The sequence below is a fragment of the Doryrhamphus excisus genome, linkage group LG17 (assembly GCF_037039965.1).
Source record: "Doryrhamphus excisus strain RoL-2023G ecotype Guam linkage group LG17, RoL_Dexc_Guam_v1.1, whole genome shotgun sequence".
In the NCBI taxonomy this organism is placed as follows: Eukaryota; Metazoa; Chordata; class Actinopteri; order Syngnathiformes; family Syngnathidae; genus Doryrhamphus; species Doryrhamphus excisus.
In genome coordinates, this window is record NC_136373.1 from 8878860 (window position 1) to 8941650 (window position 62791).

Below are 62791 nucleotides of genomic sequence, written 5' to 3' on the forward strand. Positions count from 1 at the left end.
TTGGTGCTGGTAGACTGTTGTACCATACCGGTCTATGCTGGTTTGGTGCTGGTAGACTGTTGTACCATACTGGTCTAGGCTGATTTGGTGCTGGTAGACTGTTGTACCATACTGGTCTATGCTGGTTTGGTGCTGTTGTACCATACTGGTCTATGCTGACTGTTGTACATACTGGTCTATGCTGGTTTGGTGCTTTTAGACTGTTGTACCATACTGGTCTATGCTGGTTTAGTGCTGGTAGGCTGTTGTACCATACTGGTCTATGCTGGTTTAGTGCTGGTAGGCTGTTGTACCATACTGGTCTATGCTGATTTGGTGCTGGTAGACTGTTGTACCATACTGGTCTATGCTGGTTTGGTGCTGTTGTACCATACTGGTCTATGCTGACTGTTGTACATACTGGTCTATGCTGGTTTGGTGCTTTTAGACTGTTGTACCATACTGGTCTATGCTGGTTTGGTGCTGGTGGGCTGTTGTACCATACTGGTGTATGTGGTTTGGTGCTGGTAGACTGTTGTACCATACTGGTTTATGCTGATTTGGTGCTGGTTGACTGTTGTTCCATACGTACTGGTGTATGCTGGTAGACTGTTGTACCATACTGGTGTATCCTGGTCTACGCTGGGCGACCAGTATAGATGGATGGAAGTTCTTAATGTCCCTCTGAAACATTACTTCGGCCCTTTGTAGTGAGTTGTGGACCCCTATAGAGCAGTTACACATGATAACCCACACAGAAAGCTTTCTAGATCTTCCTGACTCGGCACCTATTCCAGCGGTAATTCCTTGGATTTCCTAAACAGGCTGTTTTAATGTATTCCACCAACGTGTTGTTTTCTGTTGGTATTTCATTCAAGTAATAACAGACAATAGTTTCTGATAGCCAGCCACCCACCTGCTTGTGACACATTGAACCAACAGGCACAAGGACCCAGCACAGTATTTCTGGGCTGCCTCAACCTGCAGGTTGTGTTTGTCCCAACAAGAGCACATTCTTGTGTGCAAGTATGGAGAAGTCTACAGTGTGTGCATTTATTGTTGCACTTGTGCAGTTCAACACCGTTTTGACTCAGGAAGCTGAACACAATTTGACAGGTAAGGTGTTTCTTTGTCTTTAACAATGCATCCTCGGTTATGACAACTCTAACTGTTCTGCAAAGTGACACAATTAAAAGAAATCTATCTTTCTACTTAGGGATTTTTCCAAAACCAGGCCACTGCCCCCGGCTCCTTCAAGTGGTTCCATCTCATAAGGGGTGTACATGTGATGAAGACTGTCCTGCAGACCACAAATGTTGTGTTTTCGACTGTGGAGCTGTTTGTGTCCCCCCTGCTTTCAGTACGAGCCTCAGTGTTTTTCTCATGGAACTGAAGAACCCTTGTGTTTCTTTATGGGACACTAATCACTTCCTTGTCTCACTCTAAAACACGCCTCTGTCATGTCTACTTTCAGCCAAGCCAGGAGTGTGTCCTCGCAGACACTGGGGTTCTGGGTTGTGTGCTGAATTTTGCTCTGATGACAGCGACTGTCCCAATAAGGACAAGTGTTGCCATAACGGGTGCGGGCATGAGTGCACTGCACCATACAAAGGTTGGTCTTCTGTGTGTAGCTGTGACCGTATTCATGCACTTTGCAACCCTGACTGTGTTTCTGTGTGTGGTGTGACAGTGAAGCCAGGCCGCTGCTCTCTGCCCCAAGGAACACCGATGTGTGCAGAGTACTGCTACCATGACGGGCAGTGTCCAGGAGAGCAGAAGTGCTGCAGAACAACTTGTGGGCATGCCTGCAGCAAGCCCTGCTGAATGGGCGGCCAGTGGCCACATTCAAAATAAGGCTATTTAAAAGACCTTTATAGGTGCTCTAACTGTTTACAAGTACTCATTTAAATCACATTTTGGTCACATCATTTCCTTTGCAATGTATGTCATTTCAGGTGGAAGTACTAAATAAAGAGGTTACAAACTACAGATGTTTGTCACTTTTCCTGTTGTAGCAGATGAAATGCTTAACACATTGGTGCATCTGTTATTTATAGCAGCATATAATTAGACATTATGATATATGCTCATTTTCTGGCTTTCAACAAACAGTTTGCAGCTGAGGTTACACCATCCTCACTGGTGTGGAATGCAGTTTTTCTTTTTTGTTTGTTCCGCACGGTGACTGAACGTGCAGACGTGAGACGAGCTTGGCTTTAGTTACAGAGGCCTCAGTGTTAGTCTGCCTCAGTAGTTTGTTTGTACAGTGCATACGTGAGGGCACAGAAAGGGAAGTAATCCAGTTGGAACACAGATGCACTTCAGAGTCAGACAAATTTTCATCAGTTATTAATCAGAATCAAATAAAAATAAATAATAAAAAAAACTGTTAGACAAATTGTTGTTACAGTTAGCTCTTCTGACAAACATTGGAAACATTGCCAAGTTCTCGCTTGCTGCAACTCCTTTTCTGCTTAGTTGGCCCTTAGTTGGAGGGGGGGCTGGCCAACACCTTGTACCTGGGCACGCCCATATAACGAAGCCCAGCTCACTATGACATCACAGTGTTGATGTTGGTGAAAAAACTCTAAAACGCCCATCTCGGAGCAGTCCAGGCGACCAAAAGTCTACCAAGGGGTGCGCTGGCCCAAATTACCACTGCTTGGGCTGTGCCACCAAATTAGAGCCCCCAGACTAAAGGTTGTGTGTTGAAGTCCCTTGTTCTATACTTTCAAGCTTAAAAAGTACTTACATTATACTTTCATAAACTTAAAGTGCTCCAATTTAGTTTGAAAAAGTATTAAGTTACACTTTCTAGCACAATAAAAGTCAATGGTCTGTAGTATACGTGCTAAACTTACACTAAAGTATACTTAATAAAATGAACTTTAAGTATACTTTTTGCTAAAGGATAAATGACAGATGCCCAACATTTTTGACTAGGATTAAAAATTACAGCACATTTGAAAGTCACGTTTTATTTTTATTGACCTTAACACACATTCACCAGCCAGTTGGATCAGCATTGCTGCCTCTGCAAACATAATGCTTAGATTTGATTGACAAGTCCATGTAGATCTTCATTTCAGAAATCAGGTGGTGGGTGTACTTAATGAAGTGTCTGGTAAGTATGTCACTTGTACTTGTATATTACGACCATAAGATGACTTTATGGTCTATCATGCTTTTAAATGAGGAAAATGCTGCCGTCAGTCTAGCGCCCTCTAACGGTCAACCAGTACCTTGCCTCGAAACCCTGTCCTGTCAAACAAAGGATCCCTTCCGCCTGTCATAATTAATGCTTGCATTATGCATTCAGCAACAGTGCAAACAAAACGTTTTATCATGGAGAATGTTCATGACTGCATCAAAAACTATTTTACTGCCCATGAAAGAGTGAAGTAGCTCTCGAGTGACAAAGCAAAACTAAACTCTCAAGTGTCCTCTCTTTGGTCAGTAAGATTTCAGAGACACTCTGAAGGGGGCATTAGTTTCCTCACACGCTTCTTCAAGCTTCAAACACCTGCACAAAACCAGTCTTCCATCCAAATTTAACGGTGACCTATTATGCTCATTTTTCGACCCTTTGTATGGAGTTGTTGTCTCCTATAGAGGAGCTAAACACAATAACCTGCACACAAAGCTTTTTAGATTTTGTATAATCTGCACATATTCCATCTGTATTTGCTTGGATTTGTGCTTCCTGCCAAAATGGTCTGTTTTACTTTATTACACCCAGGACCTTTCTCCGGGGCATGCCCACTCCACAGTGATTGGTCACACGCCCAAAGTGCTTCCTGCCTATGAACCATATCAGGAAGTCAGCCCCTCTGTGACATCACAAAGGAACAGTTTTACCACGCCTTTTGAAACCAAGTGTTTTGCGCCATCCCAAACGTCTTTCAGGGCTCACTTCCAAATCCCCAAACCTCATTATTTGAAACTTTGGCATGGATTAGCATCAATAGAATACAACATTCTAACTACATTCATAGGTCAGAAAAGTGGAAAAAGCATAATAGGTCACCTTTAAAGCTACGTTTATGTCTGCCCTTTATCACCAACACATGAAACCTGGAAACTTAATCCAAGCAAAAACCTTTGACTCAGTTCTTCCCTGAATGCATCCAGTGGATTCGACTAAAGGAACAGTAGAGTGGGCTGATGGTCCTGTCACACCTCAGAGTGGAGGCACGCCCCTCATTTTACGGATGACATTGGCAATCCGTTTCGCCAGTCCTGGGCTGGGCTCTTCTATCTGGAAAGTACGTGTGAGAAGGTTGTAGAAAGATCCATAGCCCACGGCCACTACTGTGCAGGTCAGGCAGATGACGTTGTAAGGCATGCTGAAGTCTGGAGTAGGCAAGTTGACCAACAGAGGTTCTGTGTAGATGCGCACAAAGAAGCTGGACTCTTCTTTGCTGGGAAAGCTGAAGAGAGACAGCAACACGTAATACTTGAAACTGAGAAGAGCGCTTTTACCCCAAAGGGTTATAAAAACTACTAATTACTTACAAACTACTGAAAAGAGGGCGTTCTTGAGTGGTATTTGGATCCATGGTAGCAATGCTTGGTACAAGAGAACTGACAACCGATGACCTAAAAAAGACAATATTTGTAAGATTTGAGAGCAAATTTTACTTGGGACGACGTCGCAAAGCAAAAACAACACAACACACACCCGACATAGAAGCCATGGTTGGGATCCGGGGTGTACTCAGTCCACTTGAGCAGAGCTCTCTCAAACTGCACTGTGACCTCAGTGACAGAATTAGGAGGGAGTTGGACCAGCATCTCCAGCAGGTGTGGCCTTATGCGATCCTTTGACGGCTCGTAGTGGATATAACCTGGAAGAAGAGGGGTCAGGTAAAGCAATATTTCTAAAGTTATACCACCTTAATCTTCCATTACTAGCAATGTATTGCTAACTGAAGCGACCAATGACTAGAATCACAACTGTAAAAATGAGTCGAGCATGAAATAAATGCTTGTTGTGACTGACCTTCGTCTAAGAACCAACCTCTTTTGTTGCAGTTTTATCCTCCTATATTAAAGCCTGATAAGATTAATTTACGACATCCTAGTTGGTTACTTCCTGGCATATTTCAGACACTTATTAACCTATTTAAGACCTCTAAGCATTAAACTTCTCAGCACTGAGTGAGAACATGCGCTCATTTTGCTTTTTACTCACTGGGACTATTAGCCTTGCCCTTGCTGGTAACGGTAAGGGTGTGCACGTAAAGACGAAGGTACCAGGGCACTGACTCCATCAGCAGCACAGGGAATGACCTGTAGGGGTGGTTGTTGTACATCAGTGTGTGGATCTCTCCCGTCTGTAGACCAAAACCTGCCACATAGCGGTCAGCATGAAGCAAGGGGCGGAGCATTTGACCTGGTGTTGGGGCGGAATAGTCAAATTAGCTGAATAGTAGTAGCAAAATAGAATAAACAGGACCATCGTCTTTCTTCATGTATCCAGCTACTACTGTAACGAACCCTCATTGGACCAGCGAATCAGCAGGTTGAGGGAGCGTGCTGTGCCAAAAGTGCTTTGTTGGGTCAGGTCATAGACTGCGAAAGTGCGTCTATCCCCCAACACCACCTTCTGGCTGAGCAGCGGAGTAGGCGGGCTCAGCTCAAACTTATCCCCCTGCAAAAGGACAAATGACTTAAAAATGTGCCCCAGTGGGATTTTAGTACATGATGTAATTCAGTGGGGCAACCAAACCTCAGCACTGTCTGACACATCTACGTAGATTTTACTGGAGGAAGCCAGCGGACAAGCGTCGGTGAGGGTGCGGGAGAACATCTTAAAGAGAGACCACTCTGTGGGTGAGAGGATATAAGTTTCCTTCAGCTGCTTCAAAAACCTTAAACACTCCAAACTAATAAAGACGCCTGCCTCGTTTGCCCTGTCCAGAGGTGTGAATGTCAAAGACAACGTTCAGCGTCTGTCTCAACTCCCATGACGTGGCTGTACAGTGCGTGTCCTGACACACGGGTCGGATGTGCACTGCCTGAGAATGAAAACTGCTGTGGAACAGTTTCTCAGACTTCAACAGGACAGCAAGGCCGGCCTGTGAGGGAAAAGTGTCATTGGGAAACAGTTGACTATGCTGGAATTACAACCCAGGATGATGGATGTGCGGTCGGATAAAACATATTACTGAAGGCTCACATTGGAACCACAGGGCAGCAGTTTCTTCCAGGGTGTCAAATTTTCAGTGCAAACAATCTCACGTGGAAGGGTGGCATAGCGGAGGAAACGGTGATCAGTCCCTTTAACAGAAACACAGAAGGTTAAATTACCAGTCACCTCAACAAATACTATGCCATTGTGCATTTGGGTAAAGTAAAGTAAAGTAAACCCTGATGTGGTGTGTTTCTACCACTGTACCATTGCCTATCCCGAGTGGTTTGAAGGAGGCACTAGGCTGAACGCTGTTGGTGGAATCAATGAAGTTCAACGAGGCACAGAAGATCCCTGACAAGACATTTGTCAGCTCAGTCCACGTGCCATCCACACTAAAACAATTCAGAAAATAAAACATTTGCTAAGAAAAGAGTGGAGTAAATTTACAGGTAGAGTGCTCAACAAGGTAACGTCACGGCACGCACTCAGTCACCCAGTCCTGGAACCAGACCCAGAGCTCAGCTCCAGGCGGAGATGGCAGATAAGGCTGCCCCCACTGCATGGTCCTCCAGTAACCTTGGGTAAAAGAGATGTGGAGCTCACGCACAGAGAATTTGGAGATAACCTGGCCCAGAGACTTGGGGAATAGCCGGTAGTGGGACACTGTGAACAAACACATTAGGGGTGTCAAGACATTTTAGCAAACAATGGGGAACTCCATTATAAATAATTTAGTTAGTTATTAGTATTTGCAATAATACACAGCTACATGCGTGTCTGTAATCTACCAGTGCTTCATATATACGACTACAAATAACGATTATGAGATATCATTGCTTTTCAGTGTACTATATCTACAATCAACAATGCATTCAGTTCTGTTGTACATGAGCAAAAAAACAGCTTAAACTTTGTAGGTAACAGTTGCCTTTGTTTCCTTCCATGAAATCGGCTTCCCACAGTGTACGGAACTGGAAGGTGGCGTAAATATCCCCCGAGTGCAGAGGTCTGATCACCAGCTCCTCTTGAAAATCATCCTTCCGTCGGGGGGCGGCTGTAGGGACCTCACTGACAGGGGCAGAGGGCTCCTGCTTGTCAGATGGATATTCCCCAACATCGGTCGCTTCCCATGCCCTTTCCTCAGCAGTTTCTTGAGCTTTTTGTCGAGTTTTGGTCGCACTGACATACTGTCCGTTGTTCGAAGTCAAGTCTTGACCATGTCCGACAACAAACGTCGACAAGATAATAAGAATAAACGAGAAGACAGCGCCGCCGCAACGGTTGGCAGCCATTTTTTTCTCCATTGGAGGAACACTGGAAATTGACTTCCGTGTTTACGTCACAAGTCAAAACAGCCAATGGGTTTGCGCGTATACTTAGTCACGTGACGGCAATGTACCGGCTTTGTTTTAAACAGACATTTATATTTATTCATTTATATTTTTATATATGAACACTTTTATGAACACTTTTTTACACTTTGAATTATAACCCTCTGGAACAATACGTTCAATACAATGCATTTTCTTCCGCCAATGTCATACAATACATTGGTGGTTCTACACAGGGCAACCTGATGCTGTGCGCTGCTTTTTAATATCTGGCCTTGCTGTCTCATTTATGTAATTTAATGTAACGTTGGAAATCTGCTTGTGCGTGTCGATGGACAGGGACGGGCATCATCGGGGGCACATCATCATCATCATCATCATCATCACCCCTCCACCGAAGCCGCACATGCGCGCGCACGCAAATACATGCACATACACTTACACATTTTTTGGCCAGCCATGGATCCCTAGTACTGTAGACGCTCTAAGCGGCTGTTGCCAGAGCGAATTAAATCTGCAGTCGCTCACTGCTTTGCTCTTCCTGACCTTGCCCGCCTCCGGTTTTGGCTTCTTAATATTAGATACAGGATTCCTGCGCTTTCCACCCATGGCCGCATCGGATGGACTAGACGGCTGTCTGCAGCGAGGCAGATCTCAAAGTGACCCGAATATACTCACCGAACCGGGGATCGATTTGGCTCACGGTGCAGGTAAGATAACCACACAGTTGGATCAAAATTTGCGTTTTTTAAACGATCAGTATTTTTGCCGAGGTATCGTAAAATGCATCCTATCACCGATGATGCGCACCCCCCCGACCCCCCGCATTGGATGCTGGCTCAACCAAAATAGAGAAATGAATATAACACATCGTCGGCCTTGCTCCCTGCTGATTGAATCATGAAGCGGATGGTTGCCAAAGACGCCTGTAGCATCAGGCAGCCTGTCACAATGCACACGTTTGCATGCATGTTGCTCCTTCATTGCACATATTCATCATCATCACCGTGAACAACGTAACCCCCCCCCCCCCCCCCCCGTCTATCCAGGTGTCATATGGACTCCATATTCCCTCAGTGTTGGTTTTCTTACATGTGCACATATTGTCATGCCTTGTCTCGTTGACAAGCCTGTGACACCATCCTTACCTCTGAGCCCCTCATTGTTAGGATGGATGCCACGATGTCACCCACGGGTACTTGAATGCTCCTGATTCACCACAGCTATATCACTGACAGGGTAGGTGTGCTTTCAACATGGAGCCCTTCCTTATTTGTGTAGTCGTCCCTGTGCATGTTGGCGTACGCAAGCTGGAGAGCGGCAAGTGACAGGTTATTCTCTTTCTGCTCATTTTACTGATTCAGTGCAAGTTTTTTTTTATATAAGTGAGGCTATTTGTGGTCCTATTGTGTGGGCTTCTAAAGAGTCAGTGCTTCTTCCCACGCGCATTTGTACGCACATGATGAAGGATGATGCTCCCTTGAATGACTCAGGGGGAGAAAGCATGACATTCACCTTTCAACTCTTCCCTAATAAGATTCCTGCTTTGCACAGCCCTGAAATTCACACCTGTCCGCTACACCGTTGCAGCGCTCAAGCATATTCCCTGCATCCTGGCATCCTTTTGGAAGATGTAATTCGCACGTTGGTGGATGTGTTCATGTCACACCGAGTGCTTGACGCAACCTGAGTAAACAACACAGAGGCCTGAGCAGATCAGCCATTAAAATAAGGGCCAAAGCCATCAGGGATCATGTTTAATGTCAACACTGGCGCAATGCAAGTCTACATTGGGAGACGTGAGTATGCTATGCAAATGATACACAGTAAGTACAGTTGGTGTCAATGACAGCATCTGGTCTGGCACACACTGGGCACCCTGGCCCCTCCCTCCTCTCCATGAGGCTCATCACCATGCTTGCATCTGGGCCACCGGTCTTTGCCAAAGGATTACTTTGGCTGTCTTTAACCTCACCCAGCACAGCTATGGTCCTTGCAGCTGCAAAGGCTGTATTCATCAGTCAATGGGCTGCTTACAGCTGACCATCACGGAGAATAAGGGACAGGGTTCCCTTGAACGAAGCTGCCCTCATCAGAGATGGAGATGTTATTGTACAGCATCTACTGTATCTACAGTGTATGTCTGTTGGGAAAACTAAAAAAACTAAAACTTAGTTTGAGAGTCATTGGCTCTTTTTAACATTTCTGAACTGAACTAATATCTTGGCAAGTGGCAAATAATTAGCGGTGCAAATCCAGTCTATTCTGTATTTGTGATTTGGATGCACCAGCGTAGGGATGCAGTCTAAAACCTCCTGTCGTCTTGACGTGACCCTTTAAATGATCTCCATGATCAAATGTCACTTTCCCGCAGCGTTCCACTCTATCATGACAGAGTGTTGACCGAGCTAATGGTGTAGAGAGTACACCTTGAAGCTTTGAGGACAAATCTCCTGGCGGGTGTGTCCATCTATGTCTAAACCCCCTGCGGTGATACCTGTGTCCTCTAGAATGATTTGGGGGAAGAGAAATCTCTGAAGTACAGTAGTTCAATGCCAAAACTTTGTGCATGAAGCAGGCATTGCTAAGTAGTGATTGGTGGGTGCAATGCTATCATAAGAAATGTAGAGCATTGATACTAGACACAGATTTACTGACAATAATATTAGTACTACTTGGAATCACAACAAGTACAAAGTCTGAATATTGTATACTGTGGTGCAGAAGAGGCACCTGCATCTCGGCCACGCTCAGCCTAATGAAGCTCTTACTTCCTATTTCCTGTCACAGAGCAGTTCTTCACACCACAGTCACTCATTAGTCACGGTCAGCTATGAGGGCGCGTGATTCAGTCACAGCCACCTGTTGGCATGGTGTAGTAGCCACTGGAGAGCTATTCATTTCTCCCACAGTGATACACACAGACATCCCCACAGAGACCGAGAGGAAACACTTAGTCAAGTCAAGTGGTTGATCCGAAACTTTTTTTTAATATTTCATGACTGTAGTTGTGAACGTCTCAAGGAAAAAGAATAATGCATGCTTTGAAGGAGGCACTTTGTGAGAGTGATATGGACTCGGACCAAACCACCTGAATGCATTTCAAGATTCATTGAGCGGCTGCTGTAGCCGTGTTGAAAAGACACTTAAATAGTTTGTATTACAACTGACTAATTAGGTCATTCTTTTCATCAAGTGGCTGGGGTTGTCAGTGTCAACTATTTGGCTTTCTAAAGAAGATGTCACGACATCAGCTGGGTGAAAATGAGCTGTATCATGGCAGACGTCTGCATTTCATAATACTGTTGATAATAATACTGTTGATAGATACTTGATGACAAGTATATTGAAATTGTTGCAGTTTCTGCTCTGGGAGTACTGCTTTTGCTTTCAACTCAATCATAAATCTTTCTTTTGTTTTTGTATTTTCTGGCTGCATTTTAATGACAAGATTGAGTAACTTACTACAGTGTATTAGCATTAGCAGTGTATTAGTGTATTAGCACACAATGGCTACACCAAAAGATTTATTTTCAAACATAAAAAATATTATTGTAAAAACTGTCCTCCACTGTACCAACAAGGGCCATGCTGCATCTGGATCACTTCTTGTGCTCAGATTTTGGTCTTTCAACTCCTCATGAAAACCGAACAGAAAGATTACAACAACAAAAGCCTCATATGCATCATATCTGCCCCCCCCAAGTGGATACTCTAGGCACATCCATGTGTTGTTTGTGTCTGCACACCTGTACATTTGTCTGCATGCTTGATTGCGTGTGGGAACGAGCGTGCGATGATCCAGAACAATATAGTGACTCATGCAGTCTGAGGCAAAAAAGTAGACACAAGCATCTAAAGGAAGACCCAGACAAAGAAATAAAACACCATTAAAGCTATACATAGCTAGTGTTTGGCAATTGAGGTACAATTGAGTACAGGAAGTAGCATGTCATGAGTGGTGAACACCTAAGAGGGATTGTTTAGACATGTGATGTTATTTCTGAGGGAAAGAAGAGGCCAACAGGATGGAGAGAATAAGACAAGGGACTGATTGGAAAAACAGAGAATGATGGGAAACAGTCCAAGGGGAGAAAGACATGACGAGGTAGTGGCCGCTCTTTGAAAGACGGCCAAAATCGTCCAATTGCAAACAAGCCATGTCAGCATGATGGATGGCCTATAGATAGCATTATCTGTGGTTCTAATTTGGAAAACAGCTATGGAAAACAACACATATGATCCAACTAATAATATGTGTTTTTATTGAATTGTTTTGGCTTGAATTGCTCAAGTAGCTGAATAAAACAGAAAAAGTACAGTACCGCAGCCACATTGACTGGGGTGCTCATAAAACTCCCATTTATCTTCCCCATGTAGTGCTATAAAGTAAATGTAATTATATATAAAACTGCACACAAATTTAAATTAGAGCTATCCAAATCACACACACACTTGCTCGGCCACGTGTTGCTAGGCAGATTTCATAGGGTTCAATCATAACTGCCCCATAGCCACACCCACTCTGCTGTTATAGGCCTACAGGACGAACATTAATTTCACTCTCTCTATATATACGCAGTATATTATGTACATATAGTATATGATGAACTGCATGTTTATCCTTGTGGTTGTGGTTTGTCATGCTGTTGAACTATACTAAATAAACTACAAGACTAGATAGGATAGATAGAGAAAAATGACAATAAAAATGAGTGAAAGTCTTGATGGGCACTTAGACCACACAGTATTATTGAGTGTGTCTGCAATGCCTCTCAGGAGATTCTAAATTAAATACAAAGCTGAATCAGATAGTACCAGGAGGAATACATTGATGAGAAGGATACGAAAGTGTTTCATCGTATTGTTGGAGAGAGAAATCATACTGATGTGTGGCAAACCCTGCTACAATATACTATGCACATCTTGGGCAAATCAAATACCCAGACATAAACATGGTCTTGTTCTATGCCTAATAATAATAATAAACATAGAATATTTGCAGTGTTACAGAGTTTGACTTTATATAACCAAATAATTTCTTTGTCATAAAGTTGAATTGTAGTTGTCTGCAGCGGCACTAAAAAGGTTTTGGAACCACCACACCCTTTCATACAGGGATGAATCCTTTCCGTGGGGTCAGTGTGAAACTTCTGACCCAAATACTACCAAAACCAAAAGCGTAGGAAATAATGTAATGGACAATTAGCAGTTTTAGTTGTGTTTCAGCACCAAGGACAGCACCTGTCTGTGCTTACAGGTTCATTTAACATGATTGCTGACAAGATATTGATGATCTGAAACACACATTGGTTGGTCTTGAAGTCCAGCATTTTCTTTGGCCATGTCTTTATGTCAGTAGTAGGCAATGTATTTATATGATGCATGTCCTCATGTATCACATTACGCTTATTCCACTGTCACGCTTATTACATCAGTTAATTAAGAATACACACCATGCATGTTCTGTCTAGCGTGTTATGTCCGTGACAGTTTAGACTGTAGACACTTAGCTCAACTGCCCGCAAAAATATGGTTCTGGTAGAGGCTCGGAACCCTAATGAGGACAAACAGCATAAAAAATAGATGGATAGATGGATGATAAAGACGACATCAACACGTGGAATCGACAAAATGTAAAAAATGTGACAGCAAGGGTTGCCCATGAGAAACCACCGCTTCATCACCCTTTCCCAACTGTTGAGTTTACATCAAAGTATTTAATAGGTTCGGCATGTCCCTGCTTGTCTTTCTGCATGTACACTTGAGAGGATTAAAAAGTGAAAAGCATCTTAGTGATTGACTGCAGCTTGGCCTGCCTGCGATGTGTTTTAAAATCAACATGCATTTGCTGAAGGGATCCGGCGCCACATGTACTCAATTATTTATTTGATTTATGACAATGTTGCAGGCATTCATTTAAACCTAAATGAATCCTGGCTCTGACCTGTTGTGAAGTACAACCTGGGAAAAAAATAGAACACACCTTGTGGTTTCCCTTTTTTCAGGTGACTACATGAATGTGCTTGAGGAAGCTGGCTCTTCTACTCCTGAACTGATGCACACAAAAGGGTGACCTTTTGTCGAAGCATGTATCCAACCTGTGCTGGCTGTGCTACTATTTTTCTGACTTGAAACTTCTCACACAGCTCAATCTGCTCCACCACTGTAACTTTAAGGTGTTCATTCCATGTTTTACCGGTGCCAGAGCTACCAGTAAGTCAGACGGGATCTAGTTTGGTGGCTGCAGGATTATGTTTTTGCTTTTTGTGGATGATGTGGTCCTGGTGTCGTGGTTGGACCGTGATCTTGGATTTGGATTGGTTCACAGTGTGAAGTAGCCAGGATGAGAATCAACACCTTGAAGTCAGAGTCCAGGGTTGTTGCCTGAAACAGGGTGGGCTGCCATCTCAGGATTGGGATGAGATTCTGCTCCAAGTGGGGTCTGTGTGGGTCATAAACAGCTTGGGGTCTTGTTTACAAGTGAGGGACGGATGGATGGATTCCAAGATTGACAGGCAGATTGGTGCACAGGCTACAGTGATGTGGACTCTGCATCAGTCCGTCATGGTGAAGAGGGAGCTGAGCCAAAAGGCAAAGCTCCCAAGATATGCAAGGGGGGATTTCAAATGTGCTTTTAACTAACACTGAATGAGAAGCCGGTGGTTTGAAGGAGTAACCAAAACCTTCAATCATGGCTTCATTTATTCACAGTTAAAGCCCGCATCTTTACTATGACTTGGAAGTCTGCCTGTCTGCCTCACAGGCTTTAAATCCATCATTCTGAAGGGATTGACTTGTGTGGGTGAGAGGACAGATACTTTTAGCAGGAACACTTTCAACTCACTATAGGAGCATCTGATGGCGGAATACTGATGCTTTCACGCATTTGGTCAAAGATAGCCTCATTTTGCTGCTGCGTGTGTGCATGTGTGAGAGAGAAGTACGGATGTGTGTCTCTGTGGGTGGAAAAGCTCCACGTGTCTTCTTTTTTATAGTGCACGGGCATTCATTGAGAATACTTATGCACAGACTATTGCAAATTGTGACGGTTTTACAAGTCGTTGGGAATTAAATTATTCAGGGTCAAAGGCAAGAGTCAATCCAGGATGGGAGGCAGGTTGAAACCGGTCACCTGCCAATCACTGTCAGGACTGACACAGACGCATTCTCAAGCCTGTAGAGCCTAATGAACCTAACATGTATGTTTTTGAATGCGGACTTTATCGGAAACCAAGAAGCACAATGAAAACATTTACTCTTCACAGAAATATTACATTTGAACCGGAGGAGATGCTGTAGTTAATTAAGCCACTTTTCTTTTAGGTACTGACACAACAACTCTATAACAAATGCCAATACACATTGTATATGCGATACACAAGCTTTACCTTTAAAGGTAATGAGAGGCTAATGTGGGCACTCAAAACTTCCAAGTTTTGAAAACAGAAGAAAGGAAGCGGCATTGAATATACGAGATACTGTTCCTCTTCTTGGTGCTTCAGAGTTGCTCTCATTCATTAGAGTCCTCATTCTCATATCTAACATATGGTAACTAACAAGGGCCTCAGGCATTTCCTATTGGCTGCTGGCCTCAGTGACATCATTTCTCAATCTTGGTGCCAGCCGTCCACACAGTGCAGTGGAGTTATACACTTGAACTACACTATGCACTGAGAAGGATCTGGAGCAGCCTGTCCAAAGCTCGGGTTGGAAGCCAAAACTCATTAGATGAGGTCGCTAACTGTCAGAGTTAAATGTTGCATGAATGAATCTGTAAGCACAAAATGTGGGAGGATTTCCTCGAACATGGAGGACAACTGTAATAAATAATTAGCTTAATTAGCAAAAGGGTCACAGTCCACGTCACCCCCTTTTTTATAATTCTGTCTCCAAATCCATCACACCCATCTTATTTCTATTTGTATTATAAAGTGTATGATCATTTTTCTATTTGTTATTATTACTCCAATACAATGGGGTTCCTTTTCAATGATCGCCCTCTGGTGTGAATGAGTGGATAAATGATTACAAAATAGTTTCATCATGTAACTTTGCACATTTGCTTCCACGTTCAATCATGCAGGTAGAAAAGTAAATCTTCAAAGCAGCATAAAACATTCTCATTCTCATGCCGTTCAGAGCTTCAATTGTGTCATTATCTCAGCTTTTCTGTTCATGAATCACTGCTGCTCTGCAACCAAGACGTATCACAGTCTTTCCTTGTGCAAACTGACTGTTTTCATTTCACGTTGCTGGGGCCCGTCTGCTCCTCACTGTCTTCTTGCTAGTCATTTTGTGTGACCGGGCCCCTGAGGCAGCAAGGCCATGGGCAGATGGCGCCACAGTTGTAAAGCCATGGGGGCAAAGCGAAGGAATTTTGGAATGGGCAAGGAAGGAGGTGGTCCACTCAAGGACATGTGCAGGTGGAAGGAGCACAGAGCGGACTACAGAGATAATGGTCAGGAGATGCTTGTCTGATTCAAGTCACTTAAAAAGTAAAGGTTTACAGGGAAGTACTCGAGTATAGTGGGAGGTTTTTGGTCATGAGCCTTGGCTTTACTGACTACTTATTTGCTGCAACAGAATTAGGCAAGGCAAGTTTATTTATAGAGCCCCATTCGTAAACAAGGAAATTCGAGGTGGGTGTGGTGGCTGGTGGCACACTCAGCATCCTCTGTCTTTGTTTTATTGCCAAAGCTTCATGACCTATATCTCCTATTTAGAGTTCATATTTGGCAAATGATCAGAACTGTAATCAGATTATCAATACACAGTGTTGATAAGAAACAATGTTGTGACGCCTATTAATTACAGTATATCATGGCCACGTGCAGCCCAGTCATGTGTGCCATATACTGTATTAGCTATGGGCAAATGAAAAAAAATGTCACATGCTTGCATGTCTTTTCACCCAATTCTTATGTTCTCCTGTCATTTAATGTGAACAAGCACCCCCTCCTGCATCTATGAAAGGTGGACTTGATGTGCATTATGGAGAGCTGTGCCGTGATTGGATGAGCCCACATACTCCGGCAACCTCTTCCGTATAGCAACAGCCTCCTCCCTCTCCCCTTCCTCTTTTTGCTTCTTCTCACTGGAACCCCACTCCTTAGCAGAACCCCCCATCCATCCCTTCCTCCCTCCCACCTGCTTGCTAAATTAAAAAGGGACATGTATCGCATCCTCCATGTGGCTTCTCACACCACCCACCTCCCTTTTCCCACAATGCACAGGGTGCATGGCTGCTGCCTGAAAATACGCATGTGCTTATACATGCACGTGTGTGAGGTGGGGGCTCCCCTACTGCTAAGCTGACTCGCACAATCCTGCCGGCTCGTACTGCTGCGGCAGCATCTGGATGTGGTTGCCATGGCAACAACACCTCCTTTCCCCTGTCCACACATAGACACACTGCCTCTCCACCCTCCTGCTCCTCCTCCATTTTTTTGTTGGGGGGGGGCTCTTAGCACGTCTGGGTGCATTTTCCTTCAAGCTTGACCTGGATTCAGCTTGCGACGCCACACTGCATGCCGAGTGACACTAAGGGTTCGCCCTTCAACCTGTTGTGGGTCACCAACAATCACCCCACATCTTCCTACTTGATAAAGGAAGCAGCTGTACTCGCCACACCGACCCATCCTTCACCACTGTACTCCACACCCCCCCACTCACACCCTCACTCATCACCCCACCCCCATTGCAAATCCTCCTCCCTCTAGTTTAATATTTGAACAAAGATGTCAGCCTCCGGAGGACAGCTATTACTCCACATATCTATTTCATAACATTTTCCAATATAATTAATTTAAATTAATATTAATTATTTCAGTATTTATTGTCATCATATTATGCATTAATAATATTAACTACTGCTGTTACGCTGTTACACTATTACTATTGCTACAGTTACTACTTATTAGTTTCAGTCCCCCCCATTCTTAAAACCTCAGTGTTATAGAAAAAAAAAAATTCTGTCACACTTAGCCATTCTTTCCTCACCTCTGAACTCCCATCTGCCCTGTAGTGGATGTACTGGACCAGCAGAGAGTGCTACGGGCCGGCTGCATGGTGACTGGCGTCCACACTCCCCCCATCAGGCGAAACAGCAAGCTGGCTACACTGGGCCGCCTTTTTAAGCCGTGGAAGTGGAGGAAAAAGAAAAATGAAAAGCTCAAGCAGAGCTCCACAGGTATTAATGAATATATTACAGTTGCTAATACGGGATGTATGTTAATTACCAACTGTTACCATCAGTTGGTTCTCAGTTGGTTCTTCATTTGTGACCTTCATGTGTAAATTGCCATGAGATAACTTGAAAAAAGAGAAGCAGAAGAGAATAAATCATTATTAGTAATATTGTTCTATTTTTATTTTAAAAATTGCAGAATACATGCAGTTCTCTTCCATCAACAGATGTAGCATTATCCAGCGGCCTTCTGTACCACGACCCCCACTCCCCCAGCCAGGGCTGCTGTTCAGATGGAACAGTCCTGCTTGGCGGCTTTGGGGGCTCTCTGAATTCAGACCTCACCGTCAGCAGTGTGGAGTACCTTGGCCCAGAAGAGGACCATCCCACTCCAGGTACAGTGACATTCCTGTTTAGATCTGCTAATCCATGTAGCATTATAGAGCTGTTAGAAGACACTTGTCAGATATGGGGGAAAGTAGATTTGCAATGGTGTAAGCTAGGCTTGATAACAGATCAATACAAGAGTGTATTATATTGCAGGAACTGAGCTGAAGGAATGCATAAAGACAGTCTGAAGGTTGGTAGATAACTTCTTAATGACATATCCTACAATAAATAGGTGAAGAAGAATTAGGATTAAAAGAATTGGGAGGGTGTCATTTTCAACTGTACTGGAGTCAACAAGAAATCTCACATTATTTTTTTACATTTAAATGAGTCTAAGTGGGCAAGATGCTAAAATGGCTATGGATGCATTCATTAGTTCTTGATTACCGTACTGTTACAGTTAAAGTCCCTCAACCGTTTACAACCGGTACAAAATGACCAACACTCGTGGACAGAACCATACCACTCCACTCCAGTTCTGTGCTCTCTGCAACTCGTGGTGCTGTACATGTCAGCATACGTCACATTTCTGCTTATGTCAGCTTTTAAACATTCATACAGCAAAAAGTTGGTTCATCTACCAAACAGGTGATATATGTATTTTACCACTTTTTACCACGTGCATACATATGAAATCATTCTTATTATTCCATTCTAATGTTATCTTGTCTATCCACATCTGGTAGTTGCCCCATTTCAGGACTGCGAGCGGCTGGAGGAAACTGTAAACGTGTCACTACAAGATGAGGATGGAGACCAGGAGGGGCACCCTTCTGAGGAGTTACCGGAGGGGCTTCACATCACTGGGGAGCAGATGGAAGAAAGACCAGAAGAGGAGATTCCTCCAGGAACATCCCCACCACAAGTACCTCCAAAACCTTTGCCATTGCTGTCAACAGGAGATGGTGAGTTGAAATATCCATCCATCCATTTTCTGTATCGCTTGTCCCCTTTAGGGTCACAGCTGAGATGGAGCCTGTCCCAACTCTATTTGGGTGAGAGGCAACGTATGTTTAGGTCAATGTGGTAATAACTGACCTGTGTTTTTCTTTCAGATTCAGGCCCTGTGTCTCTCTCTGTTCACCATTCCAACCACTACCACCACAAGGAGCCTCTACCCAGGGGCCCAGAGAGCCTGGCACCCATCACACTGCCCCTACGAGGGCCCCTGGCCAACTCTTCAGGGTCGCCGCATCTCGGCATTATGATGCACACACCTATGCCCCCGAGCTGCATTATGGAGGAACTGCAGAGAGCGTTCGCCACCAAGAACAGACAGGAGAGGTGGGCATGCACATTTCTGATCTGAACTGGATCAGAGACTTAACACAGGCAATGGCATGGGTAGTGTGGCAACATTACAGGAGGTTGTAAACTTTCAACTGGAATCCATGAAAAGTAAAGGTGCTGTCTCCCTTGGCTCGGTAGCAGTGCCATAACCTTTCTACCTGTTTGTCTTTCCTGCAGTGTACACGAAGGGTGCGAACAGGGCTCACCGCCGCGGCTATGGTGCTCCGATGGCCGCCTGTCACGTTCATGCAGCTCGGACAACCAACACACGGCCTCTGTGGCGGGCTTTTGCGTAGGCGTTGGCGGGTCTGACTGGCCCAAGAAGGAGGCGGAGGAGAACAAGGAGAACGTACGGCTGGACCAGTGCTTCTCCAACACATCGGGTGTCCCTACCGACTTGGACGGATGGAACGAGTCTGTGATCTCTGGTGGGTCATCCCCCTATTTCCATCTGAAATGCTAAATGAAAAACACAAGTCAAATAAACTAACTTATGATGTGATTATTTTATTTGAACTTTCCAAGTCACTGTAACTCAAGATATGCAGCATGCATACAGTGAGGACTGGAAAAGTCAATCACTTCATGATGTTAATTAATAATGAATGACTATGGACTAGACTTGGGTATGGAGATGCACTGAAAAAGCCATAAAAAATATTAAAAAACTTAAGATCACAACAATTTGTATGAAATTTTATAAAATTTCTGTGGAAGCAAGAGAGCTTGTGTTTTAAACTCATAATAATGCTAAGTAGTCAAAAAGAATAAAGTGCTTTTTTTTCCCTTGTAGGTACACTTCCTCGCAGGCTAAGGAAGGAGTTACTGGCCGTCAAGCTTCGAAACAGACCCACAAAGCAGGAATTGGAAGACCGTAACATCTTCCCTGCAAGAAGCGACCAGGAGCGCCAGGAAATCCGCCAGCAGATTGAGATGAAGCTCGCCAAGTAAGCAACCAACAACTTTCCCGCTTGTTGCTGTGGTGCATTACTTGAAATGATCGGGTTGGGAAATAAAAGGGTGTCGGGGTGATATCAACACTGTACATGTACTGTACATGAAAAGCAAGGACACACCCATCCTGTACATCACACCCATGACAAATAGCAATACAAAACATATGCTTGCTGACTGTATTGTTTTAAATAATGGCCCATAGTTCCAAAATTGAGATTCATTTATGTAAAATTTGAAGTAATTATCGTTGTAGTTGCACATCGAATCATTTACCACAAAGAGATTTCCCCTACTTACTACAGATTAAAACTTATTTTGATCTGTAATTAATTCTGAGTTAACCATGGACAAAATGTGATTAATCACAATCAAATATTTTAATCGAGTGACAGCCCTTTTATATATCTATATATATATCTATATATATCTATATATATATATATATATATATATTATATACTATATATATATATATATATATATACACAATAACAATACCAACCAATGAGGTAGGCTACATACTGGGGAAACTACAGCAATATGTTTTGCATTGCATATTCACTCCCTAGCTTCGTAGATCAGCAGACTCGTTCAGATTGGTTTTACTGGTCATGTCACACAGTTGTCCGGCCCTGTTTGCTGCTAAGCCAATTAAAAAATGGCATATACATATAGCAGTCAAATCAAATCAAACACGTCAAAAAAAGCGTTATAAAAAGTTTGATCATAAATTACAAATAACTTCACACTTGAACCAGTGCTCTGTATGAAATATTAAATGCATATTACAAAGAAAAAAGTGAGCTGTGCAGTTGCTACTGCTCACTCTGAATGAGGAACATTTTGTTCTTTACCGAGTACAAATCAGGTCAGTATTCAGGTTTGGAAATAAATATATGTTTCTTGTTGGAAATAAAAAAATGGTTGAATAATAAGTGATCTGTGTGTTCTGCATCAGGTACAGACAGAGAGAGCCGCTAGGGAACCTCTTGGTAACAAATGCGCTGACTCAAGTTAGTAAGTGCCTCCATGCCAAGATGTTGACAATAATAGAACAACTTTTTTTTTTTTTAACACCACTGAGGAACACACTGTCCAAATTGTCGACAGCAGTTGTCTCATATGTGAATTTGTCACAAGACCCAGGTTCTTTAGCACTGGTGTATCAAACCAGGGTCAGGCTGGTTGTGTTATGTAACCAGAGGTGTAATAACTCACCATCTGTCACACTTCCTGGAAAGAACATCACCGTCTTGACTCGGAGACGACTGACAGTACTACTGTTTATTCTTAGATCTGTGAAGAGAAGATGCTTTATTTTAGCGAGAGGAACATTTCTTTGACAGGCTTATGTCAAGGCTGCAGCTTGCAGATAGTAGGGTTGAAAGGCAAGCATGTCTGGCTTGTAGCACTGCAGCGAGAGATGCTGCTTTGGTTACATAAAGATCTCATTCCAGACAGCAGCACTTTGCTGGCTGGGTCCATTCATGATGGTTGATTAATAATGTCTGAAAGAATATTATACTACTTGGTTGTAACTAGCAGAGGCGCTGTCATACATACATTTTAGGGGTGCTCTGATGGGGCTCCGCCGATATCAGTGAAAAAGCACGGTATTGATATTGGCCGATACTTGCTTCATAACGCTGATCCCAGTGGCAGACCCAGGCCACGTTAGAGTGATCATGTCTCACAGCTGGCCTAGGAATGCCTTGGTGTCCTCCCGGTGGAGCTGGAGGAGGTGGGCGGGGACAGCAAAGTCTGGGCTTCCCTACTGGGACTGCTGCCCCCACGACCCGGGCCCGGATAAGCAAAGGAAAATGGCATGGAATGGATTATACTGTAGTTCCTTGCCCCATAACAAGCGATACAGTCCAAGGTGTGTTTTCATCCTCTGGTGTTGACACACACAAAGCCATTTTGAAGGACAGGGAAAGGTCATTCGCTCAAACGCTCATTAAAATGCTCATTTCTCCTGAGTATTCACTGCAAATGACGAAACAATCCCTCACATAAGTCGGTGGATCTTTCAGCACACCCCCATCTTTCCGCCTGCTTATTCTTATCTGTGCCTTAACATGCTGCATTTACTGCACATCCAGCAGAAAATGCCATCAGGCCTTATGGCGAGTGATGATGCTCTGTATATATACTGCGCCGGCTGACAGATGACCTTTCTATTTTTAGAGACTCCCCGTATTGTAATTTTGCTGCAGCCGCACTTACATTTTTCAATAATGCATGTCATAGTGTTGCCCCTATCAAATGTGTCGGGGAGTTATATTCACAGAAATAATAAGAGGTTACTGTATTTGGAATAGAGGAATAGACTAGAGCATAAAGAAGACACAAAGGAGCCCCCTGCTCATACTAGCATTCAGTGTAGTGATACACCAACTAACAAACTAAAAGTCAAATTATCTTTGTAAAGGCAGGATCTTTGGATCTTTGCTCTTGTATTGGACGTCAGATTGATCATGTAATCAAAATGTGGCCAGATGCTTCATATGTGTACGTATGTACTTGTATTTGAAGGAGGCGTGTTCTCATTTATTACAAACTAACACAACGAAGGGCATCAGACTCACCAGACATCTCAGAAAGAAAGTAAGGCTTTGTCTTTAATATGAACAGCGCCCCCTGATTTCAATAAGCCTACACACAATGGCAAAAAGGATGCCGTTTCTAAAAATAGCACCACGCCAGCAGCATAGCACACAGAAAACCCCACCAGTGTGTCGCTAGGCAGAAATAAGCGTCTCTGTGAGATGACTATTGTCTCTGATACACGGAGTATAGTTGCCTGGCAACTATAACACAGAGGATGGTCCTGTTGTCTGTTGTTGTTGATGCTTTATGTATTTAAAATATAATAAAGGTGGGAGCTGAGGGAGCAATGGCACATTAAAGTTGGTGTTGTCTCCTGTTGTGTCTGCTGACATTACATCATCTAGGTATCTTTGCTGATTGGCTAAGCAAAATCACATATATAGTTGCAATGCCTTTTATGTAGAGATGTCCGATACTATCGGCCACCAATAATTATCGGCACGATTTCAGCCAAAAAATTGGTTGATATGGGTATCGTGGTTTTTCCCTTTTTGAGAACGCAGTGTTGCTCAGAAGCCCTACTTAACAACGTCAGAGCTCATGAAGAACACAACAGCTTGTCTGTATTGAATTCGGATTGAAACATTGAAATCATGGGCGAGTTAATCTTCCACCTACAATCTTTACTCACTGTGTCTCAAAAAAAGTGTCACACAGCAATGTAATATGTAGATAACAACAGACATGACGCCACTAACAGTAACACAACAGTACAGCAATTCATTTTAATACTCAAATACTGACCATTTTAGTACTCAGCATGCAATTTGACTCCTGAATACGCTTGTAAGCTAGCTCTCCATTCCTGGGCAAGACAGAAAATAATTGAGAAACACTGCTCAATAAAAATATATGTGATGATACACATATTGGTATCGGTTCATATCCGAATCTTGGAATTGTGAGTTTGACAAAATCGGTTTTCGGCAAAAAAGCCACCTCTAATTATATGTCAATTTGACAATGTGACCACCAGAGTAAAGGACAACACACAATGAATACTAGTTGATGTGCAACTCTTTGGTCACAAAGACTCTTTTACATAAAAACCCCACAAAAGATGCACTGGTCTGCATCATTGCCACACATTTTTGTGTATCAAAAGTGGAGAACATGCATCAACCTGGGACTTTTCTGGAAGTAGTATCAGAGCCTTAACAGAGGTGTTGCAATAGCTGTGTAGAAGGATGTAGAAAAAAGTAACAATACCATGAGGTTATATTCATATACTATGTATTGACAGTTAATAGTGGCCCTCTGAGAGCAGTCTTAATGAAAACGAGTGTGCCACCCTTTTTAAATAGTCAAACACTAGCAGATGAAGGTATTTGCATTTTAAAGACAGCTAGATAATGCAGTGCATTTAGTGGATGTAAGGAATGTGTGAGAGTGCTCACCTTTTTATCGTCCAAATCACAAGTACAAAGTGTTCACTGGGAGACGGGGGATGAAGGAGGTCCCACTGCGAGGGTGGCATTCTGCTGTTTGTTCTTTGTACCCCCGGATCATGCTCTGTGGTTGGGATGGCATTTGTTATTAATATCATGTATTCATAGTTCACACGCACATGGGGTGTTCAGGGGACCAATGCATTTTGGAGACCTTTTTGAAGGTTGTGATGTTGGGGGCACCTGGCAAACTGAGATAAAGTGGTGATGAAAATGCAATGGTTGATTGAGTGGTGCTGGCCCAGTACACCACAGCAGGCTGCTCTGGGGATGCCGCTAGTAGCAAGCCCCGCCCACAGCTCATTACGCATGCAGTAACCACGGAGACTAAGGCAGAGGCGCGCCAGCAACCCATCACGACCCACTAGAAAAGAGCATGCATAGTGCAGCAGCTAGTAGAGGACTGCAGCACGCAGCGGCATGACATGGGCCACCTTGATATCCACACATAATCCAACAAAAGAAGCCAACAGCACCTGCTTAGTCTTCCAGATGTTCGGTGCGCCTCTTCCCAAGTATCACAGCCGCGGTTCTGATGCGAGATGGAGACATAGACGATTGTGTCGGACAAGTACCAAAAGTGCAAAGAGTACAGGGCTGTGACACAAGGAGGGTGGACAATGGTTCAAAACGTGGTGTTGGTGTTTCTTCGCAGGAGGCTGAGCCAGAGACCCAATGTAGAGGAGCTGGAGAGTCGGAACATTTTGAAACGTAAGTTTGACACTTTAAATTGACATTTCCAGACTGCTGTCGCGCTGTATTTTCAATTTGCAAATAACATTTAAAACAGAAGAACGGTTAAAAAAAACAACACAGGATATGCATTAATGATACAAGTGTTACATTATTCAATAGCCAGCGCCATAGCACCAATGGCTCTTCACTGTAAACACTCTGTGAGCATGCTCCGTTAGCTGCCTATAATGTTCAATTCATGAACATGGAGATATACAGGAGCCAAAATACACCATTTAATGACTACATTAAACAACTAGCTTAATCACTAAATAAATAAATCTGCAGCATGCCTTATCATTAACTCATTCACTGCCAGCCGTTTCAGCTCCAAGAATATTGAGTAAACATAAACATTGAAACCATGAAAAGATTTTTTTTTTTTTTCAGAAAAAAATTGTTTCAATCCTTTTGGGGTATTTATAAATCGGCAGTAGAACATATATAGGGTAGTTTCAGTGAAAACACAAAATAACCACCTGGTCACTAATAATCATCAATAATCATCATTTACAGTTGTGAGCCCTGGGTCAATCCTTGCGGCTCTGTTGCGGCCGCCGGAAACATTCCGCAACATTGAAATCCCTGTTGTAGGCTCACACTAACTCCGTCTAGCCGGACTGGATCAGTACTGGAGTCTATGAGACTTTGATCTGTAGCTCTCACAAAAACAAGCAAAATTGGCAGGCAAGGTTACTCTTTGAAAAGACATCTAAGGACATCTTTGGCAGTGAGTGAGTGAGTTAAAAACCAGGCATCATTCACTTTAAAATGTAGGAATGCCACACCTCACAAAGTGAAAACATTTTTTCACTTCAGTGAAGTAGTTTTTGTGGTAATGAAAACCTGACCTTGTTCTACATGTATTTTCCCCTGTAGAGAGAAATGACCAGATAGAACAGGAGGAGAGGAGGGAGATCAAACAGAGGCTAAACAGAAAGGTATAAAACTGTTCAAAATGTTGGTGCTGTTATGAAGATAAGGATGTCTGGGTGACTTAACTTGTATAAATTTGCAGCTCAACCAGCGGCCCACAGTCGATGAACTTCGGGACAGAAAGATTCTGATCCGCTTCAGTGATTATGTGGAAGTGGCCAAGGCTCAGGACTACGACAGGAGAGCAGACAAGCCCTGGACTAGGCTCTCGGCAGCAGACAAGGTAGCACTATTATAACCTGATAACACTTCCTTATTCACCCGTTCACCCATGAAACCTGTCGCATTGCAAACGCTATCTTTGCTCTTCCTGGCAGGCTGCAATCCGGAAAGAGTTGAACGAGTTCAAAAGCACTGAGATGGAAGTACATGCATCCAGCAAACACCTAACGAGGTTCGTCTTCCGAGGCGTGTGAGGGTAGCATCTATTGAAATCCCATTGAGTGCTCTATTCGGTGGGGCAATGGACTAAAATTAGCTCTCCTTACTCATCTAAGGAGAACAGGAGAGCTAAAGATAGATGGAAGTGCCTCGGAGTCAGTAGGGGTCAGGGGGAGGGAATTATAAAATGGTAAATCGTGCTTGGCTAAGCTTGTTTGGAACACGGGGCTCGTGCTGTAACAGTGACCCAGTGCACACGATCCTGCCGCACATGCACTCATGTGGCTAAAAATAGAGTATTGATAGCTAAAATCTGAGCAAGCTGTGATGACTTAATTCATGTTTGTCTCTTCAGGTTCCACCGGCCATGACAACCTAGACTTTCTTCTGTGAAGAGATGTTCTGAATCCGCTGTGTCGACAAGCCAGGAGTGTTTCCCGTCTTCAGCGAGACTGTAATTTTCTTCCAGCTTGGACAGGAGATGACACTCATGCCGTCCTGTCCTGGAGACCTACAGTACCTCCTGGCCTTTACTGATAGTAGCAGGCTGGAGGAGGAGGAGCACTTTGATGCAGCCTCTGATTCTCAGGATGAGAGGCGACAAGGAAAGAAAAAAAAACAATCTTGTCAATGGGTCAGTGTTGTTTTCTTTTGTACTGTTTCATGGACATGACAAGAAGTGTAGTGACATGACGCTGTGCATGTGACCAACTTTTCATAAATAATGTGTCACTTGGACCGGAGATTGATTTGATATTCATTATACATACAGTATGTCTATGTTGTCATTGAAAAGAGAACTCCCTTTGTAAGCACTATTTCTCTTCAAAATACTAAGTCTTTTTTTTAAAGAAAGGCTCATGCGTCTTTTTAAACATGCGTCTCATTATTTAATTAAAATTGTTAATTGAAAATGCAGAATTTCACAACTTCTGTCAGAATGAGGACAGTTTACATTTGACTAATACCATATAAACATACCGAAAAGAACATCATGCATCATAAACATAACATCGCACTATGTGATGACCTACAGAACCTTAATGCATCGACATCTCTGGAAGAACAGTCAGTCACATGCTCCATCAGGGAAGAGCAGCATGCGCAGACTTCTCTTCACACTCTGAAACTCCTCCTCTTGCTGCAAAATGCACACAACCACAGTGAAAACCTTCCATCCACAATCACAGATTCTCTGGAACAGCAAATGTACAGTTGACCACAACGTATCCCACAGGACAACTTCTAAATTTTCTCATGCATTCTTTTCAGCAATTGAATGAAAGCAGTTTTACTCCACCAAGTAGGGAACTTTTTCCAGTTAAGATCTCATGTATGACAATTGCAAAAATAAAAAACTCCACCAGTCGATGTTAAACAGGATCACGGGTGTCATGCCCACTTACCATCTTTTTGAGAAGTCTCTCTTGAATTGTTTTTAAGTCTTTCCTAATCAGAGCCATCTTGAAACAGCAGCAGAGTGGTCCAATGTCAAGGGATATGCAGACCACATGAGCGGGCACACACACACAAGATATGACACAGGACATAAGTTGGTCTCACTTTACAATAAGGTACACAAAAATAGTTACAGATGAACTAATGAAGAACTAATAACTGGAGTAGTCACTGAGGAACTCAGGCACATACATTTAGAGTAGTTGCTGAGGAACTAATGAATCATAGTTAGGGTTAGGCAGGTTTGTTCCTCATTAGCTACTGAAATTGTATCTACCTTATTGTTAAGTGTTACTCATAAGATGACAACAAAATGCTGGTCATGTAATGCAGTGATTACAAAACACGCATAAGTGAGAGGTTCTAAAAACAATAAGTAGACCTATTCTTCAGTGGAAGCTTGTTGGCAGTTGGCTACAGTGAGTCAGTCAATCAGTCTGAATCTAAAACAAAGCCAATGAAGTACTGTAGATGGGTGTCTGTAAAAAGTTCAGACCTGGGATGTGAACAATCGCTCCTCATACTCCAAGCTTGGACACATGTCATTCTGGAGGGCTCTCTTCAGGACCTCCTGACTGGATGGAACAATCAAAGCAGTCGTTGTAATCAGTGTTTCCAAGTTGGTAACTTTGCTGCTAAATGGCAACTTATTTTCTCAAAAGCCACTACAACAATCTCTTTCTGGTGTTGTTGGAGAGTTTTCTTGTATTTTGGGACTTAAAAGTGAAAGCATAGATTGATCCATGGCCATATGGTGGTTGAGTGGTTAGCATGTAGGCCACACAGTCAGGAGTGGGTTCCATTCTCCGTGTATGGAGTTTGCATGTTCTACCCATGCGTGCGTGGGTTTACTCTGGCTATATCAGTTTCCTCCCACATTCCAAAAACATGCATGTTTGGTTAATTGGTGACTCCAAATGTTCATGGTATGAATGTGAGTGTGAATGGTTGGTTGTCTATAGGAATATAACTTGTTTTTTTTTTTTACCTCTTGGTTTCCTCCTCTCGATAAGATTGGAAAGATATGCACTGCTTTTTCCAGTATATCTGTGAAAGGGGCAAAACACTCGTCACACATTGGTGAAGTCACAAGAGAGCATATAGTGGGAATCTCATCTGACTCAATACTATTTGGTTTGTGTGTGTACTGCATGTGTGAGAGGGAGCGAAAGGGGAACAGAGGAACAATGTGATCTACACTTAGGTCTTTCTCCATGCTATTCAGCACAGCGTTCCCCTGCTCCAGTTTGTAGAGCTCATCCAGGAGGACTGCCTTAACTGCTTCAAGCTGCTGAGTCCTGCAGAGTGCACAGAAAACACACAATATAAATTTAAAAGAGAAACAATTTGGAGGAAAACAAGTACAGAGGTTGAGCTATATTTAATTCATTGTGTGAGCATTACAGGACGAGTCATATGATCCAAAAATGTGTCATTTGCAACATTAAGTAAATACTTACTGACCTGTGTTTGCCAAGTTGCATGCTGAAAGAGGAGACATGTTGCTCTACAGCCTTAATCCCCTGCTTGTTGTAACCATCCATAATTTTAAAGCGATTCTAAATGAAAAAGCATTTCATAGACAAGTTCATAAACAATTAACAAATGCTTTTAAAAAACACATACGTAGTGTTATCAGGGACTGTTATTATGGCCAAGTCTGTAATAGAATATAGCAGTAATAGCAAAAATGTAAATTTTATAAATCCATTCCACAAGGTGAAAAGTGTTAACACAAAACACGTTGTTATAGTTAAACAATTACTTTATGTTTTCCGTCTCCTCTTGTTGTTCCCCTTCCTCCCCCCTTCAGATTAATCAAGGGGCATCTTATTCATCCATTCATCGTTTGACATGAATAGAACAATTATACATTTTAATGAAAGCGATAAATGAACATGTAAGGATACTTTTCATGAAAGGTGTGATTCTTGACACAACTGTTCCCAAAAACACTAAGTGGCAGCGAGCTCAATATCTTCCTATTTACCACCAGCTTCCTGTTTTGCCATAAGTTATTTCTTCAATTCAATCATGCTTGTCACCTCAGTAACCCAAAATGGAACCAAAGAAAGTTGCATGTAGCAGCATTTTTGATAGAAGTTGCGAAACATGACATATGCCAAAAAAAGAAGGTGGCACTGAAGGGGCGGGTCTTTGGGAACAGCCATGTCCTCAATGAAGGTAAAAGTAACCTTAAATGTTAATTTAACCCTTTCATTCATCATTTATATGTATTCATAATTATTTTGTGTAAAAGTATAATTTAAAAACTACAAAATTGTTTTTTGTGTGAACATGTTTGAGAGTTAATCACTAAAACATCACAGATGGCCGAAATAGCTAACTTCCGGTTCCAGTTGCCATGTGGTTAGCAAGCTAATGATATTTTCTAATAAAAATGAATTAAAAACACAGTTGGACTCACGCAGTGTATTAATACTGCAGCAATACTCATGCCATATTGTACACTCTGCCAAAATGTACGTAAACCGAGGAAAAACGATGGTGCAAACTTTTAAACAAAAAACATGCTAACCGGGACGTACGGTAACCATTGTTCCACTGTATATACTGTATGTGTCCAACCTTGAACTTGTTCCTTAGTTCGGAGCTGAATTGCTGACATAGTTTACTGGGGTTAACTAAGACATCCGGTAGCTCCAAAACCTCCATGTCTTGATCTTCCCCATCAGCATCCCAATGACTTGACGACACTGTGAAGGAGGTGGACAACGCCTGGCTCATCTCACCTTCAGCCAACACCTCAGCGACTTTAGAGGACACACAAGCCACAGGAGCGATTCAGGAAATTCAACTTTATCATCATACCTTCCAAAGCATATGCATGCCACAAGCTGCATTTTTAAAGTATTTTTAAGTATCATTACAAAATGAAATCCGAAAAACACTGTGGGCTAATTTCGTGGGGCAGCGCATGATGGCGCAGGGTGGTGGCGTGCATTGCAGCCCACGCAGTGGTAACTTGGTCCAGTGCTTCACTGTACACAGCCAATTTGGTAGACTGGACTGCGCAAAGATGGCATGGGGGCACACCAGGGTAGGTGTCCACATTTTCAGCTTGGCGCTGTACGCTGGCCACACCCTGTTGGCGCGTCGAAGGGCAGGTGCGGCACGCCTGCGCCTCGTCCACGAAGTTAGAGCCCCAAGTGTTCACTTTTATGTAATTTAGGGGAAAAGAATACCGATGTGTGCATGCATCATCTTTTTTCTTACAAGAGTTGAGCAACTTGCGAGGTTTTAATCGAGAAGGGTGCTTCCTTCTTGCTTTTTTTTCCTCTCTCTCTTCTTCCTCCTCCTCAGAGCTACTGGACAAGGGAAGGCTGCGCTTTCGATTGGGTCCTATCACAAAGTCTACTGGTTACAATTCTTAAAATAAGGGTTCTTTGTAAAACATATTTGATTATATTCCAGGTCCATATATTGCTTAATATAATTGTCTTAATTTCAACTGCTTAAATGTGATAGCATTTAAATGCAAAGCTAAAAGGCACACAAACTCTTACCTGAGACGTGGCTATGTGTCGAATCTTTGTCTGAATGGGGTGCTTTCTGTTAGAAGGGAAAATAATGCATTATTTCATGTTTGATGGTCACAATAATTAAACAACAACACCAATCTATGAGACAAGACACACATACATACATACAGTAGAACCAACCTCTGTTTTCTGACAAACATCCTGTGGAGCAATTGGGCTTTGCTTAATTCTACTGGAGCATAAAGATGACAGACTCAGGGAAAACTGAGATACATTAGATGTCTGACTGAAGCTACAGTGGAGGTGATGACTGGTGTTGACTTCAGGGAATGATACATGGGGAGTACAGGAGGTGGCTGGCAGCTTTGTGGATGTCAACTGGAGACAGGGAGACATTGACAGAGGGGACTGAGGAGATGAGGACAATCGCTGTTGGATCGGACATCCATGCATCCATCCATCTCCTGTACCGCTTATGTTTGTCTGCAAACAAACAGACAAAAGAAAGCAATTTGATGTGAAAAAGGAGTACAGGAAATATAGAAACTTAAGAAATAATCGACTAATGAAACAGTTCCATCTAGATCACGTGTCAAACTCAGGCCCGGAGAACTTGACTTAGCTACTCTGCCCCACATATCATAGTAGTGGCACGCAATAGAATGTGTATACTGATTGCAAAAATTGTATTACCTCTATTGCCTTGGGGGATGTTCCACTTAAGAAGAAAGAGTCTATTTTGTCACTGAATTTGGAGTGATGTTTAGGTAGCCTGGAGATTGGTAAGGCTTTCTGGCAGGCAAGGTGTGAGGAAGAACAGAGTGGGGACCCTCGCAGGCTGAGAAGAGGAGAGCAGGGCAAATCCAGCGACTGGTTGGACCTTGCATGTACTGGAAGCGTTAAAAATAAGCACAGTTCAAACAGCTGGCTTAAATGCTCAATAAATGACTTATTTTACATTTAGAGAGGAAAAAAATTGGAGCTTGAAAAGCAACACTTCATCAACATGAATACATACTGTACATACCATACTCGACACAATTTTGTACAGTGGAACCTTGATTAGCATGTTTTTATATTAAGATAAACAATTCCACACGGTTTGCATACATTTTACATTTAGCGTATATCAAAGCAAAAGTTATGCTTGTTAAACATAGTTATGTTACTAATACAACTATGAAATCATCTTGATTTGCCATGAAGTATGTTAAGAAGTGATGAAGAAATTACTTTTATCTAATTGACCAAGGTGGGCTGCACGGCAGCGAGTGGTTAGCGCGCAGGCCACACAACTGGGAGACCCGAGTTCAATACCACCAGCTCTGTGTGGCGTTTGTATGTTCTCCCCGTGCATGCATGGGTTTTCTCCGGGGACTGCGGCTTCCTCCCACATTCCAAAAACAAGCTACATTAATTGGCAACTCCAAATTGTCTGGTATGAATGTGAGTGTGAATGGTTGTTTGTCTATATGTGCCCTGTGATTGGCTGGCGACCAGTCCAGGGTGTACCCTGCCTCTCACTCGAAGACAGCTGGGATAGGCTCCAGCAATATGAATGAATGACTAATTGACCAAGGTCATTAATATAATGTAGCATCTTACACCGCATCTTCTCGATAGAGGGAGGAGAGGTCCGGTGGGCAGGAGGACACTTTGACATGGTCGTCTGTTCTCGGGCTTGAATCTTTGCAGCATTGGACTTGTTGTCACGAACAATAACTTTGTGTATCTGTTGGTGAAGAAAATTCATATCTTAATGCAAGTTTATGTATATGTGCTCAAATATGTGGATGCCTAAGACAGACTGAATGAGATAATCATTCAATCCGGTATCCAATCTGTAGTGTATACACACACTAAAGCAGTCCCATAGAAACGATCAACAATTTTCAGTCATGCTGTTATTACAATAGCCTATAGATTAAGAAAACACCATCAGAAATATACCTCAGTAGTTAAACTTTGTCAAATCACTATCATAGGCTGACAACAAATATACTGTAATATACAGTGAAGAAAATAAGTATTTGAACACCCTGCTATTTTGCTATTTCTCCCACTTAGAAATCATGGAGGGGTCTGAAATTTTCATCGTAGGTGCATGTCCACTGTGAGAGAGATAAACTAAAAAGAAAAATCCAGAAATCACAATGCATGATTTTTTAACAATTTATTTGTGTGATACAGCTGCTAATAAGTATTTGAACACCTGAGAAAATGAATGTTAATATTTGGTACAGTAGCCTTTGTTTGCTATTACAGAGGTCAAACGTTTCCTGTAGTTTTTCACCAGGTTTGCACACACTGCAGGAGGGATCTTGGCCCACTCCTCCACACAGATCTTCTCTAGATCAGTCAGGTTTCTGGGCTGTCGCTGAGAAACACGGAGTTTGAGCTCCCTCCAAAGATTTTCGATTGGGTTCAGGTCTGGAGACTGGCTGGGCCATGCTAAAACCTTGATATGCTTCTTACGGAGCCACTCCTTGGTTTTCCTGGCTGTGTGCTTCGGGTCGTTGTCGTGTTGGAAGACCCAGCCACGACCCATCTTCAATGCTCTGACAGAGGGAAGGAGGTTGTTCCCCAAAATCTCACAATACACGGCCCCAGTCATCCTCTCTTTAATGCAGTGCACTCGTCCTGTCCCATGTGCAGAAAAACACCCCCAAAGCATGATGCTACCACCCCCATGCTTCACAGTAGGGATGGTGTTCTTCGGATTGTACTCTTCATTCTTCTTCCTCCAAACACGCTTATTGGAATTATGACCAAAAAGTTCTATTTTGGTCTCATCTGACCATAAAACTTTCTCCCATGACTCCTCTGTATCATCCAAATGGTCATATGCAAACTTAAGACGGGCCTTGACATGTGCTGGTTTAAGCAGGGGAACCTTTCGTGCCATGCATGATTTCACATCATGACGTCTTAGTGTATTACCTACAGTAACCTTGGAAACGGTGGTCCCAGCTCTTTTCAGGTCATTGACCAAGTCCTGTCGTGTAGTTCTGGGCTGATTCCTCACCTTTCTTAGAATCATTGAGACCCCACGAGGTGATATCTTGCATGGGGCTCCACTCCGATTGAGATTGACCGTCATGTTTAGCTTCTTCCATTTTCTAATGATAGCTCCAACAGTGGACCTTTTTTCACCAAGCTGCTTGGTAATTGCTCCGTAGCCCTTTCCAGCCTTGTGGAGGTGTACAATTTTGTCTCTGGTGTCTTTGGACAGCTCTTTGGTCTTCGCCATGTTACAAGTTAAAGTCTTACTGATTGTATGGGGTGGACAGGTGTCTTTATGCAGCTAACGACCTCAAACAGGTGCATCTGATTCAGGATGATACATGGAGTGCAGGTGGACTTCTAATGGGCAGACTAACAGGTCTTTCAGGGTCAGAATTCTAGATGATACACAGGTGTTCAAATACTTATTTGCAGCTGTATCACACAAATAAATTGTTAAAAAATCATGCATTGTGATTTCTGGATTTTTCTTTTTAGTTTATCTCTCTCACAGTGGACATGCACCTACGATGAAAATTTCAGACCCCTCCATGATTTCTAAGTGGGAGAAATAGCAAAATAGCAGGGTGTTCAAATACTTATTTTCTTCACTGTATATATGTATACTGTAAAAATGCACTTGCATGTGTTCCATATTTTCTGTACCAGAGGCAGGCTAATGGAGAGATTACCGCAGTTGTTAAAGGTTTGTCAAATTCTGACTGGCTATCATCCGTGTCTGGCTCCTTGTAGTTCTTAGCAGAGGCTGCAGCTCGCTGAGGTCGCTTTCTAGCACTGCATGGTCTGCCAGGTTCTGCCACGGGTTTCTTCACAATGTTTGGTTGTTCCATCTTCCTCAAATTAGGTAAGTTCTATGAAACAATGACACCTTGTGGATGGCTGTTGTAATGCACCTTGAAAAAAATAGTGACCAACCTTGTTGAGTCTTGGATTTCTTTTACCAGGTTTTGGAGAGCATGGGGGTAAAATCGGGGATTCATCTACCATGACAGAAAGATAAAAACATGTCACATCAACATGACACTACCTGAGACATAAGATTAGGAGGACGATACACAGCCTACATGGCTGGAATGCTTTGGACGTGATTGGTTTCTTTCGGCCATAAGTAATTATTTTTGGCTTCTTGCTCGACTCTCTCAACCAGCTGACATCGGTGGTGCCATAGTCTGTGTCTGCATCACTGAACAGCTGCTTCTTCTTCAGCTGCAATATAGGCCACAGGACAAGATAGGTAGTAAGTATTTACTGCATTATACACCAATTACTACATTGTCTTTGGTGTTAGAATAAATTGTGAGGACATCAAATATACAGAATGAAAAAAAACAAACGAATGTAATATCATAAAACATACTGTGGATTGTCTTTTCCCAGTTGTTTTAAGGTGCACTGAGGAGTCATGAAGGCTTCTGGCAAAAAGTAAACAATAATTACAATATATTCATTCATTCATTCATTTTCTACCATGGATACCATTTAGGGTCACATGTGAGCTGGAGTCTATGAAAGCACACAATTGTCAATTGCAGGGCACGTATAGAAAACCACTCCACACAGAGACGTACTAGCTGCGATCCGAACCAAAACCACCAGGCTATGAGGCAGATTTTCTGATCGCATACTTCAACATGCTCATAATAATTACACATAATTCAGTGAAGTGATGGCCTGGATTTGGCCAACAGACATACTTGTTTGATATTGTAGATTTGTCAATGAGTATTTTGCCTCTTCCCTAAACAGAGATAACATGACAATACACACAGCAGTTAGAAGCTAATAATTTATCAAGCATTCAGGTATTATAAGACAGAAAGGTATTATTTACCCCTGCACCGAATGGTTCATCGGTACTAAATGAAAACACATCTTTTCTGTACAACAGAAAAAAGTATGAAAAACATTTGGTATAAAATGTCAACTTCTCAAGATGAACGTAATCACCTCTGATTAGTAGAATTTGATTCATCTCTACTGTGGGACTTGGTTCCATCTCGTGCTTCAACATTTTTCTGCAGCAGGTACAATTATCAATAACTTCAAGGTAGTGACTCACCATGATAAATCAATAAAAGTAGCTGTTACTTACTTTACCAGATGGAACGCAGCTCATATTAAAGAGTTGCCTATTTACACAGTTGAACAAAGACAACCCACTAAAAGCAACTGTCATAGGACAACACAAGTGTGTGCACTGTATACCTGTTAACATTGAATGGAATCCAGCGGCGAGGAACAGTTCCAACTTTTTCTTTGGTTTGGTTGTTCCTGGTATAATGCCTTGAGATGAGTTCCACCATGTTCCCTGTAACCTTTGCACTTCTCTAAATGAATCAAACATGAGATATAATATCAGAATGCTGTTACACCAATTTGCGATTGGTGTAACAGTAATTTGGATAATGTAATTTGGATTTCCGTCATGGTGATGATTAGAGGTTGAACCTGCAATAAGTCATGTCGAGGTTTGATTACACTAATTTACATCTGGGTAACGTCATAACATAATTCCATCATCCAACATTGTTGTGTCCCCCAGACGTTGCATGTAACATTTGACAATGTAGGAGTGAAGAAATATGACCTTGGATTACAGAAAGCAACAATGCATAACCTTGTTTGGTGTTCTCTCCTGGTTGTATATGGATGCCTTGATTGGAGCTTTGACTGGTAGGACATCTGTTACCAATAATAGCTTGCCGCTGCGCTTTTCATTGTCCGGGTCTTTTCCTTCAACAAGAACGTCTTTGCGCAGTTTGGAAGCAGATGAGTCCCCATTGTGTTTTCCTGTGGAGCCCTTTCCATCAGACCTTAATGCCATGGCTATGGTAGCTTCCTTTGGCCCAAGATCAGGGTTTTCAGGGTTTTTACGACTGATGACCTCTTTTGGCTGCTGGGCGGCGTGGGTATGAAACTGCTTTATACTAGCTGGGTCTGGAATCTTTGGAGCAGATGAGGGGCACCTCTGGTTCTTTGGCAAATTGGAACATAGTTCTACACAGATGAAAGTGTGTGTTTTAACATATTTTAATCACCAAGAAGAAGGTGTTTTTGTTTAGGTGCACTTACCAGCTTTTAAAAATTACACCAATTGTGCACAAATTGCTTACCGGGATTTGGCAGATAACACATTTTTTGTGTAGGCATCTTGAGAATATCTGAAACTGACATTTTCCTCCAGTGAGACCTGCAAGTTTCAAGAAAGAATCATTATCTGATAAACACTATACACTAAATACATATTCCAAATTGAATGTATGTTGGTCCTTACTCATTTCTTTCAGTGAGAGGCTGGGTGTCCGGCACAAAACAATCCTCTGTAAAAAAGAGATGTGAGTAACACAGTGTTGTTTCTCTGATGATCAACAAAAGGGTCTGATCCGGTTAACATTTATGTTGCACAAAACAATTTTATTGTTTTTGCACAACAGCTATTTGTACTTAAAATATGATGCAAAATATAACCTATGAAATTGTTGTATCTGCCGGATATTGACATTACCATGAACCACGTATTTCAAATCGCAATGGATTGTGAGGTACCCCAAGATCCCCAGCCCTGTGTTTACTTTCAGATTAAACTGCCTGGCAATGAATTACCCTGAGACTGTTCTGTGCCCTGTCCTGCTTGCATCATTCCTGTTGCTATCACTGGTATGTTCTGCAAGAGAGATAGAAAAAGTTAATAATGCAAGGCGATTCATGATTTAATTTACAAGCTGGCATGAATATTATCAGCTGGCATCATAACATCACAGGGAATAGCACAATTATGCACATAGCACTTAAAATAATAATCTACACGTACATTATGCATATACTGTGTGTATGTATACACACACACACACACACACACACAATCTTAAAGGGGAAGTCCACTTTTCTTGGAAAAGGGGGAACATTCCATAGGCATACCCGTTTTCTTGTGCCAACTGATTCTGTGCTGTTACGTGAAGTGCTGTGGCTGAAGGTTTCATCAGAAGGCTTTTCTTCTGCTAGGTTATTTTCTCTCTTTCTATCAGAAGCAGGTAACATCTCCAGAGATGGTTTCCCTGTCCCCATGCACAAAGAGGCAATAACTGAGAATGTCATTTGTTTAAGCAAACAAGTAGTCAGTGTTTGACTACTGATTATAAAGATACTCATTGTTATGGTCTAGTGCAGTGGTTCTCAGTTTTCTTCTGGCATGCCCCCCCCCCTCCAATTAAAAATACTATTGAGAGGTTGATAATATCTATTTTTTTATGTGTCATCCACAGACTGAATTCAAAACTGAAACCAGGAAAATTAAACAAAATGGAGAGCTGTGAACCAGGCGTATTAAAGAGTCAAACTGCACGTCGAGTACAATAAATTTGTACATGTTGGCAGGTCTGCACTAAGATTGATAGTACTCCCTGCCTCTCACGGCCCACCTGGCAGTTCACCATGCCCCCCTGGAGGACCCGCCCAACAAGTACCGGTCTAGTGTCACATACCTGTACTTGAAGGTATTCCACCTGAAAGGACACTTCCACCATGTACACTCCCTTTGGAACTGCTGTTGATGAAGATGGTTGACTCTGAAATCCTCATCTTTGTGGGGGCAGAAAACCAGGAAGTAGACAATTTATATGGAGTACTAGATGAGGTACAACAAAAGTCTTTCGCCTGCGCTGATGGAGGCTGCACACGCAAAAGGCTGGAGGCGTTGTTTTTGTCGCTGTCACCAGGGGACAGCTGACTCTCTGGAACAACGGCCTGCTTGAGAGAGACAAAACACATTCACGTCACGATATAAGTGGTTAACATTCGTTCTAACCATACTGTTCATATTGACTGTGCGCCATACCTGGGAGTTGCCCTCCATGATAACATTTACTGTGGTCTCTGCAACAGATGTCTTTACTGCCAAGGTCTGTAGGAGATAAGACTTTTTTATGCAAATACCCAAACAGGCTCAATTACAAATGTTAGTCATACATGGTTGCCAGGAACTTCTCCATACTACTTCTGTATTTTATGTGTTTATTACGAATAAGTTTAAAACACAACTAAATACACTTGTGCTTATAAATGTTAAGAAAAAACATGTCCAATGTGCTTTACTTTGTTCTTTTTGCTTCCATAGACGTAACCAACAGTTTGCAGGATGTCCAAGGCAGAGCTGAAGTGGACAACAAGACTTGATCCTTCGACCACACCGGCCACAACCACTTCTGTCAGCTGCAACTTTAGAACTTGTCTCTTTCCCCTCTCTGGAGGAAATGTACACATTTATGCAGAAAATGGGCGGGGTACAGAAAACAACCATTCACACGCTCAGCCAAGTCAATTAACAAGCATCATGTTTACGGAAAGTGGGAGGAAAACCAGAGTGACCGGAGAAAACCCACATGCAAACGCCATACAGAGCTCTCCAAGTGGAGAATCAAACCCAGGTCTTCCGAATCTCCTAACTGTGTGGCCAACAAGCTATCCACTTCTCCAACGTGCAGTGGCTGACAATATAAAATCTCGTTAATCCCACAAGTGTGTAATGAAGTTGATGTCAGCCCAATTATTACTTTATGGGTGCCGACACAGGGGTCTTCCCCAAATTGGACCCACAAACATGATGGATAACCATGATTTAGGGGGATCTAATAAGTCTCATCCAACCCCAATTGATTAGTTCATTAAGAGCTGTATCGCTGTGCTTGTGTCCATAGTGTATGTGATTACCTGTAACAGTGTAACTTTGGACTTCCTTGTCACTGATGCATATTGTATCCCACAGGCCTATCTACGTGGAGAAGGTCATGAGGTATAACACTCAGATGCACAGTTGGTTTTGGCTGTGTAAAGCACACGTACAGCCAGTCTTGACATACCTGAGACTTATCGTCAGCATTGGAGAAGTAAAAAGAGATGCATTGGCTGCCAAGGTTGAAGTCAATCCAGAATTCGTTCATCTTATCATCCGCAGGCATCAACAGCTGAGCATCACACCATGAGCACAAATGTTCAGCACTAACGATAGTAAATTCCTGAACTGCATTCCAGCTTGAATACTGAGACACTCAGACATACTGTACTTAACAGCCACAGCTACTGACCTCAAACTTGTCCAAGTAAACCTTCAAACACGGGAAGGAATGAACTCTGTAGTCAAGAGGACATTTATATGTCAGTGAAATAAACACTCCATCATTATTGTAACGTCAAACTTTACTCTTCTAAGATTTTCAGAGTTAACCTTGGAAAGCCTGGTTCTAATTAAACTAAATCTATCTAGTGTACCTTCTCCTGTCTCCTTGTATTCCATTCACAAAGTTCAGAAACCTGCGACAATCCTGAAATCAGAAAAGTGTAGGTCAGGGCAGTGCAAAAACTGTAAAGGCACATGATGGAGATGACATTTTTTACCGCCTCAAACTCTGAAACTTGGATCTGGACAAAAGCACCAGCCACATGAGCCATGCTGAACCAGTGATCCGTGAGTTCCATTCTCTGGTCGGGAGTGGTCATTCGGAACAATGCCTCAATCAGAGCGATCTGAAAATCATAATCTGACACAAACAGACTTTGTTCCACATTTTTGTGCAGGTATGAATAAAATATTAACTCACTGTTCTACATTTTGTCTTTGTGCATTCATGAATAAAGGGAGATTGTGGTATGTTAAGGATTTACCCCCGCAATGTGATATCTGACCGGCCAACTTGGTCCTGTAAGAATATGATGAAGCAGAGTAAATGCAGTAAGAATAATGTGTGAATAATGTGAATAATGAGTGTGTCAATAAAGTCTTCATTACCCTATAAATATCAATACTAGTAGTAAGTTGAAAATGTCATCAATATACTACAGAAGCAAATTAAATTTCTCTCAGAGATTAAAAAAGTATCATTGTTCTATACATGAGATTTTTAACATAGCCCCATAAAAAGAAGTCTGTGGCGGTAATATCTGCTGAAAAAGATAAGGCCAGTAACAACATACTGTATATAGGTCAGAAAAGTGGAAAATCACAATAGGCCCCCTTTAAATTGATAAACATAGATTACAAATGTGATTACATAATATCTGAGGCCTCCTGTGAGCTCAGAATCTTCTTTTCTTTCTTCAACCCCACCGGGATTTTTTCCAGAAACATGTTAAATTTACGGATTGCCTAGAAAAACATTATTAGTTACATTTGTGAATATAGACAAAAAGCATAAGCGAGTAATGTTCATCATAAGTGGTGCATCAAACCTCCTTCTTGATTATGATGTAAATTCTGGCATCGACTACCAGCTGGCCAATAGGATACAGGAAGGACTCGGTCATTCCATAAGCCGCTGTAAATGCATTATGAGTCATGACATTTTATTTTACATTCATGATCAGGAGTCTAGAGTAGACAATATGTTCACACTACGGATGAGATAAACTCAAGAAAAGCAAGAAGAAACGTACCTTGTAGGGACGCTCCATGGACGACCTGTCACTCAACCAGAGACACATAACAATAAGCACAATACAGTAGGAAGGTACAATAAATTAAAGCCAAACACAAGCTCACCATTACAGCATCAAAGAAATCTTCAGAAAGACTGGACAAAGACTCGTCCCACTGTGGCTTGCATTGAATCCACAGTTTCTTGCATTTCTCAAACCACTGAACCATGTGCAAAACAATATGATTTAATTGTTTTATTTCATAAAGAGTGTACGAAAAGTGTGTGTGGTTAATAGGCTTATCTTTTTCATTAGGCCTTGAGCTATTATTCCTGACAGTCCTTGACCTCCATCGGGTAATCTGAGGTTCCCCCCGCACTTGTGTAGGATTGCAAGACCACCACAGGCTGTGTTGGAGTCTTTTTGATCCAAGCTCTGCATTAATACATCTCTTACTTACTTACATGTGGTGGTTTCATCAAATGTACACACAATTAGACATTAACTGTGTAATTTCAGAAGCATACAGCATCGTATCTCACCTCTGTGATAAGTTTATCCAGTTTGTTAAGAAATTGTTGGGGACATTTTATGGTCGTAGCTTCATTGGTAGTCCTTCGCAGGAATCTGTTCAGAGCTGAAACGTCTCTGCTCTTGAATGCATCATCCAGGGCTTTTTCCAACTACAAATATGATCATTGCTGTCATTTAGCATTCAGTGTGAGTATACCCCATACACTTCATGCTATGCATTGGACTTCTATGACGAACGTTGTATACCTCTGAAGTCATTATTCTTCAAGCTTTGCGGCTTAGAAGCATCTGGGGGGAAAACTTTGTGAATTATTACTGTTTTGAAATTAAGTGAATAAAAAACTGTTGCCTACACACACACACCCTTCAACCATATGTAACTGACACAGAAGTTCGACGTCAGTTATTCCAAATAAAACTAAGCCGATTTATAGTATTATGCTCATGAGGAGTACATTAGCCTCGACGTTTATGTAGTCTCCTAGCATGTGTCGCATCACAAGCAGTGGCTAATTGTTAAATGTTTCAATAAAATCCCGTGTAAATAACCTTTATAAAACGTTACTTAAATTAGGGTAAATTAGGGATTAAAAAAACTTGACTGCGGTGGTGAGCTAAAAACTGAAATACAGTAGAAGTCATATACAAAGATGTGTTTTGCTAATTTTCACACTACTCCGGAAGGGGCGCCAATTCCTGAGGTTCAATCCACAGGTACACTAAAACATACACGTTGTCAAAAAATACCTTCAATGGGGAAGAATCCGCTTTCTGACATTTACTTACGTTTCAAAAGCGATGTATTTTCTCTTCTACACAACTAAAATAATGCGCCTACTTACGCACTATAAATGACAGCCCATCCATTCAAGATCAAACCACGTCTTTTAAAATGTATGGGTTTTATGGTTATTACGGTAATTGCTCATGACGTCACTTAAGTTTAACACTGTCACCCATACTTCTTTCACCATTGCCGAAAAATAGAATTAGAATCACATTTTATTACACAAAAATGCACATCGTTTGTGGTTATTAGCAAATTACAAAAAATAGATATTTACAATCATTCTTCCGCATTTGGCTTACAAAATTGTGTGGCACATGTTTCTCTATACAGAAAAAAATATTTACAAACATTTATTAATTTATTTTCTACCGCAGCTATCTTCAAACATGACAACAAGTGTTAAACCATGAATAACATTGCACATAGGTGCTTTTCATTTACACTTTATACTGAGCTTTATTTCCATTCAGACATGAAGGTGCTTCCTTGTTAAGTCAACGATGAAAACATTTAAAAATTAAAACCAAAAGCTGTAGTTACAAATTAAGTTAGTGTGTATTCATTTCTCTTTGGGTGAACTTCTTAAGAGTTTATTCTGCTAGGGTTATAATAGGAAATTTGATTGCATTGCAATTTTACAAAAATGACAAACAAGTCATACATTTTCCATAAGTGTGCTTAATGTTTTTTTGTGCCAGCATCCTAAAAAAAGTGAACCATACTGTCCTCACATTCCTTGGGCACCGAATGCTTGTAGTTATGACATATTAACTTATAGTTCTCGCCATCGTTGTTGTCCCAGTATTCAGCTCCACAAACCTTATACTGGATGGCAAACTCTAACACTGCTCCAGGCTCCAGGAATGGAGGAACAGGCAGGTGGAAATGAAACACATCACAACTGAGTTGACCTCCTCCTTCACGGATCTTGGAGCTAGTGGACACCCACGAGGCCTTAGTTTCTGCACAGCTCTTCCACTCTGTAAATGAATAGCGGACCGTTACAGCTTTCTCAAAATCCAGATTAAGCACCTGGGCGATTCCGATCACACTGAGTTCTAAACACAGGACTCTCTCGAGGCACACTTTGCACTTAAAGAGCCGATGCAAGAACGCAGGATCATCGCCGGGCTGTTGGTCAAAAAGTGGCTTTAAAAAAGGCAGGGATATCTCCAAGTGTTTTCCATCTGCCATTTCTGCAGCCATAAGCAATCTAAAGCTGACATGGTGTGGCACAGACGGTTCCTCTCCTGAATCAAAAAGTTTGATATTCTCCAGGTCTAGGCCCAGGGAGTCACTAAACCGTACCCCTATATGTCGGTATTTCTTCCTCTTCTCTGTGACAGGTGGAAGAGACTGCGACCGTTGTCGGATGATGGATTTCGGCATGGGCTCACAAGAGGGCGCGTGGACCGCAGGGGGTTTTGGTGAAGACAACCGGGGACCTGGAGGCCGAATGGGAATCGGCGTCTTCTCTGAATCACTTTTAACTCCCCGTAACATGTTGGTCAGGTCGATGGTCAGGCAGGGGTTTGAAAATACTCTGCAAGAGCTTGACATTGTTGTCTCTTGTTCAGCGCTTGTGAACAAAATCTTCTCTCGTCCAATAAACCAGCCGCTGTCCATGCTGTCAAGGTACAGGTGCCCTGCTCACCTACAAATAATGTAGAAATCACTTAGTGCCTACATTATTATACTACATCTTTACAACTGAAAACATGTTACCTTTGTAACCGTCAAGTGTGTGTCGTAGTGTTTTTATTTAGTATTTTTGCTGTAGCTATCGTTTGTGTTGTAGTTATTGTTGTGGCTACTGCCTATATGACATGGTGGGCAACATTGTGGTGATAAATGCAAATGCAGGAAATAAAGTGGGCGTGTATTGAGTACGTGCAAAGCTGCATGTATTGCTAAACTTCAAACTTCACATGGACGTTTTTTTCTTACCATACGAAGACGCCAAGCGTGGTAATAAATCTACATTTCACGCCGCAGTCTCAGCTTGTTCCTCCATGTCCGTATGCTAGTCTGCAACACAGTTTGGTGAGCACTTCCATAACGCTCAAAAGGTGGGAAGTTTCCCTGTACGGTCGATCAGCTATCATGCAGCAGCTACTAGGAAGCTGTATACACAGGGCATCTGGGAGATGGAGTGATGTTTTTCACGTTATGCAGGTGTAATCCAAATAAAGTCGGTTTTTCGGAGATGTATCACCCCGCATTCATGTTAGACCTACCTATTGTTTTACAATGGACAAAGTAAGATACCTAAGACGGCTTTATTGCTTGATTCGAAAGCATAGTCTGAATGTTAAAACTCCAAGTCCCACAATGCACCTTGCAGTGTACGTCAATGTTAGCGGCGAACCAGTCAGCGGCAGGTAAACAAACCTGGGAACCATACAAAGCGAATTACCCGTATGATAGTGTTATTTCATTTAATGATCGTGGCGACGGTGAAGACGTACTAAAGTCATATACGTCTGCTGTGCGACCGCTTCAATGGAACCAAAGCCTATGCTTTGCTTCAGATAAGCACTAAATGGGAAAGACGATAACAACGCGTTGTGTGCAGACAGCTGTCGACACTGACGCAGGATGCGCTGCAGCACAAAATGCATGTTTACATCCTTATTGTCACAGTAGAGCACCTGATCGCCAATTTCAGCTAGAGTGCTATTTAATTTAGCAGTCTCAAATGACAGTTACCAAACTGCAACATGGGACCCATCATCCAGGAGCGCGCAACATCCACGACACTGAAACGCGTCGTTTCCAAAGAGAAGATCCGGTTGAAAAACACTGAAAATAGCGGAGCAAACACCAGGTAGGCCTGATTTCGGTGCCTTTCGATTTAACTTAATGTCATATTGAGAGAGCCATGTCTTGTTTACACAGTTCAAAGAAAGGTAAGCAGATGAAGAAAGCCAGCCAAATGAAGAGCGGCCTGTCAGGACCGGTTCAGGATGTGGACCACGCTGGAGCAGTGCAGAGGGTAAATGGGTGTCTAATATGCAGTACAGTTGTCCCTCAACACCTCGGAGCAAATTTCGCGCCTTCGTTCTATCACGGTTTTTCAACAATAATTTCAATAAATCGCTGTGTTGTGGTTGAATATGGCCTATAGTCAAAACAACAGTGATGTACCCCTGCCATCACTTATTCTTGTCCACGTGTCTGGAAGACATTTCAACATGCAAGAGTTTTAGTTGTCTTAGATGATTTTCTCTAATTATATCTACTGTATGGGGTAATATGAATGTGAAGGTAACTATATTGGTCTGTAGGTCTCTAATCATGTTAAAAAAACATATTTAGTAGATCATACACTGAATTTCTTTGCCATAACTCCAAAAATATTCCATAATTCATTTTTCACGGTGGTCTGTGGCAGAGCCAGAACTTTGTCATTGGCCAAGGTGGCCAAGGTGAGACCATTGCTCATATAGGACTGGCAATAAGTTCATACCTGAAATCTCTAGATGACCCTTGGGGTGGAGGGAGAGTGACCGGGGGGTCCACAGCCACCACCAGCCACCCCACAGCTATGCTACTGACATTCAGGTCTGGAACCAATTAAATGCGATGAACAAGGGATTACTGTATGCATTCCGATTCTCTTTTGTGTTGTGTTTGTGCAATTTGTTTGTGTTAGAAATAGGCAAGTATTAAAAGTTGTATTTTATTTTTGTTCTCAGCCAAGGACTTCTGAGTTGAAAACTTGCAGCTCTCGGAATACAAGCAAACTCTCCAGGTATGTGTTGAGAAGGCTCTGTGTAGTGTACAATAATCCTCATAAGCTTTTCCCATTTTTGTGTGTTTCTCACAGCCTGGCAGAAGAGCGAGATGTCAGACATGTGAATGTGCACAGACACGAGGAGAGGAGGACGTCCCACTGCAGCACCCAACTTCAGCAGAATCATCACAGGGGGATGGGTAAAAATCGGCAAGCCCTCTCTCTGCCCCTGTCCCCTATATCAGGACTACGACACATGCCAGAGCACCCGCTAACTCATTCCCCCACCCCCGTCCAAGAGGCCCTTCATGACCCTTACAAGGTTGATGACAGTGATAGTGCCAGTGACCTATCGGACTCGGAGAGGCTGCCCGTGCTGCCATCACCTTGTACTCCCTGCACGCCGCCTCATTTAAATCTCAGAGCTGAGGTCATTAACTCCAACGACTTTCCACCAGACATCCCAGGACCGCATGAGAATGGTACTGATGAAGACAAGAAGAGTGAGATGCCTACCAACTCTTATCCAGACTTTCTGCCTCCACCCTTCAACACCTGGAGCCTTAGACAGCTTGCAGTGTTTCTCAATACGGAGGGTCGTGGTGCTCCCAGGCCCAAGCCAGTAGGACCTTTGGAGAGGTTCCTGGAGAGACTACTGCAGCTCGAGTGGCTCCAGATTCAAACAGTGCAAACAGAAAGCAGCCGTCCAGCTGGGAGACACGTGAGACCACAGGTCACTTCAGGGCCCTTACCCAGACCTCACACAGCTCCATCATCACGGCTTAATTCCCCAAAAGGGGCGCGACACAGCCAGCGAGCCTTCCCATGTCTCATCAATCCGCCATCTCCTGTCTCTTTTGCTACCCAACACCAGCTCTCCCACCTGCCAGTTTGCCCACACTGTCACATTCGCTATCCACTGTGCAATGGGAGTTGTTCAGCCTATGCCTACCAGAGCCACTCACGTCTCAGCCCACTGCTCGAGCGAAGAACCCGACGGGGAGCGCCCATCAAGAGGAGTTGCAGCGAGACGCAAGAAGCTGCCAAAGAAGGTAGGAGCCAAGGAGCACAAGGTGGAGGTGGAGCCCAGATCCCAGTCAGTCCCTCAGCAGGAAGGAACCATCTCAGGCACATGGAGGCAGCAGGCAATGCCCGAAAGCAACCCCAGGAATCTGGAATGAAGTCAAATGGTAGAGGTCAGACGAGGAAGAGCCAAGTCAGAGCTAACGCTGGGACCGATGTGAAGAAGGATCTCAGTACCGTCAAAGCGGTCGGAGCAGAGAAAACGGTTCCAGGGTCAAGTAAGAAAGAGGCCCTGGCCTCGAAGAAATTAGAGAAGGACTGGCAGAGGACGGAGGCAGGAGGTCAGACATCTAAGACCACCATGAAAAGAGCTGCTAAAGATACACAGTCTCTCTCCAAGGCTCCACTTCGTGGCAAAACAAAAAATGCCCACTCTACTGCAAAGTAACGCTTCCAGGCCTATAATGCTTTCCTCTGCGATCACTTGGCAGTCTAGCTTGAACCTTAGCTTGCTTTCTGTGTAATACTAACATGTTATAATGTTATGCTGCAGTCCAAATCACCTTCAAGAGTTTGAGCAGCTATGTAACAATATAACCACCAGGACTTCATAGCACAGTACATGAAACAGTAAGTTAACGTCAGTGTTGCAACTGAGTAACACTGCGTACTCCCGAATCTGAATACAGTACTCAGCTTTATGCAAATGATCAAAGCTGCACAGCTTAGTTATTTCGTATGCTACTAATGTTGAAAAATTCAATAAAACTGGCATCAATTGGCCAGCTCTCATCTTGGTGACGGTTATCAGCAACTGTTTCCACCACTATGTACTATAATAGACATCACTCACTAGTAGAGGTCTTTTAATGTATGTTTTCAGAGTTTTATTGTTCTCTTTACTATTTGTATTATTTACGGTGCCTCACTTTGATCTTTAGTTCCTCATTTTTAAGATGTGTTCTTTTGAGTTCATTGCATCTTTGTCTGAGAAGCAGATTGATGACTAAATGGTAGCATGCTGCAGGAATGGGATTGTTTCAGATGTGCAATAGTTTTACATTTTTGTTCAAAAGGGCTTTTAGTGTATTGACAGTGTGGATTGTTGTCTATGAAAAATGAGATGTATTTTGCATAGAGCTGAGCTCTTGATGTAATTAAAGACAGTGTAATGTTTGCTATCAATATAAATGCATATTTTTCCAAATTTTATACATCGTAGTTATATACTTATGTATTTTGGTGGACCTGTATTCATCATTGTCATTATGTTTACATTGTCATACCCATCAAAATATTAAGTAAAAGACAACAGAATGTCTACTTTGCTGTATCATTGTGATTCAAAAGGGGATATGGTAATATGTACACACTGCTGGAACATTGCACTGTACACTTTAACACTTAACATGTTTTACAATAGTGCATCCATGTGTTTTACCACATTTGCTTGAATCAAACTTCAAGGTGATATGCATAGAGATTGCACCTTATTAACTATCCAAGCCATGTGATGTAAACAAAGATGGTGGTTATTTTTCTTTAAAAGGTGAAAGTTAATAGTTGTTCGTCAAAGAAAATGTGTTCCATTGGCTGCTTATGTGAACAAATGAATAAACTTGGTGCAGTGCTTATAAGACATTTTATTACAAATATTAAGGTTAACAAAATGCCCTCCAGAGTCTTAAATTTGAACCCTATTCAGTTATTCAATTGCCAGAGTAAAGTATCTTGAGTCGACTATTAATTCTCAACTTGTGGGTCGTGACACAAAAATGGTTCGCGGGTCTTTGCATGGGAAGAAAAATGTACTGCGTTTGTCCATGCCATTCGCTTGCTATGCCAACAAGATGCGTGTCATGTTTATGGGTGACTGTTAAAGGTGAGCGGGATGGCAAGAACACGGGGGAACTTTACATGCTGTCCGTCCGACACATACAGTAGCTGAAGATATCTGCTGGAGATGTGTTACTGAGGCTTTGACGGTTGGTACCACTGCCAAACCAGCTAAGAACCACTGCTGGAGACTAGCTTTACAGTGTCAAAAGTATTCAAATATGACCCAGCATGTAACCTACTTGCACACGACAGGGACTTTCATGCCCAATCTGCCATATTGAGTTCTTTTGTAGCACATCAATCCGTATGGGCTGGAAATTGTTTAAAAATGTGTTTTTCCCTGTCATTCATACATCCTGCAAAAGAACATACAAAAGTATAACAGGCTGTATGATGGCACATTATTGATACATTGTGAAACAGTAAGCCTGAATACCTTACCTAAATGTGTGTTGGCTCTTAAACGTGAACAACCAAATACTTCTGGGTCAGCATCCTCTATATAGACAGGCCCATCGTTCCACATGAGGTCATATCCACCCACCCTCTTCTCCTTCCCAGTCAACCTAAGGAGGTGCAACACTGTTGTACTGATGTGTGCAGTATTGTCAATCTCCCATTCATAACTGTATAAAGCCTCAGTCACAACTGGTCATACGGGCTCCTAGGCCGGCTCCAGAAATTCAATGTCATGTCAATAAAAATCATACATCCAGTTGTGACCTGGTCTTTACATGGTATGGCCAAAGCAGACCATATCATATTAATATAATGAATGCTAGAAATGCTTCTACTGCTTCAGAAAAAGCCATTTACCTTCTTTCTATATCCACAATATTAACAGTATCTTCCAGTAATCTGTACTTCATGTCGTAATCCTCTTGACTGCTGGGTGAAAGCGATGGAAAGGCATTGACTTCAATCAACCACCTGGAATAAGATGACAGGTGATGCCACTGGACAAATCATTAGTATTATCAAGCAGCAGTAAATTATAATGGAAAGACAAGCGGCATGGAAAAAGGCTAACATCTGAGTAAAAGGACGTAAGATATATGAATGTCAATGTGCAGATCATTACTGTATAATCGTAAACCAAGCCTTGTAAATGTTTGCTTTGTATTTAAACTCACGGTTTGAGGTTCTCATCCAGCATAATGTCATAGCCATAAAGTTCAAAGCAACGTTTGTCATTTATAATGATATTCTGCACACTCTGTAGACTGCCGATGAAGATATTATCCATCTGTTTGAACAGAGTTTCGACCATCTGCCTCCCATGCTTTGCAGTTAGGTACATACGGAGCTTCTCGATCTTCCATTTACATCCCTATGTAGAGTCAAGCACACAAAGTGGGGGTAAAAAGCTGGTATGAAGATTTTGCTGATATAATTTGGTTACAGTGAAATGACTCACCTTTTCAGGATCATAGTCTGGAGCGGTTTTTTGAACAGCCACATTAGTGAGATGTACATCTGCAGGAAGACACTAAGGAAGGACACTAGGAACTTTGGATTTATGCATGATCAACATGAACAGGAGATGACCAGTATATTCAATTAAAACTTAAAAGCCACACAATTAACATAAACATACTGTTTCAACATTTAATTTCAAGCTGAATAACTCCACAAAAAGGATACATTTGTCATCAATACAATTCAGGGAGAAACGTGCATTTGAGAGGCGTGCAAAGCCCTCACGATAAAGCCATGCCTTCAAGGGAAAATACTGAGCCACAATATTACATATTAGATGCCATACAATGTACAATTAAAATGGAATATTGACTTGACAAATGTCTTTACATACTGATGTTACCATCACATAGACCCTCAAATCGAATTTTCTGCCTGTGGAGACAAACCTGAATTAGTAAGTACTGGTTAACTTCTTCAAAAAAACACACCTTTATGTATTTCTGAGTCAGTAAGTTACCACCCAGCAGGTAGGGGTTCTCAATATAACGCTGTGCCACATAGCTTTCCACTTGAGCTGCATCTCTCTGCTCCTCTGAGCGGGTGCCATCATGCTGAAGCACAAAGTTCTCAATGAGATGACATCATGTTTATCTGTTCTTATTTAAAATGAACTTTAAAATGAGCACCTTCCTCCAATCCATGATGTCTTTCAGTTTTTTAAAAAGGAAGATGCCCGCACCTTGAGATTTTGCAGCCTGTAAAAATTTACAAGAAATGCAGTTTCTTGTGAAGTGGTTTGGCCATTCATGCCGAGTGCAGCTGAAAACAATATCGGGTCTCCCTTCTGGGATGCTGTGCCGTGTTCCTTAGAGCATGAAAATGTAAAACATTAATTAAATTAGAATCCTGCAAAGCCTTTCTCCTCTTCCCCCCAAGGCACCGTGTACAATAGGGGTGCAACAGTAAAGGTCACTCACAGTACAACCAGGACATTGTCTTTTTGATCACTGTTTCAGTTTGGTTTCTGTGCTTTTTGTGTGTGTGGCGATAACAAGGTTTTTTCTCACAAAATTCTGGCTTTGTTTTGCTTGTCAGCAAAAACGCATTTTGCAGTAAAGAAAGTATCACCAGTGTACTGAATACAAGGGGTGCAACAGTATTAGAAGCTCAAATACAAGTAGACCCTTGCTTTACTCTGATTCTTTAACTCTGAATAAAGATTTTTTATAATATTACAGTGGAGTCCATCTGTGATCAACGAACCGGCTTCATGATCCAGGTGCTGCCAGGGTTTCTTTTGAACTCCTCCACAAAGAGATGATACTCATTAGGCAGTGCAAAGCTGCAGGGGAAAAAATCACATTTGGAGCCCTCCGTGCAGCTGGCATCCCTTTCCAAAGTCCTTTTGTATCTTTTCAGGTTTTTCAACAGAAAGTCTTTGCGGGTCAGCTGAAACATAAAAAACACAATGCCAAATTTCGTTGACAGCTAAACAGCGATCGGTGCTCAATGTCTTATATCTTGTGGATATGTCAGTGTCAGTCACTACCAGTCAAATAAGATACCTGTTGACATGAGCACTTTAAAGCATTAGACAAGTAAGACATGTGTTCCCTCACCTCGTAATGATTGCGAAAGTGGTTGATCCTTGCATGTTCCTCTATGTATGAATTATCAAAATTCTCCCTGAGCCAGCCCACTTCACACCAGTGGAAGTCCCATTCCCCATCACTGTGAGAAAAACAACAGACACATTAACAAACCACACCGCTGCTTACACACAACGCCATACTTACTCTTTGACTTCCACCCAGCCTGGCCTTTGTTTCAAGACATCCTGTATGGTACCAGGGAGGCCACATTTGTAATGCACAACACATCTCCCCTCCCTGGAAACACATCACTATGGTCAGATGCCATGTGTCCATCCTAAAAATAACTCTATAAAGAAATAATTCAAACATTACCCACCATTTGTCTGTGGGCTTTCTACGATCATTCAAAGTTTTGCACACAGATGTCTGCAAATGTGGAAGGAAAAGATGTATCACTCGCAAAAACCATAACTAATGAAAAAGTCAACAATATAGAAACTTAATTTGTTGGGATCATAAAAACACAGGGTAGATGTGACATTAAATGAACATAATCGAAGTCATCTATCCTGTTTTGTTAACTGAGCTGCCACCCTCACCAGAACAGAACAATTTTGACTAAATAGAACAATACTTATTGTTTTACAACTCAAGGTTTCAGCAAGAAGTTATTGAAATCAATAATGCACGTAATAATAGTTGACTGGTAATATAGTAACGTTATTAAAAATGTAAAATGCAACCTGGCGACTAAATATCATATTAAATGTAGCTAGTATGATGAGCTAACTGCTGTGTCATGTTTACGACAATAGTTAACAATCAGTTATTGAAAATACATTGGAATAATACATTTTAAGACACAATAGTGGCTAATGTCAATAACTCTTATCAGCATATTTTGGTCTGTTTTATATTTAAAACAACTACGTTTACATTCCAGTGACTGCCAACTTTGATAACTAGCGACGTTCGATCATGACGTCGTTCAAAATCATAGCTCTACATGACATCAAATATCACATTAAAGTTTACCTTATTCTTCGACAGTGACATTGACGTGATGGGATTTAATTATAAAACGTATGAAGCGTAAAGGAAAATTCACAATGCTGATGCGGTTGTCAAGGTAACAACGGCACAGTTGTCACACGCTACTTCCGGTAGTTCCTGGGAACTTCCGCTTTATCCGGAAACTATTAGGTTAGAAAAAAATATGATGCGTTTAGAAATACAGCATACACACGTCACCAAAAAGTGTGAACCTTAATCAATCTGACAAAATCATATTGTAGTTAATCAATCTGACAAAATCATATTGTAGTATTTTCAAATGTAACAAAATGTCCACATCCTTCATGCCGACACCAATACCAGTACTCATCATGGCACTGCTTGAGTGTAGAACACAAAGAAGCAAGAAAAGATGCAAAGTCAATCAGCCTAATGTGATTCATTTTATTCATCACATAAAGCAAACATACAGACAATTATGCTATTAATCCAATGATCATCTTACATCCTCTTCTGGTATGTAAATGGCTTCAGAAGCCAACTGAGCTGGCTTCCCCTATCATTTGCACACCCTGCAAAAACAAAAAAAAGCATACTTTCGCTGTTAAGGAATGATGGCATATTTTTGTGCCATGGCTACCACATGGTAGAAACACTTCTGAAGCAAATGAGCGCCCTTACCTAAGTACGTGTTGGCTTTTAAACACGAACAGCCGAATATTTCTGGGTCAACATCCTCTCTATAAACAGGCCCATCATTCCACATGAGATCATATCCGCCCACCCTCTTCTCCTTCCCAGTCAACCTGAGGTGGTACAGCACTGTTAATGTCTGGAGAAAAAGACTGTTGGAATGTCATCACTTTTAAACTGGCCATTAGCTTTGTACAACATATTTATCATTATCTACAGTTATATCTTATATAAGAATAATCATCTGTACCTTACCTATAATCTAGCTCTAGCATCATTTACCTTCCTTCCATATCCACTATATTTACAGTATCTTCCAGCAAGCTGTACTTCATATTGTAATCCTCTTGACTACTGGGTGCAAGTGATGGTGAGGCATTGACCTCAATCAACCACCTGCATGGAAATATGGACATATGGAGTGGCATCACTACAGAGATCAGATCATAATCTATGGAGAATAGTCAGCAGTTCAGTTCAGGTAGAAAATGTATTAGATGTGAATATAAAAAAGAGACATGGCCGTTTACAGCAGGATCATTGACAATATGTCAGTTTGCCAAGTCCATTGTTCATCATACTTTGCTCACTTCTGACAGTATCAGTTTTACTACTTTGTTTTAGAACAAGCAGCAGTGTAATAAAAAACAGGCCGTGTTTGCTTGTCTCTGTGTGAGCATGTCTTCCTGTGCATACGCATGTACCTGTCTGTGCATGTATACTTGTACGTGTGTACATACATGCCTCAGTGAGCATCAGTGAGTACAGATGCCGATGCAGTGCCGACACGCAAACACAGACGTGCTTTGTCGTCAAACTCACGGTTTGAGGTTCTCATCCAGCATAATGTCATAGCCATAAAGTTCAAAGCAGTGTTTGTCATTTATAATGATCTTCTGCACACTCTGTAGACTGCTGATGAAGATATTATCCATCTCTCTGAACAGATTTTCGACTGCCTGCCTTCCATGCTTTGCAGTCAGATACCTACGGAGTTTCTGGATCTTCCATTTACATCCCTATGTAAATGCGGACACAAGCTTTTAGGTGGAAAAAACGCAGTTTTTTTCTACTTTAACGCAAAATGGCTCACCTTTTCAGGATCATAGTCAGGAGCTGTTTTTTGAACAGCAACATTCGTGAGATGCACAACTGTAATGGGGCAATTAAGGATGATTTAGGAACTTCATGAATGCTCTGTGAACGAGCAGTATGTTAAAATTAAAACATGAGCAGCACACAATTAATTTAAACATGGATCCAAATACAAAGTTTCAAAAAGGATACACTTGTCATCAATACAATTCAGGGAGAAACGTGTGTTCGAGAGGCGTGCAAAGCCCTCACGATAAAGCCATGCCTTCAAGGGAAAATACTGAGCCACAATATTACATATTAGATGATTACATAGATGCTATAAAGTGTTCAACTTATACGGGACCTATTATGCTAATTTTCGGCCCTTTGTATTGATATGTGGACTCCTATAGAACAGTCCACACGATAACCCGCACATAAAGCTTTCTAGATCTTCCCAACTCCGCTGTGATTGGTCACACTCCCAAGTACTCCGGAGTAGATCTGGACGACTGCTGCACCCCATTTTCTAATTTTGTCGGTGTAGGAGTTCATAATAAATGGATGAACTCTTTGGAGAGCTACTTGAATAGTAGCACCAGGTGGGGTGGAGCTCAGGAGAAGACCAGATGTGAGGGCGTGGCCTCCACCTCACCTGTCTAAGAAGCAGCACTCATTGTCGGACACACATTTTAAGAGCTGGTGCCATGGAGCTCAGAAGCTGGACGTGGGGTTGCCACGTTTACTAAGTGCAGACAATCTTGGCACAACATCGGTAGTGGAAATGTGGTCATTACACATTTAGCGTGGGACTACCCGTGTGGTTAAAAACATTCAGGTAGACCCACCAATTGAGGTGAAAAAGAAATCAATGAGCTTGAAATTTGCATGCATGTATGCATGCTGGTAAGATGTTCCCTGTATGCACACTCTATAATGCTACACAGAGAACTGCTTACTTACACAAAATAAACACACGGCTACTGCAGCTGACCTGGGAGCAGAACAGGCGTACCCAGGCTGCCCATATAAGGAAGTATAGCACACTGATGTCACAGGGAGCCTGTGTTAGAAAAAAAAAACTCTTTCAGGGCTCACTTCCAAATGAGCAAACCTCATTATCTGAAGCTTTGACTGTTTACCACAAGAGTACAACATTATAACAACAATTATAGCTCAGAAAAGTGGGAAAAGCATAATAGGTCCCCTTTAAATAGAATACTGACTTCATAAATGTATTTACATACCGATGTTACCATCACATAGACCCTTAGATCAAACTTCCTGCCTACGGAGACAGAATATCAATTAGCAATCCAATATTGCTTTACTTTTTCCATTAAACGTGTATTTCTGAGTCAATGAATTACCACCAAGCAAGTACGGGTTCTCAATATAGCGCTGCGCCACATAGCTTTCCACTTGAGCAGCATCTTTCTGCTCCTCTGAGCGGGTGCCATCATGCTGAAGCACAAAGTTCTCAATCATATGATATCCTGTTTGTGCATATGTTCTTATTTAAAATGAACACACATAACCTTCCTCCAATCCATGATGTCTTTCAGTTTTTTAAAAAGGAAGATGCCTGCGCCTTGAGATTTTGCAGCCTGTAAAAACATACGAGGGATCAGTTTTTCCTGATGTGGTCGGAGTGAATTCAATCTGTGATCAGCTAACCGGCTTCATGATCCAGGTGCTGCCAGGGTTTCTTTTGAACTCCTCCACAAAGAGATGATACTCATTCGGCAGTGCGAAGGTGCATGGGAAGAAATCACATTTTGAACCTTCCATAAAGCTGGCCTCCCTTTCTAGATTTTTTTTGTATCGTTTTAGGTTTTTCAACATGAAGTCTTTACGAGTCAGCTGAATCACAAAAACACACAAAACCATATATCTATGATTTTAACTGCAAATTGAAGGGATAAAATTAAGCTTGACACCTCACCTCATAATGGTTGCGAAAGTGGTTAACTCTTACGTGTTCCTCCATAAATAAATTCTCCCTGAGCCAGCCCACACCGCACCAATGGAAGTCCCATTCACCATCACTGTAAGACACAATGATCCCACAACCTTGGCACAGAAGCTAATGTGTCGTGGTGTTAGAACGACCAAGGCCACTCACTCTTTGACTTCAATCCAACCTGGTCTTTGTCTCAAAACATCCTGTATGGGGCCGGGTTGGCTGCATTTGTAGCGCACAACACATCTTCCCTCCCTGGGGAAAAAAACGTTTCACGGTTTTGCAGCCAATTTAAAAACACAAATCAGTTGTTGTCAGCATGTTACAAACATAGCCCTTTGGGTTGGTCGACGCTCTAACACTGCTGGAGCCTATCCCAGCTGTTTTCGGGCGAGAGGCGGGGTACACCCTGGACTGGTGGCCAGCCAATCACAGGGCACATATAGACAAACAAGCATTCACACTCACATTCATACCTATGGACTATTTGGGGTCGCCAATTAACCTGGCATGTTTTCGGAATGTGGGAGGAACTTACCAACAATTATTTTTCTTAATTTTACCTAGTAACAAGGCTTATTAGACAGCTTGACACGGTTTAAAGGCTCAAATGTATAATTTGACATGGTCTTCTTTGGAATTGTTCCAAATGACAAATATGATATGAATTACCTAAGACAATTTGTGGAGTAGCCAGCTGTGAGTCATCCTCGCTAGCCAATCAAAAACATGCCCACAAACAACTAAGTCACGTGACAACTTACGTCATATTGTGGGAAAAGTCGGTGTTTCTTCGGGAGATGACCCTTTAAAGACGCCGTTTCAAAGAAACAGAATAATGTCGTGTCTGAATGCCGCCGTGCAGTGGAAACCTTAAAAACGATACAGGTCACGACCAGCACTTGAAAGCATCATATCTGTATGACGGCCCACTCGTAGCCACGCGCATTTGAAAGTATTACGCAATTTTAGCGCTTTCATGTTTTGATTTCGATAAAGTTTTGAGAAACAGGACACATAGGTCTTCACGACAACATTTAGTTTGTTCTTTATTAACTATTGAAAGGATTTGAAAGGAAACAAGTATATACATATAGGTAGTAACATTAAGCCTCCAGGCTCCAGCACACCCGCGACTCCAGTGAGGATAAGCGGCAGATGGATGGTATAATTTAAGGCGTTTTCTGCTGACTGCTTATCTTATATGTGTCATGGGACACATAAGAACATGTCTGTTCTTATTATCATCTGTGCAATCTGTGAATGCAGGGAAAGGCTACTTCTGTGCAATACTGTTATGTTTTATATTCGTTTTTATTATGATTTATGGTATTTTCACTCAAACAGGCACAGCCTTTTGAATCTCCTTGTACATTGTGCAATTACAATAAAAAGTATTTTATTTTATTCCTGTGTTCCTTCGGGAGTTTGGCGTGGGGTGGCGTGGGGTGGAGACACGAGCAGCTGGTTCCATCATCCAACCATTCATCCGTTCCTCAATGTCACATTTTACTGCTAATGCTGTATCTCGTTGTGACCACTGGATGGCAGTGTTGAGGTCTTCTTTGATAATAAAGAAGGGTTTTCTTCCAGTTGATTGATGCCTCAGAGTGCTTATTCCTTCAGCAAATTTTGTAATATGTAATAATGATAATATTAATAATTATAATAATAATTTTTATTTGTATAGCGCTTTTCTAGAAACTCAAGACACTTTACATACATTTAAATGCAAATTACACACCAGTTTGGGAAAGACATTCAGAAAATTTTATTAGACATTTCATTAAAAGAATCCAACTTGAAAAGCAGTTTTTAAAAGGTGGGTTTTGACAAGGCTTTGAAAGATTTTGGCAGCTATTCGGAAGTGTGACCAACCACAGCAGAGTGGGTGTGCTTGCAGGTGGAATAAATTAAAACAGAAAGAGTTTGCGGGAAGCACGAAATTCAAATAATTACAGCTGGAATATGTCAAGATTCTGGAAGATCTGGAAAGCTTTCTGTGCTGAGTATTGTGGTACGTGGGTGTTCTATCAGAGTCTACAAGTCAGTACAAAGGGCCTAAAATGAGCGTAATATAGGTCACCTTTGACTGTACACAGCTTTCTGATCTTGATGGCCATCATTGTGCCATTCATCCACGGCCGTCACCTCATGTTGCAGTATGATAATGCACGGCTATGATGGACGGACCTGTATAGCAACTGAGGCACAGTCAAATTCACATCACTGCCAATATTGTAATATTTTGTCCGTTTAGCCACAAGAGAGAGCAACAGCAAGCCGTGCCCTCTCAGGGACCTCTGGCCTTGCAAAAGTCCTCACAGACACATTCCAACAGCTTCCACTCTTCTGGGAAGAAGAGTGGAAGCTGTTATTGCTGCAAAGGTCACACCGAGGCCATATTTTCTTCCTTTTCCTCTTGCCTGTCAGTGTTTAACTCAAAATACAGTACAATGGAATGTGCTACGGCAATAAAGTCCATATATCTGCCTACACATGAGGATAAGTGTCGTGATCCTGACACACAGAAGGTCATCATTTCATTCCTTAGTGCAGAGCATGTTCCAATTAATGCCTGCACTTGGAACTGCGAGTGGAGATTCAAAAATGAGGCTTTATCGATGGTTGTATGTATTTTTGTATTTTGTATGTTGGGACACCGTGGAATTATTCCAGTCAACAAGCAGGATAAAAGCTAGCAAACTGCTGTCAGTGCTGATCAAGCTTTTCATAAAAAGGTACCATTCAGGTGCATCATGTAACTCCTCCATGTTTGTTAAGTGTGCAGGGGTAGGGGGTGCATGGCTTCAGGGCAAATGTCTGAAGGGGTACGTGACTGTAAAAAGTTTGGGGACCCCTGCTGTAATGCCTCAAGAGATGACTGCAGCATGCAGGTTTTGTCAGTCTTTTGAACAAATAATGAGCCTCAGCAATTAAAAGGTCTACAGAGAGGCGTAGCCCGTGTGACGTAATGACACGGCTCCCCAGGTCAACATAAATGACAAGAGCTTTATCAACATGTTGGTCCTGAATCCAGTACCAACACCAACGTTCTCCACAGTGGAGAATGGTAACAGTGAGCCTTGTGAACAATGACTCTATTTTGCCTGGCATGTACAGTATGTTTAGCCTTTACATAAAAAGCCAAAATAGCTAAAAAATGACAGCATGTAAAATATCTCTCAGTGGCCTCGGAGCTGAAGAGGGGCCCGTATTGAAGAAGAAGAAGATAACAATGTGGTTGGTTGTCAAACATGCAGGGTTCATGTCTGAAACTGCCAAAGGATGACATGCTTGTGTGCAAGATTTCAAGACAGAGTGTTATGTAATGTCCTTGTGATTTGCTCTACATTTATCACGTGGTCGCAATATGAAAGCAGTGTTATACATTCTGCGGGAATAAATCATTATTTGCCAAATGTAGTTGTAAGTTTTAGTCATTGACTTTCTTTCTCATTTCATGTTTTTCTATATTCTTACTTCATTAGATTCAAAATGCTCAGATTTGAATCAAAAGACTGGGCTGTATTATTTGGCAGTAAAAAAGTAATGATATACAATAAAACAAAGAAATTAATCACGTCATAGGACTAACTTTTTACAGCACTGCTGAATTGCAATAAAATCACCATTTGGTGGCACCAAAGCCTCACCGAATAGAATGTGAATACTTTGATGAACTTTCTTCTTGCAGAAGTTTTTAGCAATAATTACAGGATAATAATTAGAGGATAATTACACTAAAGATGAAAACGAAGACATTCATGTCAAAATGTGCGGGTAGCAGTCTTTGAACATGCTGTATCATGACATTTACATACAGAACACCTCACGTTTTCAGTGGCGTGATGTCACTTTTCACTGATCGAAGGTGGCAGAATCACACGCAAGCAGCGATTAAAAGGCAAAACATCTCCAGGAAGGACACTGAGAATTTGGTCAAGTCCATGATTTTATTAAAGTCCAAACAAATGTTGCAATTCCTAAAGGACAAATGCCATATTTTGGGAAAACATCTGGAATGTAATGGATGTAATGATAAATCTCTGTCTGTACAACAATACATGGGTAGCAACTTTCAGCCTTACGTGATTCTCTGATAAAAAATGCACACCAAATCGGTTAAGGTCACAGCAACCCCCATTTAAAAAACAATTATTTTTCAAGTGAGCTCTAAGATGACAAGACGTGCCTCGGGGAAGAGACTGCACACAGTGATTTAGTGTGACAGGAGCATTATGAAAGAAAACAGAGTGGTCTTTATCCCGCTTCTGGCAAATGGGAGGCGCATTTTCCTGACAGGACAGGAGGTTCTGTTGCCGAATGCAAAAAATTTAATATTTGACCAAACTAAAGAGCATAAAAGTTGCAATAACACAGTCATTGAAGCTCCACAGTTGATTGATCGATCTATGGACTCCATCCAACCTGTTGATGTCTTGGTGACAGAAAGCGGACTATTCCTTTCATTCTTCCTTCAATTTGTTGCTACAAGCCTTGTGTTTGACTCATGTAACCTCTGTGGGTCGGGATGCTTCGCTTTCTCAATGATATGGCAGCATAATGTCTCCATATCCATGTACAGAGCAGCTCCATTTATTGTTTTAAACACCTCCTTGTCAAGAGAGTTTACAACTTGGTCAGATTCCTGTGAAAAGCTAAATAAATGAAAACTGGTGCTTTTTCGTCCCAGCCACCCACCAGGACCTGATTAATCAAGTTCACTTTCCACTCTGACATAAATAAACACAACAGGCCAAGGTTTAGCTCTGAAATCTAATTCCATTTAGGGTTTGGCTACTTTCCCAAAGTGGTCACAGTAGTCAAGAAAATTGGCAGAACCGCTCAGCACTAGGTATTGCTCAACCGTACAAAATGTATACATGCCAAGGACTTTGGTATTTCTGACAGTTTCCCACAAGATGAACAGTATCCATTAGTATCTGAATGCAAAACAGATTGTTGTAAGCTGATATATGGACATGATGAGGTCTAAGTAACGTGACTTACCTAGCACAAAATAGTCCAAAATCGGTTTTGGTTTTCCACCAGAAGTTCCCATTCGCATCACAAGGCAGGAACACAAATTGCATGTGAATGCCGTGGGTTAAACAGTCAGTCCACTTTACAAAACCTCATGATTCGCCAAATAAGCACTGACAATAATATTGTTTATTAAACATTTGGGGGACAATAAACAATTCAAAATGAACCTGTATCATTTTGTTAAAATCAATCATTTTATCCAGTCATATATTTTGTCATTGGACTTTCTTTAAAAATAATGTTAATCTCATTCGTCTTGTCTTTCGTGACACCAAGAGAGGC

General features: G+C 42.0%; 8 protein-coding genes and 1 long non-coding RNA gene across 10 annotated transcripts; 3 read left to right on the top strand and 6 right to left on the bottom strand.

The window, feature by feature from the left end:
* Positions 1-886: 886 nt before the first annotated feature.
* Positions 887-1958, top strand: wfdc2 (WAP four-disulfide core domain 2). The gene is made up of 4 exons (XM_058084907.2): positions 887-1095; positions 1196-1339; positions 1454-1591; positions 1670-1958. The coding sequence occupies exons 1-4, from the start codon at positions 1008-1010 to the stop codon at positions 1801-1803; spliced, it is 504 nt and encodes a 167-aa protein (XP_057940890.2). The 5' UTR covers positions 887-1007; the 3' UTR covers positions 1804-1958.
* Positions 1959-2941: 983 nt separating this feature from the next.
* On the bottom strand, positions 2942-7450 carry pigt (phosphatidylinositol glycan anchor biosynthesis, class T). Its single transcript, XM_058084350.2, has 11 exons — positions 7044-7450; positions 6601-6778; positions 6380-6507; positions 6161-6261; positions 5885-6059; positions 5711-5808; positions 5479-5632; positions 5174-5374; positions 4661-4826; positions 4495-4578; positions 2942-4409 (listed from the first exon to the last, which is right to left on the bottom strand). Exons 1-11 carry the CDS (start codon positions 7417-7419, stop codon positions 4160-4162), a joined length of 1911 nt encoding a protein of 636 aa, XP_057940333.2. The 5' UTR covers positions 7420-7450; the 3' UTR covers positions 2942-4159.
* Positions 7451-7988: 538 nt separating this feature from the next.
* Positions 7989-27274, top strand: phactr3a (phosphatase and actin regulator 3a). The gene is made up of 12 exons (XM_058085710.2): positions 7989-8156; positions 17474-17638; positions 17863-18030; positions 18712-18930; positions 19081-19309; positions 19493-19743; positions 20109-20262; positions 24986-25041; positions 25945-26006; positions 26084-26224; positions 26319-26395; positions 26738-27274. The coding sequence occupies exons 1-12, from the start codon at positions 8054-8056 to the stop codon at positions 26751-26753; spliced, it is 1641 nt and encodes a 546-aa protein (XP_057941693.2). The 5' UTR covers positions 7989-8053; the 3' UTR covers positions 26754-27274.
* sycp2 (synaptonemal complex protein 2) lies at positions 27251-43202 on the bottom strand. Its single transcript, XM_078798006.1, has 39 exons — positions 43095-43202; positions 42555-42596; positions 42317-42457; positions 42078-42209; positions 41899-42003; positions 41793-41817; positions 41589-41674; positions 41411-41505; positions 41025-41059; positions 40758-40900; positions 40632-40684; positions 40448-40493; positions 40223-40327; positions 40074-40134; positions 39459-39607; positions 39202-39267; positions 38849-39110; positions 38286-38422; positions 37971-38031; positions 37712-37725; positions 36573-36694; positions 36460-36496; positions 36315-36382; positions 36099-36105; positions 35395-35573; positions 35283-35301; positions 35039-35218; positions 32949-33075; positions 32037-32233; positions 31524-31826; positions 31368-31413; positions 31078-31203; positions 30430-30614; positions 29305-29399; positions 29039-29138; positions 28829-28887; positions 28337-28415; positions 27789-27845; positions 27251-27523 (listed from the first exon to the last, which is right to left on the bottom strand). Exons 2-39 carry the CDS (start codon positions 42564-42566, stop codon positions 27452-27454), a joined length of 3786 nt encoding a protein of 1261 aa, XP_078654132.1. The 5' UTR covers positions 42567-42596; positions 43095-43202; the 3' UTR covers positions 27251-27451.
* On the bottom strand, positions 36873-37688 carry LOC144901950 (uncharacterized). Its single transcript, XR_013630146.1, has 3 exons — positions 37642-37688; positions 37481-37557; positions 36873-37364 (listed from the first exon to the last, which is right to left on the bottom strand). It is a non-coding gene; the product is annotated as an uncharacterized LOC144901950 (long non-coding RNA).
* A 109-nt stretch (positions 43203-43311) lies between the features above and the next one.
* On the bottom strand, positions 43312-45245 carry ppp1r3da (protein phosphatase 1, regulatory subunit 3Da). The gene is made up of 2 exons (XM_058085017.2): positions 45046-45245; positions 43312-44752 (listed from the first exon to the last, which is right to left on the bottom strand). Exon 2 carries the CDS (start codon positions 44722-44724, stop codon positions 43801-43803), a length of 924 nt encoding a protein of 307 aa, XP_057941000.2. The 5' UTR covers positions 44725-44752; positions 45046-45245; the 3' UTR covers positions 43312-43800.
* A 203-nt stretch (positions 45246-45448) lies between these two features.
* fam217ba (family with sequence similarity 217 member Ba) lies at positions 45449-49515 on the top strand. Its single transcript, XM_058085009.2, has 4 exons — positions 45449-45925; positions 45997-46093; positions 46797-46852; positions 46928-49515. The coding sequence occupies exons 1-4, from the start codon at positions 45819-45821 to the stop codon at positions 48303-48305; spliced, it is 1638 nt and encodes a 545-aa protein (XP_057940992.2). The 5' UTR covers positions 45449-45818; the 3' UTR covers positions 48306-49515.
* Positions 49504-53864, bottom strand: LOC131137278 (putative tubulin polyglutamylase TTLL9). Of its 2 annotated transcripts, XM_058085011.2 has the most exons (14): positions 53749-53864; positions 53090-53139; positions 52915-53007; positions 52738-52849; positions 52382-52567; positions 51805-51873; positions 51636-51729; positions 51510-51550; positions 51341-51428; positions 51114-51172; positions 50830-51026; positions 50513-50626; positions 50138-50262; positions 49504-50052 (listed from the first exon to the last, which is right to left on the bottom strand). In XM_058085011.2, exons 1-14 carry the CDS (start codon positions 53767-53769, stop codon positions 49994-49996), a joined length of 1308 nt encoding a protein of 435 aa, XP_057940994.2. In that variant the 5' UTR covers positions 53770-53864; the 3' UTR covers positions 49504-49993. The 2 variants fall into 2 exon arrangements, with proteins under 2 accessions (XP_057940994.2, XP_057940999.2); XM_058085016.2 differs by lacking the exon at positions 50513-50626.
* A 313-nt stretch (positions 53865-54177) lies between these two features.
* On the bottom strand, positions 54178-58352 carry LOC131137145 (putative tubulin polyglutamylase TTLL9). The gene is made up of 13 exons (XM_058084742.2): positions 58225-58352; positions 57623-57715; positions 57443-57545; positions 57175-57360; positions 57036-57104; positions 56868-56961; positions 56745-56785; positions 55708-55795; positions 55514-55572; positions 55243-55439; positions 54703-54816; positions 54409-54533; positions 54178-54299 (listed from the first exon to the last, which is right to left on the bottom strand). The coding sequence occupies exons 1-13, from the start codon at positions 58227-58229 to the stop codon at positions 54229-54231; spliced, it is 1245 nt and encodes a 414-aa protein (XP_057940725.1). The 5' UTR covers positions 58230-58352; the 3' UTR covers positions 54178-54228.
* Positions 58353-62791: the final 4439 nt, after the last annotated feature.

Excerpts from the sequence above, each read along its gene's own strand:
- wfdc2 (XM_058084907.2), top strand. The coding sequence starts at position 1,008 with ATGGAGAAGTCTACAGTGTGTGCATTTATTGTTGCACTTGTGCAGTTC. Across the intron at positions 1,340-1,453 it reads TTGTGTCCCCCCTGCTTTCA|CCAAGCCAGGAGTGTGTCCT; the intron begins GTACGAGCCTCA and ends GTCTACTTTCAG. Across the intron at positions 1,592-1,669 it reads GTGCACTGCACCATACAAAG|TGAAGCCAGGCCGCTGCTCT; the intron begins GTTGGTCTTCTG and ends GTGGTGTGACAG.
- pigt (XM_058084350.2), bottom strand. The coding sequence starts at position 7,419 with ATGGAGAAAAAAATGGCTGCCAACCGTTGCGGCGGCGCTGTCTTCTCG. Across the intron at positions 6,060-6,160 it reads TGCTGCCCTGTGGTTCCAAT|GCCGGCCTTGCTGTCCTGTT; the intron begins GTGAGCCTTCAG and ends TTTCCCTCACAG. Across the intron at positions 4,827-5,173 it reads GGGCAAGGCTAATAGTCCCA|GTTATATCCACTACGAGCCG; the intron begins GTGAGTAAAAAG and ends CTCTTCTTCCAG.
- phactr3a (XM_058085710.2), top strand. The coding sequence starts at position 8,054 with ATGGCCGCATCGGATGGACTAGACGGCTGTCTGCAGCGAGGCAGATCT. Across the intron at positions 20,263-24,985 it reads ATTGAGATGAAGCTCGCCAA|GAGGCTGAGCCAGAGACCCA; the intron begins GTAAGCAACCAA and ends GTTTCTTCGCAG. Across the intron at positions 26,225-26,318 it reads GGCTCTCGGCAGCAGACAAG|GCTGCAATCCGGAAAGAGTT; the intron begins GTAGCACTATTA and ends TCTTCCTGGCAG.
- sycp2 (XM_078798006.1), bottom strand. Across the intron at positions 39,608-40,073 it reads CCAAAGTTACACTGTTACAG|AGAGGGGAAAGAGACAAGTT; the intron begins GTAATCACATAC and ends CATTTCCTCCAG. Across the intron at positions 31,414-31,523 it reads ATGTTTGTCAGAAAACAGAG|AAAGCACCCCATTCAGACAA; the intron begins GTTGGTTCTACT and ends CCCTTCTAACAG.
- ppp1r3da (XM_058085017.2), bottom strand. The coding sequence starts at position 44,724 with ATGGACAGCGGCTGGTTTATTGGACGAGAGAAGATTTTGTTCACAAGC.
- fam217ba (XM_058085009.2), top strand. The coding sequence starts at position 45,819 with ATGGGACCCATCATCCAGGAGCGCGCAACATCCACGACACTGAAACGC. Across the intron at positions 46,094-46,796 it reads ACGCTGGAGCAGTGCAGAGG|CCAAGGACTTCTGAGTTGAA; the intron begins GTAAATGGGTGT and ends TTTTGTTCTCAG. Across the intron at positions 46,853-46,927 it reads AATACAAGCAAACTCTCCAG|CCTGGCAGAAGAGCGAGATG; the intron begins GTATGTGTTGAG and ends TGTTTCTCACAG.
- LOC131137278 (XM_058085011.2), bottom strand. The coding sequence starts at position 53,769 with ATGTCACTGTCGAAGAATAAG. Across the intron at positions 51,027-51,113 it reads CAGACTATGATCCTGAAAAG|GGATGTAAATGGAAGATCGA; the intron begins GTGAGTCATTTC and ends GACTCTACATAG. Across the intron at positions 50,053-50,137 it reads AAGAGCCAACACACATTTAG|GATGTATGAATGACAGGGAA; the intron begins GTAAGGTATTCA and ends GTTCTTTTGCAG.
- LOC131137145 (XM_058084742.2), bottom strand. Across the intron at positions 54,817-55,242 it reads CTGGATGAGAACCTCAAACC|GTGGTTGATTGAGGTCAATG; the intron begins GTGAGTTTGACG and ends ATTTCCATGCAG. Across the intron at positions 54,300-54,408 it reads AAAAGCCAACACGTACTTAG|GGTGTGCAAATGATAGGGGA; the intron begins GTAAGGGCGCTC and ends TTGTTTTTGCAG.